This window comes from Pipistrellus kuhlii, unplaced genomic scaffold, assembly GCF_014108245.1.
Source record: "Pipistrellus kuhlii isolate mPipKuh1 unplaced genomic scaffold, mPipKuh1.p scaffold_m20_p_73, whole genome shotgun sequence".
Taxonomy (NCBI): domain Eukaryota; kingdom Metazoa; phylum Chordata; class Mammalia; order Chiroptera; family Vespertilionidae; genus Pipistrellus; species Pipistrellus kuhlii.
In genome coordinates this window covers 1105271-1173948 of record NW_023425577.1, presented here as the reverse complement: position 1 = coordinate 1173948, position 68678 = coordinate 1105271, and the positions used below count along the sequence as shown (strand labels likewise).

The 68678-nt window shown below is 40.0% G+C and overlaps 4 protein-coding genes and 3 pseudogenes across 4 annotated transcripts; 4 read left to right on the top strand and 3 right to left on the bottom strand.

The window, feature by feature from the left end:
* The first annotated feature begins 1228 nt into the window (after positions 1-1228).
* Positions 1229-2182, top strand: LOC118710358 (annotated as a pseudogene).
* Positions 2183-15055: 12873 nt separating this feature from the next.
* LOC118710390 (olfactory receptor 7A5-like) lies at positions 15056-15985 on the top strand. The gene has a single exon (XM_036422870.1). The coding sequence runs from the start codon at positions 15062-15064 to the stop codon at positions 15983-15985; it is 924 nt and encodes a 307-aa protein (XP_036278763.1). The 5' UTR covers positions 15056-15061.
* Positions 15986-21893: 5908 nt separating this feature from the next.
* LOC118710343 lies at positions 21894-22482 on the bottom strand (annotated as a pseudogene).
* Positions 22483-23286: 804 nt separating this feature from the next.
* LOC118710389 (olfactory receptor 7A5-like) lies at positions 23287-24210 on the bottom strand. The gene has a single exon (XM_036422869.1). It carries the CDS (start codon positions 24208-24210, stop codon positions 23287-23289), a length of 924 nt encoding a protein of 307 aa, XP_036278762.1.
* A 17119-nt stretch (positions 24211-41329) lies between these two features.
* LOC118710342 (arf-GAP with SH3 domain, ANK repeat and PH domain-containing protein 1-like) lies at positions 41330-45301 on the top strand. The gene is given in 5 exon segments (XM_036422794.1): positions 41330-42079; positions 42082-42193; positions 42196-43002; positions 43005-43228; positions 45146-45301. Coding segments are annotated over 5 exon segments (2049 nt in total).
* Positions 45302-54842: 9541 nt separating this feature from the next.
* On the top strand, positions 54843-57670 carry LOC118710393 (olfactory receptor 7A10-like). Its single transcript, XM_036422873.1, has 2 exons — positions 54843-54852; positions 56757-57670. Exons 1-2 carry the CDS (start codon positions 54843-54845, stop codon positions 57668-57670), a joined length of 924 nt encoding a protein of 307 aa, XP_036278766.1.
* LOC118710394 lies at positions 55749-56272 on the bottom strand (annotated as a pseudogene).
* Positions 57671-68678: the final 11008 nt, after the last annotated feature.

The following is a 68678-nucleotide window of genomic DNA, read 5'->3' as shown; positions in this document are numbered from 1 at the left end:
TCTTACTCATTGTCTCTTAGGGACCACCTGAGCTAATTAAATCTCTCTTCTTCCTAATATCCATTTTATTGCTCTCTCTCCCTCTATGTCCATTTAAACTATTGTTTATATTTCTTTAACTATAGGTCAGAAAATATGCATAGTAATATAAATCCCAAAGTTTATTTGCCCATTGAAGGCTTACTACAAGAATATCTGAATACTATTCTTAAATTCTATTTGGAAAAGCTACTTGATCTGGATACCTGGACTTGTATCTGCTCATAGCCTACATAGTATGGGAGGGAGAAGAACATGGAAATAACACAGATAAAGAGTCCATGGTGTTCTGCATTTTGTGTGTGTGTATGTGTGTGTGGACCTTGTAAACTGAGAGCAGTCTTCAGAACACGGGTGCCTGGACTGATATATTCAAAGGTGACTCTCTTATCAGGAGGAGAAACTAATGATGAGATTCTTTTCTATTCACAAGATTAATAAAGTGGGAGATTTACATAGTATGTACAAGGAACGCTTCATGACTTGAAGTTACCAGAGAAAAACACAGGCCACCTTGTTTCTTAATATCCTCTGACACCACCTCTAATCCTGCTCTGCCATGCTCATTCCCTTTGACTCTCTGGCTCATTTTGAGCCCTGATTTTCTAAACAATCTGCTTCCTCGGGGCCTTTGCACTGGCTGTACCTTCTGCCTGGCAAACACTTCCCCCTCAGCCTCCCACTTAGTCTTCCATGAGGTACCTGCTAAGTGTCCTCTGTTGGCCTGTCCTGGCTAAACACTATAAAAGAGAGCACCCCGTATTCACTTTCTCCACTTAATGTGATTTACTTTTTCTTTTGCAGCTGTACCATTGGATCTGTTTTATTATTTTTTAATTTGATAGTATTTTCCCCATCATTAGTTTATAGAGACTATTTTTCAGCCTCCTATACTCTGAACAGTGCCCAGAACATGGTTTATAGTCAATATATATTCCACAAATGCATGAGAGATATCCACAGTACAACAGCAATATACATTATGTTTGAAGAACAGGTTGGTGTAAAAAGAAATTCTAATGACAAATGACAATGGAGATACCGTAATGAGGATCAAATAACAGCAACAATGGAAATAATTTTCCTGATTCTAAAACATAAATATGTCATTGATTCTCAGGTACAAATGCTAACTAATGTGACATTTAGTTATAAATTTCTTCTATTTTCTGATAGACCCCTCTGGCATATGGAACCAGGCAATGATACCCAAATTTCAGCATTCCTTCTCCTGGGACTTTCACAGGCACTGGAACTGCAGCCCCTCATATTTGGGCTTTTCCTCTCCATGTACCTGATCACTGTGTTGGGAAACCTGCTCATCATCCTGGCTGTCAGCTCAGACTCCCACCTCCATATGCCCATGTACTTCTTCCTCTGCAACCTGTCCTTGGTAGACATTTGTTTCACCTCCACCACCGTCCCAAAGATGCTGTGGAACATCCAGACACAGAGCAAAACCATCACCTATGAAGGCTGCATTGCACAGATGTATTTTTTCTTACTCTTTTGAGGTTGGGACATCTTCCTTCTAACTATAATGGCCTATGACAGGTATGTGGCCATCTGCTACCCCCTGCACTACATAGTCATCATGAATCCCCGGCTCTGTGGACTGCTGGTTCTCGTGTCCTGGATCATGAGTATCTTGAATTCCTTGCTAGAAGGCTTAATGGTGTTGGGTCTGAGCTTCTGCTCAGACTTGGAAATCCCCCACTTTTTCTGTGAACTCAACCAAGTGGTCCAACTTGCCTGTTCTGACATCTTTCTTACCAACACTATAATGTATTTTTCAGCTGGGCTGCTATGTGGTGGTCCCTTTGCTGGGATCCTTTACTCTTACTCCAAGATAATTTCCTCCATACGTGCAATTCCATCAGCTCAGGGGAAGTATAAAGCATTTTCTACCTGTGCCTCTCACCTCTCAGTTGTCTCCTTATTTTATGGTACAGTCCTAGGTGTTTACCTCGGCTCTGCTGTTTTCCACAGCTCATACTCAAGTGCAATAGCCTCAGTGATGTACACGGTGGTCACACCCATGCTGAATCCTTTCATCTACAGTCTGAGGAACAGGGACATAAAAAGGGCTCTGCAAAGATTTCTTGGCAGTGAAGCTCTTCAAGGGCCAGTGTTACTAGGCTGAAGAATTTTCCAGGAATGCAGAGTGCAAATCCTCCCAGCCAGAAGTTCTGACACAAATAAAGCCATTTATTGGACTAGATGTAATTGAAAATTCTGTTATCTCATAGATTAACATGAATTACTTTAGTGTCATTTATTATATTATGCTGTTTTTAATACTAAGTAATTTTTTCTATTGTTTTACTAAAAGAATTGCCACGAATTATCCTACTTTTATGGACAAAGTTATACTTGAATATTATGGTCATTTGCATAATTTTATTGTAGAGTGAAATCTGAGACCAAAGTTTTCACTTATTTGTTCATCATTACTTTCTTTCTTTCTTTCTTTTTTGTTTTTTGTTGCATGCCTTTATTCTTTTGACTTACGAATAAGATCACTACATTGAAAAACTTACAGGTATAAAAGAAGTTCCAGTCCCAATAAAAAGTCCAAGAAAAGCTAATTAAGAGTGTTTTCCTCTTGTCCTTACAGACCTGTGGCAGTTGTCTTAGTCTCTTCCAGTTAGTAACAGGCAGCAACTATCAGCTAGGAAAAAGAACAGCCCCCAGGCCTGTGTGGTTCAGTGGTTGAGCGTAAACCTATGAACCAGGAGGTCACTGTTTGATTCTGGTCAGGGCACATGCCCAGGTTTTGGGCTCAGTTCCCACACTAGATTCCCAGGTCCTCAGTAGGAGGCAAGCAGGAGGCAGCACATTGATGTTCATCATTACTTTGTAGAACACTACCTTTATTGCTCTTCTTGATAATATAGACTTCAATGCGCTAGTATGTTTTATAGTTGGTCTCCTGGCTATATATTTTCATTCTATTATTGAGCTGTATGTACACATACCTACCATAGCCTCTGTCAAAAAATGACTATTAGACACATGTTTCCAAGAAGAATCTACAAGGAAATATGCCTTTTAATAGATAGATTGATCTAATATGGTTAGAGTTAGAGATTACCTTAAATGTGATAAAGCAATAATAGCTATACAATTTCTTACTATACAAAAATGTTTTTTCTTGGCACTTGTGTACTTAAAGTGTGGAATATGCTGCCTTGTGTAAGGATTTTTATTCATTGGGATGAAAGATTATGTGGTGTATTTTATGATTTTTCCTGGACTATTTCATTGTTTTTGCTTTAAAACTTTATTTTTTTACACTTTTTTAAAAGTGAGAGGGGGAGAGAGAGAGATAGAGATAGATGATAGATAGATAGATAGATAGATAGATAGATAGATAGATACATTCATATGAGAGGGAAATATTGATCAGTTGTCTCCCATACACATTCCAACTTATTTTCCAACCCACAGTCTGGAAATGTGCCCTGACTGGAAATAGAACCAGCAACCTTTCTGTGCATGGGATGATGCTCAACCAACTGAGCCATATAGGACAAGGCTCCTTGAAAGCGTTGTGTTCCCTACTAATGTGACTCTTTCTTGTGTTCTAAATTCACAATGTGTAGGGAGTGGCTATAGGATTAAGCTTGGACTGACCTGCTGGCAAAGCCACAAAAAAGTCCCAGCTTAGAGGGCACATCCCTCTTATCATAATTAAGCTTGACATTATGACACCCCTTAGATCCTATCTGGGTAGCTAATGGGCTGTATGAGGTGTAGCAAGTGCTGCCAAAACAAGTGAAACTCACAAGAACATTGTAACTATGGTGACCACTACCTTGTTTCCCTCTGACTATAAAATAAAGGCTCAGCTTGCCGTCTGGATCTGTTCTGTGGACTTAACCAGGCACAGAAGATCCACCTAGACGCAGTTTATTCTCTTTATCTGTCTTTTCTCCATCCTTTGCCACCCTCCCTTAGCCTCACCGAACCCTTGGCTGTGCTGGTGTGGCACAAGTGGCGCCCAATGCAGGGCTGAGTTCGGCCAAGGGGCACCAAATGTGGGCCTGAGTGTGAGGAACTGCAATTGTCAGGTGAAAGGATGCTCCAGTGAAGCACATGAGGAAAGCAAAAAGGAAGGGAAGGAGTGCCGTTTAGTAATAGCTAGGTGTAAAACATGGGAAATTCAGGATTGTAGGAAAAGAATTTATACGTATCCATGCTTAAGGCTATTCTCCAAGCAAGGGGCTGTTCTGTGAGGTATGAACAGCTTTTCGATTTGTTGGATTTTGTGAGTAAAACCTACCCATGGTTTTCTGAGGAAGGAAAGGTAAATATAGAGGCATGGGAGAAGGTAGGAAAACAATTTTGAGTTCATTATATGGCTGAAAGTCCAGAGGAAATGACTGCCTCTTCTTTTGGTCTGTAGTCCCTGATTTGAGACTGCCTAGAGCTCACTCCAGAAAGGGAGTAGATGAATGTGGCAGGGGAATCAAAACAGATGGAGAAAGGTTTCCAGAGGCTTCCAACTTCACCATCGGTGCCTCCATTGCCTCCTCCAGTCCTTGGGGCTACAGCTCCTGTGGGAGAGAGTCCTCCAGATGTGCGCTTCCTCCCAAATATGAGCGAGGATTGGAGGAAGAAAGGAAACAGCACCTGTTGGTTTGGGATACTGGGGGTGGAGATATGCTCAAGTATTGCCTCACAGCATGATCAATAATCCTACCTATGTCAGAATTTTGTGGCTGCAGCCATACATCCTATAAGGAAAAAAAAAAATATTCTGAGGCTTATATTATTCATTATATGGATGACATTCTCTTAGCTCATAAAAATGAAACACATCTAAATAATATCTATATAGATTTACAGGATTCTCTGCACTGTGCTGGATTATGCATAGCACCTGAAGAAGTTCAAAGGACATTTCCTTTTTCTTATCTTGGCAGCATTATTGAGGGGGGGGGGAAATAAAAACTCAGAAAATTCAAATTTGGATGACACTTTACTTACATTAAATGACTTCCAAAAATTATTAGGAGATATTAACTGGGTTTGACCTGCTTTAAAATTAACCACTGCTGACTTAAGCCCTTTATTTCATATAGTAAGGGGAGATTCATCTCCGTCATCCCCACGCTGCTTGACAGAGGAAGCCAAGACAGCCTTACATAAAGTTGAGGATGCTTTAAGTTCAGCATGACTTACTGTAGGACTCTCTTTCACGGCCCGCATGGAAAGAGTTCCAATTCAGGGTTCGGGTTCAGGAGAAGGGCCGCACACAAATGAAAAGAGCCTTGAAGAAATTCAATTTGGCGATATGGGGGGCCAGGCTGTAGTCCAATTCCAGTGGGAGAACTACTCAATGCTCTGGCCCTGCCATCCCCTTTTATTGAGGGTTTGGGGAAAACATCTTAGGCAACTTAAACAGAAATTTACATGTAGCCCTTAGGCAGGAAATAACAGAAACTTACATGGAATAAACAAGGTGGAGGCTGCTTCAGCTAACAATGTCTCAACTAAAGGTTTTCCAGCAACTTACTAGAATGGATTACTCCCTTCCTTTACAGGTTTTAATTTTCCCTACAACACATACACCCACTGGGGTCATTTGGCAAACCCCTGGAGTTGCTTGGTTTATTCTCCAACTAAGGTATTAACTCATTTCCATGATTTGGTTTCCCAGCTAATAGCTTTAGCCCACCTTCGAACAGGCCAATTAGTGGGCGGAGACCCTGACCTTATTGTGGTGCCATTTACAGCTATACAGCAAGGCTGGCTCTGGCAACAATCAACAAATTGGCAAGTTGCACTTGCTAATTTCTCCAAACAGGTTGGTAACCATTATCCAGCAAATAAGGTTTTACAATTTCTCTTAGTTACAACTTTTATCTTCCCAAAGATAATGAAGTCACAACCTATACCACAGGCATTAACAATTTTTACAGATGGATCCAGTTCTGGAAAAGCTGGATCCTACTGCAACAGAGGTGCAAAGTTCCTTCAAACCCCTTATGTTTCAGCACAATGGGTAGAAATACAAGCTCTTATCTATGCCTTGACAGATTTTGCTACGGAGACCATTAACCTATATATAGTGATGCTTATGTGGTAAGTATGGCCAAACTAATTGAAACGGCTACCATAGGACACACTAATTTGGAGGAACTCTTTCATTTATTTTTCAACCTTCAAAAAGTTATTAGAGAATGACAGTTTCCCTGCTTTTTTGGTCATATCCAATCTCATTCAGGTCTCCCTGGTCCATTAGCTATAGGCAATGATGCTATTGATCGATGCAAGGAGGTTACCCCATTTTCTCCTGCCCAGTCCTCCCATGCTTTGCATCATCAAATGCTGCTGCCTTACACAAACAATTCCGTATTTCTCAGGAGCAAGCTTGTCAAATTGTTAAGCAGTGCCTTCAGTGTGTAATTTATTGCCCTGTGCAGTCATTGGGGGGTCTTAAACCTAATCACACTTTTAATATTTTTAGGCTTTTCTTTTGTGTCAGAACAAAATGGGTTGCTTTTTAGAGATCCTTTCTGGTAGCAGCTCCGAGGACCCCTTCCACATTCACGGATCACACCAGCCTCAATACCCACTTACTAGTATATGTACACAAACACAGATTCATTTATAATCACATATTTTATGTTGAAAGAAAACTTAAGAGATGTTTGAAGAGGAGAAACGAAAATAATGAATTTTTGAATTAACATAAATTTAAAAGATGTAGAAATTTAGACAAGAAGATTTAAAGTCAATGGTAGACATCAACTTAAATGATGAATTACATTTCCTATGTGAATGCCTCAAAGGCACCAAAAATGGGAACACGTGTACATTTGTGCAATAAAAAATTCTCCACCTGCTAAAGTGGCTGAATATCTCCGAAATCATTAATTTTATTTTATTTTATTTTATTTTTTACTTAAGTGGGAATTATAACTCAAAATGACTTTACCCAGGGGAGGCTAAATGAATAAATTGAGACACTTGATCTCAGTTTCCTGAAGAAAATTTTATTGGATAAATGTGTGTGCACTTTTTAATGCTAGTGTAACATTACCATTTAAGAGATTTGCAACAAATACATTCATGCTCTGAAACAGGAAAAGGGTCCCTGGGGAGGACTAATATTAAGATGTTTGCAGGGCTGGGATTCTCCTGGGGGCTACAGGGAAGAGTCTACTTACTTTCCTATGCCAAGCTTAGATTAGAGTGTAAAATAATCTAAATATGTTTCTTATAACTTACAAATATTTCACAGTGAGGGACTAAATGGCAGCTCAACTTGTGATGTAAGTTGAAATGCCAAATTCTTGTGGCTAATATGTCATGAAGCTCATTGTGTAACACTCAAAGTTTATATCAAAGAAACTTATTTCTACCCCTTGTTGAAAAGAAAAACAGTAATTATCTGTAGACATTAGGGGCTATATTCCTACCACAAGTCGATATTTGGAGACTCAAGTTTTCTAATCCATATTATATCCTCAGCCTTAAATTTGGAAAAATTTTAAATCAAGGTTGGCATAAGGTGCTGGGATGTTAGTCCTCTGAAATCCAACAAATGCAATGGGGAAGAACTAGTAAAAACTGCACCCACTTTCATCCTAAGCTGGTCTTTTGGGAACACAAAATCTCCAGAAAAACATTCCCTTCCATCCAGACCCACAGGGAAATCAGGTCATTAGAAGCTGCAATAACAAAGCAGAAATGCACTTAATGAGCAGACATAGGGAGTTGTAAATATCTCCTCACCTCCGGTCTCTCAGCGTGTGTGACCTTGAGCTGGATGGGACCTGGTTGTTGCTTTTGGAATCCTCAGTTTGTCGAGGAGACCTGTGCTTGCCTCCTTCCTGCAGCCTTGTCTGGGCAGAGAGCTTCAGTCTCCATCATCTTCCATCCGGGAGGCTGGACTTTCCCATGGAGACTTTCCCCTCAGAGTTCCCAATCAGGTGAGTCCAGAGGTCCAGCAGGTACTACAGGAAAGGGTCAGAGAGAGTCAAAGCCAATCTCATGTACCTGAGATCTCTTGACAGGCACCAGCCTATGGTTGCCTGTTGCCCGATTAACTAATGATGACTGATTTATAATGCCAAAAGGAGAAGTGAACATTGAACTAATTGCTGATAATTAACAGATGGAAGACCAATTAGAGGTGATAATCTGAGGCATTCTCTTTTATTTACTAAAGTGATTCAAGTAAAAGTAGAATGTGTACACTGAATTTTGCAGCTAAAGGGAATGGGAAAATAGAGCAGTAGGTATGGAGGGATGTCCAGTCCAGTGAGGGCAGTTCTTTATTTTTATCATGGCGTCTATTCAACTACATTGTCATTGATGAGAAAGATCCAAGTCCAAAATATTTCATATAGTTCAAGAGACCTACATTTCACAGGATCTTCTTTCACTCTAATCCATACTACCTCCTCAGTCTTAAACTTGGAAAATTTCACTCTGGTATTCAATTCACATGAAAAAGAATATATGATAAATTACAAGAGGAATGCTAAACAATTTAACTTTGCAATTAATTCATTTTCTGTTACGTGAATTTATTTGCTGGTTATTCATTTGTTTAATCTCTTTTAAGTCATCTGTAAAGTCTTGACCTTTGTGTAGTGGGGTTCAGAGTATTTTTATTCCTGTTTTTGATTGCATTCTTCCCAACAAGGAACTGGAGGTTTCTTTCACCCACTTTGTTGTTTGTTATTTATACCTTCATGTGTGTGGATGTGGGTAATTGTGAGTGTTTATTAATAGTGTGGGCTCAAATCTGTCGCTCAGTCATATTGCATTGTCTCCATTGATTTTTCTAAATTTTATTTTTTTTAATAATTCTTTATTATTGAAAGTATTACATGAGTCCCCCTTTTCCCCCCATTGACTCCTTCCAGCCCCCCCCCACACACACACACACATACACATACACCCTCTTCCCCTGGCCTTCGCCCCCGTCCTCTATTATCTGTGTCCATGTGTTATGCATATATGCATACAAAGTCTTTGGTTGATTACCTCCCACCCACCCACTCTCTCAAGCCTTCTCTCTATGTTCCATGTTTCCAAGTCTCTGGATCCATTCCATTCATCTGTTTATTTTGTTACTTAAATTCCACATATGAGTGAGATCAATTCCATTGCTTTTGCAGTTTTACTTTTTTCACTGAAAAAAAATCAGCTCTTACTTTTATATTCTTCACTTGTGAATCATTGCTATCACAAAAGTGAAAATGAATGTTGTTCTGTGTATGCAGTGCTAATAAATCACCCTACATACATATTGCCAACATGTTCCAAAACTTCATTGTTCCTTATTGTTCTTTTTGGTCTTATATTTGCTCTATTTACAAAACAGACATCACCTTCTATGGTCCTCTGAAAGGCATTCTCTTTTATTTACTACAGATTACCTTTACCTTCCATTTGCATATTTGTACCCAATATCGTTGTACAAGAAGAAACTATAGCTTAGATACTGCTTTCCTCCAAAGTTAAAGTCCATTTTAGCCCGGCCAGCATGGCTCAGTGGTTGAGTGATGACTTATGAACCAGGAGATCACTGTTAGATTTCTGGCTGGGTTGCAGGCTTGGTTCCTGGTAGGGGATATGCAGAGGGCAGTCAATCACTGATTCTCTCTCACAAATATATATACACAAATATATATATACAAATATACATATACATATATATATACACAAATATATACATACATATATATATAATTTTATAATATTCTGGTTTTTTCCAAGTTATTGGAAATTTAAGCTGGAATTAGTGGCCCGTGTTGATATTATTATTATTATTATTATCTGTCTTTATATAGTTTGATTTGATCCTCACTTTATTTTGTTTCATATTTTTGTAACTACTATACTTAATCTAATTTCACTCCTTTTATAATCTATACTCCAAAATTTTTAAACTTACCTTCTGTGCTTTGAATGCATACATACTCATTTGCAATTGTCAAATGGATAAATAGCATCCTGTGTCCAGAAAAAATTATCTTTATGTGTTATACAGTCTTTTTTTTTCTAAGTTCTTCCTTATTACCCAACCATACATTTTGCTCTTCCCTCCAATCAACTAATGTACTGCCAATTCATTATTACCATGTATACAAAATATTTTATGATGTGGCTGTGCTATTTACACTTTGAAAGCATGAATAACAGTTTTATATAAAATTATAATTGAACCAAAAGATAGATATAGAGACAGTAAAGCAACAAGCAGACTACCAAATTAGAGCGGGGAGGGTAGGGAGATCTGGGGGAGATAATAGATCAACCAAAGGACTTGTATACATGCATATAAGTACAACCAATGAACACAAAACTCTGGGGAGGGAGGGTATGTATGGGAAGGGGGCCAATGGTAAGATATGTACACAGATAATAATTTAGTTTAAAAAAAATAAGGGAAAAATATTTTGGAATTATTATATTAAAATTCTGGTTCTCCACCAGAGGCAATATTGTTCCCTCAGGGAATATTGACCAATATGCAGAGACATTTCTGTCAATAATATGGAAGGTGTAGGTAGAGACCAGGGATGCACAGAAGAGACCACACCCCAGGCAATGATCTGGCCCAGAATATCAATAATGCAAAGATTGAGAAACCACGACTTAAAGAATATATGCACTTGTAATATTTATAGTTGTCTTCAGATTGGTTTCCCAATGTTGTAACACTTAACAGTGCTTCCAGTAAAGAAAATAGAGTACCCCTTAGCTCCCTGTTAGCAAGTTCCAGTCCTGGTCAAAATGAAAGTGAATGTTCTTCTGTGTACTTAGTGCTAATAAATCACCCTACACCCATGTAGCCAACTTGTTTTACATCTCCATTATCCCTGAGTGTTCCTTTTGGCCTTTTGCCATAACCTCTATTTCCAAAATGTGCAATGTCTTCTACTGTCCTCTGGAAGGCCTTCTCCTTTGTATTTGAATAAAGATTAGCTTTGCTTTCTATTAGCATATTTGAATAAAATAACTTTATATAAGAAGAAATTATGACTTAATTTCCCCCCAAATTGAAAAACCATTCTATAATAGTCTTATATTTCCAAGTTTTGGGAAATTTAATCTGGAATTAGTGGCCCATGTTGATGATAAATTATCATTGTTTTCTGTCTTTTTTTAGATTAATATGATTTTCACTTAATGTTTTTATGCAATTGTTTCATAGACACTATGCATAAAATAATTTCTTTCCTGATGAAAATCTGTATTCCATAAAGTCTTAGATTTTTAAAACACTTCTCTTCCTATGTTATGCACACATACATACTCATATGCTTTTATGTAAATTCATAAATAGCATCCGGGGTGCCCATCAGAAATTCTTTTTATGTGTGGTATACTCTTTTTCTATGTCCACTCTTCCTTATTACAGACTACATCTTATGATCTTCCTTCCATAGCTAGTGTAATACCAATTCATTATTACCATGTGCACATAATATTTTTGACATGGCTATGCTATTCCATATACTTTCTCAATACATTGTATTATAACAATTATACAAAAATATTCTGATATTGTTACATTAGAACTCTGGATCTCCACCAGCAGCAGTATTGTTCCCCCAGGGGACATTCAGCTATATCCAGAGACATTTTTCGCTGTCACAGGGGAGGTGTAGGTAGAATCCAGGGATGCTCTCAACATCCTGCAATGCATAGGAGAGACCACACAATAGGCAATGATCTGGCCCAGAATGTCAATGGTGCAGAGACTGAGAAAGCATGACTAAAGAATATATGTACTTGGAATAGCTGTCTTCAGATTGGTTTCCCAATGTTGTAACACAGTATAGTTCTGCCAGAAAAGAAAAAACGATTACCCCTTTGCTACCTGCTTGAAAGTTCCAACCCCAGTCAATGAGACATTTCAGTTTTTTTCCAACCTAACAGGTATGAAACACTTTTTATTGTCTTCTCGACTTTTCCTGAATTTGATCAAATATCCATGTTTGATTGCTTAGTTAATTTTAATATTATTTTTATATGCTGATTATTCTTTCATTACCAGCCTTTTAAATGATTTAAAAAAAATGGTGGGGGAGGTTGAGGAGGGTGAAAGGGGCATCAATGGTGATAGAAGAAGACTTGACTTGGGATGCTGAACACACAATGCGATATACATATGATGTATTATAGAATTGTACACCTGAAACCTATATAATTTTATTAACCAATGTCAATGTAACAAATTCAATGAAAATTTTAAAACAGAAGTAAAATAAGTAAAAATTAATATCTGTCAATTGATATTTTGGGGTGTTTTGGCCAAAGAAAAATTTTACATTTTAAAAAATTAAATATGTCTGTCTTATTACTTCTTAGTCTCTTGACATAACTACGATGGTTTGGCCCACCCATAAACATTAATATGCAGTTTTTTATCTCTTAACCTAAGAGAGATTGGTTACTCCTATAGAGAGTAGAAAATACATCTACGTGTTTTTGTAGCATGATTAAGGAGCTCAACTTTCTTTTCTTACAGGATATTTATTTTCCCATCTATCAATGAGCAATTCAATCTTTCCAAATATATTGAAATGCAACCTTACGATGGGTTCAACGTACTTATATACAGAGTCCCAATTCCTTATTCACTCAATAAATAATATCTGGGCATCTGCCATTTGCCACAATTTCAAGAAACAATTAAGGTTATCTTCCATGTCTATGCCATTGCAAATTTCATTACTAGTCCATGTTGATATTGCTAAATTATTGTTGTTTTCCCATCTTTTTTCCATTAATTGTGGATGTTCCACTCAATTTTCTTTAATTGATATCAGTTGATTTAAAATCACCGTTTCACCAGGTTTCATTTTCCCTGTCATGCCTTTCATTTCATAACTTCATAGTTAAAGATTTGCCTATATAAGTGCATATATTTTCACACACATTTGTGAGAATACAAAGGTGAACAAACAGGTGAAGCCCTGCTTGTCTGCATCTGGCACTGTGATGGAGAAGTCAGGGTATAATGCAATAAATGTTTGTCTGACAATGTGCTGAGGCATAAATCATATGAAGAAAGTTACTCAGTGTAGAAGGATGGCTCCTCATGGCGTGTGCAGATTTAGAGATCTTGTCCTGGGAGGCCTCTGCATGTTGGATGAGACAGAATTAGACTGAGCCCATTATTTGTCAAAAATTACTTTAAATCCCCAAGTCCAAGAAAAACAATGATGCCACATAGGAAAAGTGAGAAAGGGGCTTGTCTAATTTACCATCAACCATATAAAAACCAACCAAAGAATTCAGTCAAATAAATATAGAAATGTCTTCTACTATTTGATGTTATAAATATTCAACCTGTGTTGTTTTTGTATATTTCTTTTTGTGAGCTATTGGTTTATTTTTTTGGTACTTTTTCACTTGGTTAGTTGATCTATAAGGTGTTCATACCATATGTTTATAACTATTTCTGTCTTTTGGATAAATTTATTTTCTCTCCTTTATTATTTTTGCTTGGCCTTTTGGAGGTGTAATTAGGGTTGGAAAGCTGCTAGAATCCAAAGAAGATTTGGCTTTCTCATCACCTCTCAGGGACCAGCTGAGCTCACTAGATCTCTTTTGTGTCTCATGTGCATTTTATTGCTCTCTCTCCTGCTATGTTTATTTAACCTATTGTTTATGTTTCTTTAAATACAGGACAGAAAATGTACATAGCAATATGAAACCCAAAGTGTATTTGTCCAAGGAAGGCATATAATAGGAATATTTAGGTACTATTTCTAAGTTCTTTGGAAAAAAAATACGTGATATGGACAGTTTAACTTGCATCTACTCATAGCCTCATAGTGTGGGAGGGAGAAGGACATGGATATAACACAGTTGAAGGGGCTATGGTATATTGTTGTGTGTGTGCGTGTGTGTGTGTGTGTTTGTGAGAGAGAGAGAGAGAGAGAGAGAGAGAGAGAGAGAGAGAGAGAGAGTGTTTGTGTGTTTGTGTGTGTGTGTGTGTGTATGTGTTTGCCTTGAAAATTGAGAGCAGTCCTCAGAGCAGAGCTGCTTGAACTCATTATTCCCATGTGACTCTAATATCAAGAGAAGGTAATAAGGAGGAGATCCTTTTCTATTCACTGGATGCTTTTTCAATCAGATTAATAAAGTGCAAGATTTATAGAGTGTGCACAAGGCACTCTCTATGACTTGAAGTTTCAATAGCAACATGCAGTCTACCTTGTTTCTTAATATTCTCTGACACCATCTTTCACCCCGCTCTTTCTTGCTCCTTCCCCTGGATAATCTGGTGGTTTTGAGCCCTGCTTTTCTAAAATAACCATCTTCTCAGGGCCTTTGCACTGGCTGTTCCTTTGCCTGGCAGGAACTTCCCCCTTCGTCTGGTGCCTGCTCTTCACTGAGGTGTCTCTTTTCCTGGTAACTATCACCTGTTGGCAAGTCTTGGCTAAACTCTATAGAAAGAACACCCTCTATGCACTCTCTCCATGAATGTGATTTACTTTTCTTTATAGCATCTTCACCACTGCATATGTGATATTATCATTTGTATTTGATTAAATCCTTTCACCATCATTGGTTTGTAGAGACTTTTATTTTTCAGCATCCCGGATTGTGAACAGTGCCTGAGGCCTGGTGTATAGTCAATATATAGGTGTCCTCCAAAAATGTATACACAGTGTACAAGCTGATAGCTCAATATTGAAAATAAAATGCATTTTAATAAACACTGCCTTTATTATTATTCAAACTGCGGGCACACGTTTTTTGGGGACACCCTTTATTTACCTCAAGTGAATGAAACATATCCTCCAAAAATCAGCAATATGCATTATGTTAAAAAATTGATTGATGGTAAAAAAAAAAAAAAGAAATTTAAGTGAACAGCAATAGAAATAAATTAATGGGAACCAGAACATACACCAAATATGGAAATTATTTTCTGATTCTAAAATATAAATATGTCTCTTAGTCTCAGTTTCTAATGTCTGCTAATTTGAAAATTAGTTATTAACTTTTTCTATTTTCTGATAGTCACCTCTGACACATGGAACCAGGCAATGGTACACAAATTTCAGAATTTCTTCTTCTGGGACTTTCACAGGCACTGGAACTACAACCCCTCATATTTGGGCTTTTCTTTTCCATGTACCTGGCCACTGTGTTTGGAAATCTGCTCATCATCCTGGTTGTCAGCTCAGACTCCCACCTCCACACGCCCATGTACTTCTTCCTCTCCAACCTGTCCTTGGTAGACATCTGTTTCACCTCCACCACCGTCCCAAAGATGCTGTGGAACATCCAGACACAGAGCAAAGCCATCACCTATGCAGGCTGCATCACACAGATGTATTTTTATACACTCTTTGTAGTGCTGGACAACTTTATCCTAACAGTGATGGCGTATGACCGGTTTGTGGCCATCTGCCACCCCCTGCACTACATGGTCATCATGAACTCCCGGCTCTGTGGACTGCTGGTTCTGCTGTCCTGGATGATGAGTGTCCTGATTTCCTTGCTACATAGTTTAATGGTGCTGCGGCTCTCCTTCTGCTCAGACTTAGAAATCCCCCACTTTTTCTGTGAACTCAATCAAGTGCTCCAACTTGCCTGTTCTGACACCTTTCTTAACAACATTATGTTGTATTTTTTAATTGTGCTACTAGGTGGTGGTCCTCTTGCAGGGATCCTTTACTCTTACTCTAAGATAGTGTCCTCTATATGTGCAATCCCATCAGCTCAGGGGAAGTATAAGGCATTTTCTACCTGTGCCTCTCACCTCTCAGTTGTCTCCCTATTTTATGGTACAAGTTTTGGAGTTAACTTCAGCTCTGCTGTTACCCACAATGCACACTCAAGTGCAACAACCTCGGTGATGTACACTGTGGTCACACCCATGTTGAACCCCTTCATCTATAGTCTCAGGAACAATGACATAAAGAGAGCCCTTCAGCAATTCCTTGGCAGATAAGCTTTTCAAGGGCCAACTGTACTAGTCTGAAGAAGTGACCATGAATGAAGGGTTCAAAGGCCCCTCACAGCCTGTTTTGTTGACACCAATAAAGCCAATCTTTGAACCTTGTTAACTCATGAGATATGTAATTAAAAATTCTCATCTGATGAGTTACTTTAGCATAATTTATTCTCTTGTGACATATGTCATTCAAAGGAATATTTCTATTGTTTTCCTGAAAGAATAGTCATGAATTCCATTACCCCTATGGACAAAACTACATTTGAGTACTGAGGGTTCTTATATAATTTTATTGTAGAGTAAAATTGAGACCATAGTCTTTTTAAAAATATATATTTTATTGATTTTTTTTTTTTTTTACAGAGAGGAAGAGAGAGGGATAGAGAGTTAAAAACATTGATGAGAGAGAATCATGGATCAGCTGCCTCTTGCACACTCCCTACTGGGGATGTGCCATAACCAAGGTACATGTCCCTGACAGGAATCAAACCTGGGACTCCGCAGGCCAAAGCTCTATCCACTGAGCCAAACCCGTTTGATCGAGACCATAGTCTTTATGGTACACATCTAATCATTAAAGAGTGGATATGATGTCTATGTGTAAGGGTCCGTATTCATTGGGGTGAAAATTTACCTGGAGAGTTTTATGTGCTTTGCCTTAACTATTTTCCTGTTTGGGCTCCCTCAAAATGTGACTCCTTCTAGTGCTCCAAGTTAAATATATCCCCTTTTCTAAAGTTTTCCAAATCTCCCAAAGAGACAGTGAGTGAACAATTTTCATATCATAAATATATGTCTGAATGAAGTTTATCTAACACATATTTTCTTCATAAGTCACCTCGCAGCCTTCTTGTACTTAGAGGCACTAGATAGTTTTCAGCACGTGGCGGCCAATTTCAACACTGAAATCACCAACAGGAAGACAAGACTGTGAAACGTGGCATTAAAAAGACTATGAAAACTACAGCTCTTATGGTATCAGAGCTGAAACAAGATGCAGAGTCTTACCTTGTTGGACCTCAGATTAGAAGCGGCCAGTAAGCAATTCAGATTGTTCTTTTCTCTGGGCATGTCTGAGACTGACCCCTGAGTTCTCACCAGTATTGATTTCAGATTACAAATAAATGTTTGCAAGTAGGTGAGTGCTCAATATAGAATCTGTGAATAATGAGAAATGACAGAACAAATGTGCTTGTGCCACCCTTTCACACACACACCCCCACACACACACACATACAGAATCTCAAGTGCTTGTGTATGTCTGTGACTCAACATAAGCAACAATGAGAGGAATAGTAGGAAGCCAGTGGGGCTGGAGGAAATTGTAAGGGGACAGTGGGAGGAGATAATGGCAGGGTGGGCCAGGGCAGGACATTTAGAGACTTGTGGGTTACAAGGAGGATTTTGACTTTTGTTGTGAGTGTGGTAAAATTCTCTAAGGGTTCTTGAGCAGTGTTTTCCTCTGGACACTGTGGTGGGGGGAACTGCCTGTGTGTGAGGGTGAGTGGAGTGGAGTGGAGTGGAGTGGAGTGGAGTGGAGTGGAGCTGAAAGATCAGGGAAGAGGTGACTGAACTATCCCCAGTGGAAGATAATGGGGCTGGTCCAGGGTAAGGCCATGGAGGAGATGAAAAGTGGATGGATTCTAGATGGATTTTGAAAGTATATCCCACAGGGTTTGCTGATTCTGGAGTTCAAGGGATAGAGAGCAACAGAGATAGAGAGATACACAGATGACTCTAGTATTTTGACCTGGACAACTGGGCCACTTAAAAGAACACTGAGTCCCACAGAGGCAGAGGGAGGTGCCAGGTTCCACATGGGTCCACAGTGGAATCATCCCCAACCAGGTATGACCATGATTTGAGAGGTCTGGTGGTGTGGATATCATGAGGGGAAGAGCCTGCTCAGAGCCAGGCACCTCCTCTCTTTGCCTCTCAAGTTCACATTTCAGTACTCCCCCTCTGGCTCTGTTTTCTTCCTTTCAGACTTATTTCCAGAAGTACTTCTCCATAGAGACTCAGACGATGTGCTTCTGATTCCTTTGTCCTGAACTCATATGGCATGAGCACCCAAGAAATCCTTATGTGGAAGAATCTAGAAGCAGGGGTGAGGAGGAGGACATTGCTCCCAAGGAGATGAGTAGGGCTGTGTCTAAAAACCCAGAAGTGTCTCCACGGCATGCATCAGAGGGAAGGCATCCTCCAAGGCCAGGAAAGAATGGCCACTTTCCAGAACAGCCTTCCTTTGAGTTCCTGTGGTGCCTATCCCCAACCATGGCTCTAGCTGCTCTGTCCCTCCACCTCCCAGTTCTTCCAACACATTTCCTCCTAGGAGCCCTGTTTGTAGTGTTTGCTTTTACTCACCCCCTCCTTCCTACCCAGCACTATCACTCCCCAGTGACTCCATGGCCTGGCTACTCAGGGTGTCCCACATAGCCTACATAGCCCTGTGTGGAACCAGAGCCATGAGACAGATGTCCGGCCCTTCCTGGCACTTTTCCTGTCCTCCTTTCCATTATATGGGCATCTCTGGGTCCCTCTTGTCTCTCCATGTCAAAGGCCTCAGAGGGATTATCTTAACTCATTTGTCCTCAACTGAGCACTGACACCTGCTCTAGTTACTGCTTTTCTCTGTTATGAGTCTAGATAGAGACTGATACTTAGAAGCTCATGCTTACAAAGACTTTTCTGGACCTTAATAAACCAGTCCACACATCTACCAATGGTCTATGAAAGAGGAGGTCATGTTCCTGTTTTACAGGTAGGGAAACTAGAACTCAGACAGGTGAGGTTGTTTACCCAGAGCGATACCACCAGACAGTGGCAGAGTTAGGACCTGACCCCTGACCTCTCTGATCTTCTGCTCTCACTAAAGTTGTACACAAGGTTCCAGCTTTCCTTTCTGTCCAGATGAGAGAGACAGGAAAGAGCAAATGACCAAGAACCTAACATTCACTGACAAGGGCGATGAAGATCTCAAAAGAGGAGGGCTGGGGGAATGCCAGCCTTGGTTGGGGGCGAATGATTCACTCAGACTCATAACCTAGAAAAGCTGTTATACTTCTTGTCACAATATATTATAGGGAAAGAATACAGATTAAAATTAGCTAAGGACAGGACACCTGGGTGGGACTAGGAGGATACCAGGCATGAGCTTCCACCTGTCCCTTCCCAGTGCTGTCCCAGCTCTCAACTCTCTCAGCAATGATGTGTGACAACCTGCACTGAGTATTTCCAACCAAAGAAACCCACCTGAGCATTGGTCTCAGGGTTTTTACTAGGAGTTGTTCACATGGGCTTGGATGACCACTCATGTGGCTGACCTCAGGTTACTCAAGAGGACAAGCTAATAGTGCACAGTGGTTCAAGGCCTCTATCATGAGTCACATTGTGAGCATGACTCTCGGCTGTGGTCTAAAGTCTGATCTATACAGACACTCTTATCAGGCCTTAAGGATCGCCTACCAGGCTCAAGGCAAAGTATAATGCACACAGGCCTTATTTTGGAAGGCGCATGCCTTCTAAGTTAACACTTTATGGAACAGGAGTTAATAGTGGATCAGGAATGCACATTGAAAGAGTTCGTGTTAACCCTAGAGTTGGAAAGAAGTGGTTGCTTACCTGAGCCAGCCTTCAGGTAAGACGGCAGCCCTAGGGAACACCTGTACAGCAGCCCCTGAAAGACTCAGATGTGAGTTCCAGGCAGAGGAAACAGAGGGTGTAAAGGTTCTGAGATCGAACTTAGCTTCCAATAAGTAAAGGCCAAGCGGGGGATGAAGGAGGGAGGTGATATCAGAAGGGCCATTTGGAATGCCTTATGGACAGGATAATATCCCCATTTGGGGCCTGACCAACTGAGCTGTTGGTGGAATCATATACTAAAAATGGTAAAATCAGCGTGAAGACTCCAAGACAGCCTCCATGATCCCTGCCTCCTGGTATGTGTGTGTAATGTCCTCTCCTTGAGTGTGGGCTTGGCCTCATGACTCACTTCTAACAGTAGAGTAAGATCAAGGAGGCGAAATGTCACTTTCAAAATTTGGTTACAGAAGATTGAGATTTCCATCTTGCTCCCATGGCACTCTCTCTCTCCCTCTCCTTTTCTTTCTCCCTCTCCCTCTCCTTCTTCCTCTCCTCCTTACCTTCTCCTTCCCCATCTCCTTCTCTCTCTCCCTCCCTTTCTCTAGTGAAACCAGCTGTCACATTGTAAGTTGCCCTGTGGAGAGACCCATGTGGTGAGGAGCTAAGAGCTGCCTACTGAACAGCCAGTGAGGAACTTAATCTTGTCAATAACACTCAAGTAAGCTTGGGAATGGACTCTTCCCTCATCAAACCCTCAGCTGACACTGTTCCCATCAGAGACCCTGAAGCTAAGAAAGCAGAGAAGCCATACCTCATTCCTGGCCCACAAAAACTTTGAGATCATAACTATTTGCTGTTATTTTAGGCCCTTAGGTTTGGGGCAATTTGTTGCACAGCAATAAATTGCTAACACAACAGATTTGACCAGAGATTTAGAGGTGAATCGGGGATTTTAGTGTTTGTCTGGTTGAAATAAAATTGTAGTAGATGTCTGCCTTGGGCTGGTTTCCCTGAACTGCAGAGCCTGAGATAAGGATTCAGTGCAGGTACATCATTAACAGTGGATCTTACAAAGCATGAGTAGAGAAGAAGGAACATGAGATAAGGAGGTATAGGCAGCAGATCATGAGATTTTGAATAAACAATTTCTGTATTGGTCACTGGTACTCAGTTCCTCCAGGGACCTCTGTGAGAGTGTAGGTCACACCCATGAGGAATGAGGGAGCTGGGCTATTGATCCACAAATAGTGATGGAGGGCCATTCCCAGGGGTGCTAGCTCCCTATCAATTCTGACGTGCAGCCACAAGCAACAGAAAGCCCCAGGCAGAGCATCTCAGTGTTCACCTGAACAGAAACCACAGGGAGATGAATGAGGCACAAAGACTGATTGTTCCCTGGGCCTCTGTTCTACAATGTCTTGCTTGGCACATTGCTTGACAGATCTTTTCTTAATTTAACATTTTGCTATTTCAATCATCGTGCAGGTCTTGCATTAATTCTTATTTTTTTAAAAACACTTCATTCTACTAATAGTCATCTTGACTATTGAGTTCCTTGGTGTCCCTTAAATTTTGCTTCAATTCTTACCATCATCCCAGCCCTGGGGATCATGGATGAGGGAATCAGCACACATGCGTGAGGACTCAGCTGTCAGCTGCCACATCTGAGTTAGGGTGTGCTCAGTTCTGCTCTAGTAACATGTGAACCTCAAATCTCCATGTTAAAGCATCAGAGGTTTTCCTTCTCACCTGGGTACCCTTTGCATACAAAGGAAAGAAAACAGTGTGTGGCTACTGTAAGCCTCCTGTGGATTTTTTTCTCTTTGTTTTTAATATATTTTTTATTGATTTCAGAGAGAAAGGGAGAGGGGAGAGAGAGAGAGAGATAGAAACATCAATGATGAGAAAGAATCATTGATAGGCTGTGTCCTGCATGCCCCCTACTGGGGATGGAACCTGCAATCAGGCCCTGTGCCCTTGAGTGGAATCAAATGTGGGAACCTTCAGGCCTTAGCCCAATGCTCTATCTGCTGAACCAAACAAGCTAGTGCTGGATTTTTTTTTTCTTAATGTGGTGAAATACATGTAACATAAAAGTTACCATCTTAACCATTACAGTTCAGGGGCATTAAGTACATTCACATGCAACCACCATTACCATTCATCTCCAGACTGTCTTATCTTCACAAACTGGAACTTGGTTTCTATTAAACATTCATTCCTTCTCTCCCCTCTCAATCCTACCATTAAAGTTTTGTTTGAACTTTCAGTCTAATTATAAGGAGTGATATGAATTTAGTTCAGTACAGCCAGCAGAAATTGACTAGCAATTTTTAATTGTATTTATTATACAGACCATTCTAGAAAAAGTTCCTTTAGTGTATATTGTTGTACTTTCTGTTCCAGAAATTTGAGGGTGTGCCAATACCACAAAGTCATCAATGAGAACAGGGATGGTCACTCTTCATCATAATTAGACATGTCATCTGCGATCATTGTGCTAAAGTCTAAAAAAAAAAAAAAAAAAAAAAAAAAAAAAAAAAAAATTCCAGGTATCTTTCAGTATTGATTGTTCATGATGTCTCAACAAAAACTTATTCCCTAAGTAGAATTTAAAGTTTCCATTAAGCACTAAGTTCCAAGAGGTGATGGCCATATCTAGATCTAATCCTTTTTTGTTTTGGATTCTTTGCAAAATTAAAAGTATCTCATAAAAAAACCAACATGTAAACTGGTAAAAATCCTTCAATTATGCTGGTCCTTTAATCCCTACTCCATCTTGGGTATCTGGGTTCTTTGCTGTCACTTCCTAATTCTGTCAGGTCGTGCATGAACTCTTGTCTGGAGGACCTGCACTGTGTTGCTGCTCTGAACTTCCATGCAATGATCATCACAGAACTGCTGTATGCCATGTATTCCAATTTTATTTTATTTGGATTTGTTTACCTTCTATAATTGAAATTTTGTAGCCTTGAGTGGAGGCTTAGGCTGGCAAGGGCAGGTGGAAAGCTTGGCTTCCTCTGTTGTCTGGAGCAGGAGCCTCCCTCCTGCTCTCTGTGGCTGTAGCCATCTTGGTTGAGTTTATTTGCATACCTGCTCTGATTGGCTGGTGAGTGTGGCTGGTGGGCGTGGCTTGTGAGTGCAGCAGAGTGATGGCTAACTTGCATACTACTCTTTTATTAGGTAGGATCGATTTATTTATTAAAATGTATGTGTCCATGTAGATGCTTCTTAGAAACATATATTGAATAGTCAATTTTTGCCAGTGGCTAAGATAGGCATGTGGACATACAGCTGAATAACAGCCTAAAGAATATAAAACCAAGAGACCAGCTATAAAGCATGCTAGCATGTTAAAGTCTACATTATCAAGAGGAGCAGTAAATGTGGCACTATAAAAAATAATGATGAACATATAAGTGAAAACTGTGGTCTCAGATTTTCCTCTACAATAAAATTGCATAAATGACCTTAGTAGCCAATTATAGTTTTGCCTCTATGGGTAGTATAATTCATGACAATTCTTTCAGGAAAACAATATAAAAATTATTTGAAATTACACTAAAGTAATTCATGTTAACCCATAAAATGAATGAATATTTCCAATTCCTTCTGGTCCAAAATTGGATTAATTTGTGTCAGACTTCTGACTCAGAGGCTTAAAACCTGCATTCCTGGGAAATTTGTAGGCATAGTTTAATTGGCCCTTAAAAAGCTTACCTGCCAAGAAATCTCTGCAGGGCTCTCTTTATGTCATTGTTCCTCAGACTGTAGATGAATGGGTTCAGCATGGGTGTGACCACGGTGTACATCACTGAGGCTGTTGCACTTGAGTGTGCATTTTGGGTAGCAGCAGAGCTGAGGTAAACTCCAAGACTTGTACCATAAAATAAGGAGACAACTGAGAGGTGAGAGGCACAGGTAGAAAATGCCTTGTACTTCCCCTGAGCTGATGGGATTCCACATATACAGGACACGATCTTAGAGTAAGAGTAAAGGATCCCAGCAAGGGGACCACCACCTAGCAGCCCAGCTGAAAAGTACATTGTAATGTTATTAGGAAAGGTGTCAAAACAGGCAAGTTGGAGCACCTGATTGAGTTCACAGAAAAAGTGGGGAATTTCTAAGTCTGAGCAGAAGCGCAGACCTAATACCATTAAGCTTTCTAACAAGGAATTCAGGACACTCGTAATCCAGGACACCAGAACCAGCAGTCCACAGAACCGAGGGTTCATGATGACCATGTAGTGCAGGGGGTGGCAGATGGCCACAAACCGGTCATACGCCATTACAGTCAGGATAAAGTTATCCAAGCCAGCAAAAAGTATGAAAAAATACATCTGGGTGATGCAGCCTTCATAGGTGATGGCTTTGCTCTGTGTCTGGAAGTTCCACAGCATCTTTGGGATGGTGGTGGAGGTGAAACAGATGTCTACGAAGGACAGGTTGGAGAGGAAGAAGTACATGGGTGTGTGGAGGTGGGAGTCTGAGCTGACAGCCAGGATGATGAGCAGGTTTCCCAACACAGTGACCAGGTACATGGAGAGGAAAAGCCCAAATATGGGGGGCTGCAGTTCTGGTTCCTCTGAAAATCCCAGAAGAAGGAATTCTGACATTTGTGTACCATTGCCTGGTTCCATGTGTCAGAACTGACTACAAAAAATAAAAATAAAATAAAATAAATTAACAACTAATTTTCATGTTAGCAAACATTAGTAACTGACAATAAATGTCACGTTTATATTTTAGAGTCAGGAAAATATCTTGCATTTTTGTTGTGTTATCTGGTCTCTATTAATGTTTCTCTATTGGCATTTCTCATTATAACTTTCTTTTCTTATATCAACCTGTTCTTCAAACATAATGAATACTGCTGTTTAACTGAGGATGCATTTCATGCATTTGAGAAACATATATTGACTATAGACCATGTTTTATGCACTGTTCAGAGTATGGGATGCTTAAGAACAAAAGTCTACAAACTAATGAAAGAGCGATAATATAATCCAATAAAAATAATAATATAACAAATCTAAAGGTGAAGATGTTATATAAAAAAGTAAATCACATTAAATGAAGCGAGTGGATAGAGGGTGTTCTTTTTTATAGAGTTTAGACAAGAGTTGCCAGTGGCTGACACTATGACACACTCCTTAATGAACACTGAGAGAGACTAAGTGGGAAAGTATTTCCCAGGAAGAAGGAACAGCCAGTACAAGGTCCCTGAGGAAAATGATTGTTTTAGAAAATGAAGGCTCAGGAGTTTGAAGATAGCAGCATGTGGGCAGATTATTCTTGCAGCTCCTCCCAGAACAAAACTGTCAATAGAACTAAACTAGGGAATATTCACCCTGAATTACCAACTGAAGACAAGCTGATGAGGAATTGTATAAAGAAGGAAGGGGTGAAATTACCTTGAGAGAGATAGGAAGGTTGTTGTTTAGGGAGTGGTTGATGCCACTTCCACAAGACAGGCTAATTTGAGGAGGATATCTCAGCTGTGGGGGTTTCCTCCTGAGAGCAGTGAGGCTTGTGCACCAGGCTTGGCTCCCCAGCTTCCAGGGCCAGAGCCAGGAACACCTGCCCTCATAGCATCCATCAGCGAAAAGCAGCAGGGCCTCTACCAGCAGGGGGCGATGGAGCCTGCTGGAGATAAAGCCACTTTGTTTTATTTATTTAGATATTTTTATTTTTTAAATCTTTGTTGTTGAGTGTATTACATATGCTCCTTTTTCTCTGCCCCATCCCCCCACCCCCAACACACACTTCTAGCCACAGAAAGGAAGGTTCATGATGACCATGTAGTGCTCCCGTCCCTCAACCCAGGCCTTCATCACCTTATTGTCTGTACCCATGGCTATGCATATATGCATACAGATTCTTTGGTTAATCTCTTCCCCCTCATCCATTCTCCCCCACCTTTCCTTGAAGTTCAATAGTCTGTTCATGCAGATATGGCTTTGGGTCTGTTTTTGATCATCATTTTATTTAGTTCATTATATTCCACATATGAACGAGATCATGTGCTATTTATCTTTCTCTGACTGGGTTATTTCTCTTAGCCTAACACTCTCCGTGCTGCTGCAAATGGTAAGAGTTTTTTTCTTTTTTACAGCTGTGTATTGTTCCGTTGTGTAAATGTACCACAGCTTTTTTATTCACTCATGTGCTGATAGGCACTTGGGTTGTTTCCAAATCTTAGCTAAGAGACTGAAGATGAGGAGATATTATAAATCTCTGTACCTGCTCCTCAGGCACATTTCCCTCTTGTTAGTCCCACCTCTAAGCACACGAAATATGATATATTTTATAGCAAGTGGAGAATTAGAGTGGCAGATGAAACAGGCATGTTAATCGGCTGCCTTGGGACTAGAGAACCACAATGATCCCGTTAATGTTGAAGAGAGAAACAAAAGAATTGGACTCAGAGAGACTTTGGAAATGCTACACAGCTGGCTTGAAGATGGAGGCAGGAACATGGGCTAAGGAACGCAGGTGGCCAGCCACACTAACAGGCATCAGAGAGAACAGACCCTCCCATCAGCTTCCAGAAGGACCTCAGCCCTGCACACATCTGGATATTAGCCAATAAGACTCATTTCAAGCTTCTGACATCCAGACTGTAAGACCATGTTTTTTTGTTGTTGTTTTTAAGCAACTAATGTGGAAATATGTTATGGCAGCTGTAGGTTTCTATTATAGACATTTAGTCAATAACATTTGTCTGAGGAACCGAGTTTAAGCCTCTTCATTCATTAGCTTCCCTTGGGTAAAGACGTTTTATGTTAAAAACACACATAAAGTAGAAAAATATTTTTAACTAGATTGGAGACATTCCCCCCCTTGGCTGGTACAGTGAAGGCCTCACTACATAAATGTAAACTCACTATGCTGCCTCTGTGGCATTAAGAGTTAAGGTACAATGGGTGACCTTTAATTCTCCATCTATATAACTATGGTGACTTTTTTCTCAGCACCCTATACCTTTGCCTAGAAGTTGGTCAAGCCTCAATTTATATTCCCTGAATGCATGTCAGAATTCCTCATAACAAGTAGACACCACTGGGGGAAAGGCTGAGTGTGCGGTACGAATTCCTGTCAATTGTTCCAATAGAGAAAGTCAATGGGTAACAAATCCAAGAATATATGCAGCCCTGCCAATAACAAATAATTAATTTAAAATAAAACTATTTAGTATTCTTTTTCAAACTCATTAGATACTATTTTCATACGAATACTCAGCATGAGAGAAGATAGTGCGATGAATGTCTCACAAATTGCTATAGGAAGGGACCAACTCCCTGACTGGTCAGGATCTTTTCAATAAATACAAAAATATGCTCAAATTCACACCATCTTTCAAATTCCATGCAAACACTCTCACTCCACTGCACTGTTCTTCCAAACTAATTTTCTATTACCTTCTTCCCGAAAAACAAACCTTTTCAGATACATTTTCATTTCACTGCAATCATTTTATGCATCTCACTCATTCTACAGTGTCATGCAACTGGACTCCCATTCTTATCACCTCATTGTTAACTATGGTCCTTATAATACAGATTCAAACAAACACATCTTTCTTACTGTGTTAACTAAATTAATTACAAATTAATTTCTAAGCCCAAAATGCCAACACAGTGAGCTCTTTTCTCTGGTCTAGGCTGTTGGGGCTTCCAGGTGACTTAGGTAAAAATTCTGAGGTTCCATCCTCCTGATCTTTTCCTGATGTACCTTCTGGCCTCCCAGGCTCACCTGGATGGGTCTCTGAGAGAAAGCTCTCCGTGTGGAAGTCTGAATTGCTCCCCAGATGGTTGATGATGAGACTGAAGCTCTGTCCAGCAGGAGACAGCAGCAAGAAGTGAAGCATCGATTCCTCAGTCAGCTTAGGAATCAAAAGCAACAGCTGTACCCTGTCTGGCAGCATTGTACAAGCTGAGGACTGCACAGGGGAGGTGTTTTCAGCTCTCTCTATACCTGCTCATCAGGCACATTTCCCTTGTGTTATTCCAACTTCTAAGCACATGATTTCCCTCTGGGCCTCTGGAAGAGTCAGAAAGGAAATTTTTCCTAATGATCCTCTGATCCCAAGTGACCAGGTTAGAAGTCAAGAGTACTCAGTTTTTATGACTCCTTCTCTTGGTCTCGCCTGCTTTCTAGAGGTTGAAAGACCTACTACCCAGTCCCATCCCTGACTTCCCTTTTTCTTCAAAATCTGCTTGGGGGTGGGACACTGACCTGATATCTCTGGAAAATTGCTATTCTCCTCTTCAATATGGCAGAACTGGGCTCCTTTGAGATACAATCCAGGGTAACCCACTCTTTGGTTTTTTTGCAAGCTACCTTCATGTTTTCTGACTTGAATGAGTCTTTGCACTGGCCAGTCCCTCTGCTCAGCACACACTTTCCCACACAATCTTGTGTCTCCCTTCCTCTCTTTGTTAAATAAAAACATGTTGAGAGCCCAAAGCTTTTCTTTAAAAATGAAAATAGAGTTTATTGATCCAAATGCCAGCCAGGAAAGGACCAAGTCCTGCGGTATGAAGCCTAAACCAGCAGCAGCAGAGAGACTCACCAAACTATGTAAACATATGAACTGCTTGAGCGATGTCAGTGCGGCTGTAATTGGTGGTGGCCCACGGGCTGGAGTCACCAGGCTGACATGTAATTAGCGGGCCTGTGGAGTGGAGGAGGGTGGGAGGGCCATGGCAGCTGAATGGGTCTCTCTCCCCCTCCCACCTCCCCTTGCAGGCCGGAGCCCCGAGGCCTCTCCAGGGCCGTCTAGTGCCCGGAGGGCCCCAGAACCATTGTTCTGTTCTTTTCTGTGGGTGGGCCCTGTGAGGAGAAAGAAACATTTGTGCCACTGTCATCACCCAAGTAAACAGCCTTAAAAGAGTTTATTTTTTTATTTTTAATTATGCATTTCTTCAGCATTCCTCGTGACAAAGTGGAAGAATTCCCATCCATTAAAAAAAGAGAGAAAGAAAGAAAGAAAAAAGAAAACCAGCAACAAAGTGATAAATATGTTTTCAATTTACAAACGGAGACAGGTGTATAGTCTCGTGACATCTCGAGGGCAAGTGTAAAGGAAAAAGAACTGAAGTTAGGAAGCATGAGTGTCCCTTTTTCCCCCTTCTGGGTTGCTTCTCTCCTCTGGGAGTGTCCCTTGCTCCAGGATCTCCTAATCACTAGAGGTTCTGATGAGTCACAAAGCTCTCCACCTTCCCCCCGCCGGCCCCTCTCACAGTGGCTTTAGCTAAACCGGCTGCAAAAGAGGTGCACTGGCAGCTGTGTGAAAGCCCACAATTGGGTGGCAGGTTTGGAAACTAATAATAAACAGAAACACATGTCATCTCAAAGTCCCTGGCTAAAGAGAGACCCAGAGGCACATGGAAAGGAGCAGGTGGGCAGAGAGTGGCTGTTTAACCATCTGACTCCTTGCAGATAGTTTTTCCGTGGATGAACATACCCCCGATACCTGGTGCAGATTTGTTCCCAAGGCTTGCACTGTCAGTTGCCACACTGCACACCTGGGGTCAGCCTCTCTATCTGTCTACCGAGTGAGAGGCTGATCTTCCCACAAGGGACCCCATAAGGATTGCCTGCCGGGAACAGCCCAATACTCATGTTATAGTGGCCTTTCATCATTGGAAGTGCCTGATTGTTTGCCACTTCCTGCCCCACCAGCACCCTTTTAGACTCACCCTGTGATGTGGCGTTGGTATCGTGACTCTGGGATGAGGACACGGACGTGCTTCTCATACTACGTGTTTCTTTCACTTTTATCGTCTTCCTTGAGAACCTCGTGTTCCATGGCGAGATGCCCTCGGGTCTCTGCTGGTGTGACATCCCACAGTGGCCAGCTGGTCAGCCCCAGTGTTCTCAGTGATTCTGGCGGGCGTCCAGAACAGTTGGTCCAGAGAGGGCTGAATCTGATGACATTCAGATGAGGAATGTCGGTTCTGTGAACTTAAAGGTGATGTTTAGCCCTGCTTGACTGTATTTTGGGTGAACAGCGCTTCTGTGAGCCTACCTGGTTGTGATCGGAGGGGAGAGCAGGTGCATGCCTTCCATTTCCTTCATGGGCTGTCACTCCTGCTACTTGCTGCCTCCTTGCCCTCTCCTCCAGAATGAAATATGGCCAGATTCATCCCCTCTAAATGCTGAAAGGGACATGCCCCTGTGTTAATCATGAAGGCAGAGTGATATTTATGTTGATGATTTATCCTACCTCAACTAAAGACTGATTTTTTTAAAAAGTGTGGGAATGTCTGCTTTGGCTTAGACATCTGTTGCTGGACACCCCCCCACCACCACCACCTTTTTTTCCCCCTCTGAAATTTTTTTTGAAAGCCAATGCACCACTTCTGAAGCAAAATGGAGTGATAATAATTTACCTATAGGTGATGGGTAATCCATAGCAAATGAGTAATTTTAGAATACCCAGAATCACGGGATCCTCAATTAATTTTTTTTTTTTGATTGTGCAGCCTGGCTTGCTGTATTGCGAATGGGTTCTCCAACTTGAAATTCTAGCAGAGGAGCCAGGCTTGAAGGACACATTTGAGAAGACTCAGGAAGTCATGCGAGTCTCAGAGTGGCTGCCTGAGAGATCTGAATAAGACTACAAGGCACAGACATCATGTTGGATATGTTTATAACTATTCTCTAAGAATCTCTTTTATGAGTATGTCTCTCTTATTAAAGTAAGTATTTCTGAATGAGGTTTGGAAGCAATGAGCACCATCCTCAGTGACCTCACTCATACCCTGGAGGGCTGTTGGTGGCATAGTTGGTTCTCTTGGAGCCTGATGAGAACAAAGGCATTGTTACCTAGACCAGCTCTGTGACTCATGGCTGGCTTTAGTTGTTGGTTCCTCCTTTCTCTGCATTCCTTCTGATTTCTAAGCCTAGTCCTGGCCTTTGTGATTCAGTGGTTAGAGCATTGGCCCGTGCACCTAAGGGTCTCAGGTTCAATTTCTGGTCAAGGGCGAGTGCTTGGGTTGCAGGTTCAATCCCTGGCCCCAGTCATGGGGGCATGTGGAAGGCAACCTATTGATGTATTTCTCTCATATTGATGTTTCTCTTTCTTTCTCTCCTCCCCCCCGCCCCCCTTCTATTCTCTTCAAAAGTCAATGGTAAAAATATCCTCAGGTGAGGATTAACAATAATAACAAAAATTTTAAAATTCTAAGCCCAAACCAATGATATTCTCAACAGTTGGATGCTAACTTACAGAGGCCACTGAAATCAAGATAGTTTGGGGTTTCAGGGCCATTAAACAATGGCCTCCCTTTACACCAGGGATAGGGAACCTTTTTTCTGCCAAGGAGCATTTGGCTATTTATAACACCATTCGTGGGCCATATAAAATTATCAACTTAAGCCGAAACAGGTTTGGCTCAGTGGTAGAGCGTCGGTCTGCGGACTGAAGGGTCCCAGGTTCGATTCCGGTCAAGGGCATGTACATTGGTCGCGGGCACATCCCCGGAAGGGGCATTTGGTCGATGTTTCTCTCTCAACGACGTTTCTACCTCTCTATCTCTCTCCCTTCCTCCTCTCTGTAAAACATCAATAAAATATATTTTTAAAAAATAAAAAAATAAAATTATCAACTTAAACATTAGCCTGCTAAATTTAGTCAAGCATTTAATTAACTCACCCCTAACGCCTTGGCAGGGCCAGACCAAATGATTTCATGGGCCAGAAGTTTCCCATCCCTGTTTTACACCATTCACTTCCACCTTTGGTGCTGGGACTGATTGGCTCTCAAATTGTATCAGTTGTTTTTCCTTGCCCTTAACAAGATATTATAAAAGAAAAAAAAAGGGGCTTTTTGTGTGTGTGTGTGTGTGTGTGTGTGTGTGTGTAGTAGAATGCTTCAGGGAAGAATGGGAGGCAACACAAATACAAATGGATGTTATTTAAAGAAAGGAGCAAGTGGCCATGTCATAGATCTCTGTAAAGGATAACAAAGAGTTACAGATTTGGGTTTCTGCTGTAACATTTTACTAGTTTTTGTCAACTTGCCAGCTTATGGCAACAAAAGAATTGGGAAAATAATTGCTTTGACTTCTCAGAAGATGTTGCCTGTTTCTTGTGTTTGGTGATGTACCCAACCTAATAACATACATGTCCAAAAAAATACCCCCACTGACATAGTCAATCATTATATGGTCCCTTGCTGTCTCTTGGGGGTTCAGAACTATGGAAAATAATTTATAGAACACAATTATCTTCATCTGGGATTCCTGGAGCCATATACCTCTAGCTGGGCTTGGCTTTAAGGTTTGTTCTTTCAAAGGACCTGGCTGTGCTTAGCTATAAAAATCAATAACCATTCCTCGCCTTGGAGTCTCTCAGCTGATGCTTAATGCTGTCAGTCAGGTTGCTAGTCTTCCTCTTCGGGCCTCCTCCCCAACAGTTTGTCTACATCCTTCTCTGTGTGCAGGCCCCTTGATTTCAAGTTCATCCGTCCATCTGAGAAATTTTTTTGCTCTGGGTTGGGCCTTGGTTGCACATGATCTAGGGGGTATTTCAGATGACAGTCTGTGTTCAGCCACTTGAAGGTTCTGCATGGAATCAATGTAGTTATAAGGTAAATGCAGAAATAATGTGTAAGGCCTTGTTTGTATCCCTGGGAGATGAGTGCTCATGTGGGAGCCATGTTGGGGTCCCCTGAGGTACGAATAGTGGCAGTTGTAACCCATGTTTAATGCCTGAGGCTGCCCTCTGATAGCTTTGAGATTACTTATGACGCCCCCTTGCCTGGGGGACAAACGTGTCTCACTCTCAGCTCAAGGTAGGAGGTGTGCCTGAGAGGTCATGTTAGAGCTATCGTAGACCCTGTTAAATTATTAAAACTTTTCCCACCCCATGTGACCAACCGGTCTGATCGCAGTGGTCAGGTTGAGATGGCAATAATGCCTGGAGGGACCCCAGCCGGCACTGCCAGTGGCCTCTTCCATGTATTCCTGGAAGAAGTATAGTGTATCAGGTTGTGGAGTAATGAACCATCTCCTAGCCTCTAGTGTGCCAACAATTACTGGCAAAGTGGCAAGAAAATGAAGGCTCTGAGACCCAGAAGATGCAATTCTGCTACAAGCTGAGCAGTGAAATAGAGCAGGAAAGGAGTTTAAAGATTGATTTTACTGTTAATTTTATTTAAAAGACAAATACCTTGCCTGGTCTTCATTTCTTGATTGACTGATCTGTGACTCCCAACAGTGATAGCGCCTGATTCCCTTTCAGAAACATGTGCCTATGTGTGCACCATATGTGCACATGCATACGTGTGTGCTATATGTGCATGTACATATATGTGTATGTACATATGTTTATATTATATGTGCATGTGTGTATACCTGCATGCACACATCTGTCAGTGTAAGGATAACAGGCTTCTAGGATTTTTCTTTGCAATCCTACTGCCTCCAAATCTCACTATCTGTAGTGGTTTGTATTCCCTGTGACAGTGGTTGGCAAATTAATTAGTCAAAGAGCCAAATATCAACAGTACAATGATTGAAATTTTTTTGAGCCAATTTTTTAAAACTTAAGCTTCTTCTAATGCCACTTCTTCTAAATAGACTCACCCAGGCTGTGGTATTTTGTGAAAGAGCCACACTCAAGGGGCCAAAGAGCCGCATGTAGCTCACAAGCCGCAGTTTGCCGACCAAGGCCCTATGAGATACACTCCTAGATGGAAATCTGCAGGCAGGCATGGGTAGAGGGGAAGCAGGTGCAGTGGGATAACAATAGACCTGGAAATTAGAAGGATTTGTCTACCCAACCCTATGTGGTCCTCAGCAATTCATGCCCCTAGCACACAAGATGAGAGGGTGCACGGGGCTAAAAAGTGTCCCCCAAATTCATGTCCTTCCCAGAACCTCAGAATATGAACTTACTTAGAAACCAGGCCATTGCAGAGGTAGGTAGTTAAGCTATGATGAGGTCATGCTGGAGTAGGGTGGGCTCTGATCTATAACTGGTGTCTTAGTAAGAAGAGAAGACACACACAGAGAGAAGATGCCACGTGGAGACACAGGCAGAGGAAAGACAACATCTGACACAAAGGCAAATGTTGGAGTGACGAGCCACAGAAGGAACACCAAGGATTGCAGGGGCAACCAGGAGCCAGGGGCACAGCCTGGCCCTGCTGACACCTTGATTTTGGACTTCTGACTTCCAGCCAAGGGAGAGCACACATTTCTGTGGCTCTAAGCCACTCAGTTTGTGGTGGTTTGTTATGGTGGCTCCAAGACACAACTCCAAGAGGGTTGAGCAAGTTCTATCGCCCTGGAATGCAAAGGTTCTGTTGAAAAGGAGTAGGGGACCCAGAAGGATGCTGTGGGGTTAGGTTGGGAGGGCTTGGGGAGCTGGGCAGAGGGGCCTTGATGCCAGCTGTTGGCAGAGAGCATTTGGGGGAGAATCACAGGCTTAAGCAGTTGGAATGCACTGGAAAGACCGGCCACAGCTGCAGAGGTTCTGTGGTCACCTGGCTCCAGGGGACAGGGCTGAGTGGGGTGGGCGGAACTGTGATGGTTGAGTCCTTTCTTCCAGAAAGGTAATGGTGGGGCATTAGTGAAGTTCCAGTCCCCCTCGTCTCCCTGCACTGAACACTGCTTCTCCAGTATTGCATGACTCTGACGGGAGTAATTTATTTTACTTTCAGCAATTTATTTTTCTTTCTTGGGTTCAATTAGGCTTCCAACCAGGGTGAGCCATTCCTCCATCACAACTTAAGACAATGAGAACGTGTACGGGGTGAAAGTTGCCAATGGCGGCATCCTCGGGCCAGGCTTTATTTCAGAGCTCAGACCTGGCAGGGAGAGGCCCCTCTTTCTCCTGCAAGAGAGGACCCGCGAATGTGAAATGTCATTACAGCCTCATTCCTCTAGCTCTGCTTCTTTTTAGAATAACAAAAACACATCTGTGGTGAGTTTCAGTGTTATTTTTAATAAAAGAAAACCCTTTAATTTACATATATTTAAGGCTAAGTAAATGAAAATGCATTATGTTACCACTGTTCTACTGAATAATGAGCCCATAGGGTTCAGGAGAACATTTGCTTTTCAAACCTCGCACACCCTTCAGCTCAGGTTTGCCACTGGGCTGAGGAAGAAGGCACACGGTGTCCTGAGGGGCCACACTCAGTGTTTATGAGTTGGGTTAGCAATGCTCCCATGGGAGACTTGGGGACAAATGGATTCTACGTCAATCTGCAGCCCCAAACTTGGTCATGTAGGGCATAGTCACGTAAGGCATGCACCCCACCAGTGCCTAGAACCTGTTTCCATGCAGGTAGGCCCAGGGGCAGCAAGATGGTGCTCATTCCTCCCTCTCCTGAAAGCCAGGCTTGTGGCATCACCCCTTCTACACTGAGGCGGTGCTGGCCAGGAAAACAAAGAAAGTACATACACACTCATGCTGACACACACACACACATGCATAAATACACACACCTACATCCATATACCTACAAACACATTTAGATGCACACATACATACATGCACACATCACTTCCTCTACATTTTATCAAACAAGCATGCCTTTGGCCTCACTGAAAAAAAATCAGCATTTTCCCAGACCTTCATATGAGAGGCTGGCATTCCCTTTCCTCCTAAAGTTCCATTTCTGTTTGGATTTGTTTACCTTCTATAATTGAAACTTTGTAGCTTTGAGTGGAGGCCTAGGCTGGCTAGAACAGAAGGAAGGCTTGGCTTCTTCCTGAGAAACCCAAGCCTCCTTCCTGCTCTCTTTGGCCACAGCCATCTTAGTTGGGGTTAATTTGCATAATCACTCTCATTGACTGATGGGCATGGCTTGTGGGTGTAGCAGAGGTATGGTCAATTTGCATATGTTCTTTTATTAGATAAGATAGCAAGATTAGGCATAGCTATTAACCCCAAAACAGAAAATATAAACAAGTCTGAAAAGAACAGACTAAGAATGATCATATATGTCTAACCAAGAGACAAAGCTATTGACACTTGGGTCTGCATCTTTTTAGAAGTCCCATCCCTCTGCTCTGCCCCTCAATGCATTATTTTTATTTTTATTTTTTTAATTAAATTATTATCTATGTACATATTTTAACATTGTCCACCCCTCCCATACATATCCTCCCTCCCCAGAGTTTTGTGTCCATTGGTTGTACTTATATGCATGTATACAAGTCCTTTGGTTGATCTCTTATCTCCCCCAGATCTCAATGCATTATTTTAATCAATGTATATTGCCTAAGTATGAGTTACTTAGTATGTATCAGGTCCTGTGCTAAGAATATATATATATAAATATTATATATATATATAAAATATTTATATATAACCATAAAATTCATAGTTTTACAATCTGCCTTTTTCTCCTAATAGCATATTGATTTCACCCCATATATACAAATTTATTTCTACAGCATCATTTTAAATGACTGCAAACTATTCTATTATGAAGCTATAAAATAATTACTTACATGTGTCGTTATGTTGAGTTTTTCAATTTTTGCTAGAATAACCAGTGATAAACAACTTGGTTCCAATCATTTTGCACATTCTTAGTTATTCCCTTTGGATCAATTCTCAGTCATTGTGTCATTGAGCATGCTCAGGTTAAAGGTTTTTTTCTGGCATACTACTGTGTTTCCCCAAAAATAACACATCCTCCAAAAATAAGACCTACTTACAGGTTTCCTTCTGAGTGAAATATAAGGCATCCCCCTGAAAATAAGGCCCCCCCTAGGCTAAACATGAGAGATTTGGTCCACTGATTCTGAAAGAAATGGAGTCACAAGAAATTCACCAGGAAATTCAAGAATTGGATTGTTATGATGATGTTCCAGAAGATGATGACATGATTGTCATTGAATAAATGAGTAAATTCTTGATACTGTAGGATTCACAGTTTGTCTGATTTGTGTTGACAAATACCGTACTACCGTACCATATACAGGTAATAAATTTCCTTTATTTTCATTTAACAATAAATGTGTACCGTATTCTTCTTCATGGAAAAATAAGACATACCCTGAAAATAAGACCTAGCGCATCTTTGGGAGCAAAAATTAATATAAGACACTGTCTTATTTTCGGGGTAACAAGGTATTTACTAAATGGCTTCCTCAATACCCAGGTTTATGCTGTCACCAGTAGAATAGCCTGGCATCTATTGTCCTGAAAACTCACTGAGAACATTTAGATAATTTTGATAGATAAAAATTCAGCACCCATTAGTATTTATTTGATTACTGTTGAGTGTTGTTTCATGCTACCTAGCTATTTTGCCCTCTTCTCTCTCTTCCTTTTCTTTATCCTCCTCCACCTCTTTCTCATGAATCTTCTTACCTGAATTGCCTTTTCATACTTTTAGTTCATGTATCCTGGTGTTTTATTATTGGTTTACAAAAGATCTTTATTTATTAAGAATATTAGTCTCTGTATTAAATACTTAAAATGTATTAGTAGATGGATGTCCCTGGGACTGGCAAGAAGAAAGGGGAAAAGTTTTCTAAGCAAAATACATGGGAGAAGCGGTGATTCTGAGGTGGAAGAGATGATGCTTGCTGAGGAAAAAACATCATGCTGTGGTGAGCCTCAGCAGAGCACTAGAAGTAGGTACAAGAGGATCAGAATGAATGTGGATAGAGAGGGTCTGAGGCCAGGCTCAGAACTCTGATCAGAAACTCTGAAATATCCCTGAGCAAAGTGAAAAAGTGTGCGTGCGTGCGTGTAAAGTTGACTGAAAGCCAACAAACTATTATTCTTAATATAATCTTAACTTCTTTTAGCTATGGGTGTAGAAAAGTTTTCTGGGGTAAAATTTTCAGAAATGGCAATAAGATTAGAGACCATATTCCTTGTTTCTCTCTCAGTAGTGGGAACATGAATTATTAAAGAATTCTGATTAATATTAATTTTCAGTTGGTTGAGGCATCATTTGGTCAGCAGCAGCTTTCTAGATTTCATGATGCTTATGACTGTGGGAACATCTTAAGATAGTTCCAATTCCTAGGGAGAGAGTGGGGGACAAATAAAACACAGATACACACAGTGATTTTAGTACTCCAGTTAACGACGTATCGTAGGACAGGATGGTTCCCAAAAAGAAATGACACATTTGATTGGGGACCAGATAACACTAGAAAGGCTTCTGTTGGTTGGCTGATGCTGGAGCACCACAATTCTTTCACCTTTGTCATCAGAGGTCCCACTCCAGGGGACACGAGGTCCTGAAGTGCGATGTTTCTTCTGCATTGGACTCAGCTCATATCCTGCCCCAATGCCTGCCTGTGACTTTTTCTTATGAGGCAAAGTTAAGAGTTTTGAAAAGTAAAGGGTTTCAGAAGGCTCTGACCTTTCACGTAAGCCCAATCTGTTTCAGAGTCTACACTAGCCCCGAGAGGCTCTGGAATACTGAGTGTGTTATTCAGCCTCTCTGGACTCGAATCACCTCTCCTGTCTCATCATTCTAATCATACTGCATGCTTTCAAATGGTCCCACCCAAACTCATATGTTGAAGCCTTAACCCTAGAACTTGAGAATGTGACCTTATTTGGAAATAGGGTGGATGTACAATAGATGTAATTAGTCAAGATGAGGTCATGCTGGGGGTAGAGTGGTCCCCTTCCAAGGACTAGAGTCCTTTAAAGGGAAACTTTGGACACAGAGAAGTGACCACAGGGGGACACCGTGGGAAGACTGGGGTTGTGCTGCCACAAGCCAAGGAACCACCAGAAGCCTAGGCGAGGCCTGGACAGGTCCTCCCCTGGCGCCTGCAGAGGGAGCCCGCCCAGACCAAGGTGTCTGGGCCTTCTGCCTCCAGGCCGTGAAAGAATACATTCTGTTGTGTTAGTGACTGCTCTATGGTACTTTGTTAGATGGCCCTAGGATAAGGTGACCAGACATCCGGCTTTTGGCGGGATAGTCCCGATTTTCAATAATTTGTTCCGCATCCCGTGGCATCTTAAAAGCAGGACAAATTGTTCAAAATCGGGACTGCCCCACCAAAAGTGGCACGTCTCATCACCTTACCCTACAACACTAAGCAGTATACTTACCTAAGAAGGCTTAGGGAACACTGACTAGAGTAGGCCATGCCTGAGTGAGGTCCTGGCTCCCGAGGGCAGCCCATTCTTGGCTGTCCTCTCCTGTCCTGCGGCAGGTGTAGTGGTGCTGGGACAAAAGCATTGCTCTCACTTTTGCCTCCTCAGCTACTAAAATTCAAAATATCCAAAAACAAACACAAAAGGTCACTCGCATGAGAAGGAAGCCCTTTCAGTGAATGCCCCTCTTTGCCCAAGTTGCCAGGCAAACATCTTATTGTTTATTTTCCACTCTTCTCTCTCACCCCTAGGGATGCAAATCCCCAGAACCCCAAAAGAGGCCTCTTGGAAAGCACTCCACGATTTGTGGCAGGGAACGTCAGATTGCTTGAAAATGACTAATGATTAGTTTACAGTGCTTGTAGCGCAGGTTCCAAAACAACGGAATTAATCTTTAGAGGGAGAAATTAAAAGGCAGTTTGCTCCGGCGGGATCTGTGCGGGTTGGCACATTAGGCTGATGAGCGCTCATCGGGACAGACTGCAGAACCCCAGGACGCCTCATTGTTTAATCAGCGCGGGAGATACCAAGTTGATTCATCCGCGCTCTCCTCTGACAGGGCTCTGGGCGCCACTGTCCCGGAGCCTTTCCATTCCCCAGGACGCCGTGGCTCTGCAGGCACAGGGGCTGCTGGCTCTCCAGCTGGGCTGTGGGCAGGGATGAGGCCCCTTTGCCTTGGGCATCCCTCTACTTCTGGGTGCTGTTGTCATTTGGTTTTTTGCGAACACTACCCCACAGGGCAGCAACCCTGGAGGGCACTTGCAGTAGGGATGGGGCTTTTCCTTCCCTCCTATGGCTGCAGAGCCATCCACATTTTTTTGTGCCCGAAGCTCCAGTCTAAGGGCGTGTGGGGGAGGCCCTCACAATGTGCACATGCTGGCAGTTTGGACAACTTCCGGGGACCCTGCATCCCACATCTGCAAATGTGGCCACTGAGTTCATGCCGCTGAGCTTTTCCTGAGGGAGGCACACCTGGAGGAGTAGAAAGGGCTTCTAGTGGCTGGTTTCATTTTGACCATCCTCAAGTAGGGCATTCCCAGACAGAGCCTGGTCCCGAGCCTAATCTTGGGGTGAAGGCAATTAAACAACCCTACACTACTTTTGTCACTTGGCCCTTAGTGCGCTAGGTCCAATCAAGACCATGTGTTTCCAATTAAAAAAAAATATTTAAAAGTATTATATATATTTTGCCCGGCCCGTGTGGCTTAGTGGTTGATCATTGATCCATGAATAAGGAGATCACAGTTTGATTCCCAGTTGGGGTACAGGCCCAGGTTGGGGGCTTGATCCCCAATGGATGGCTTGCAAGAGGCAGCCGATCCATGATTCTCTCTCATTATTGAAATTTCACTCTCCCCTCTCCATTCCTTTATCTGAAATCAATAAAAACATACTTAGAAAAAACAGTTATGCTCATTTATCCATTTGATTTACTAGTACATCGAAGAAAACCGTTACGAGGCAGTGAGGGTTGGTGGATTCCGGGGGGCCCATTAGAGTTACTCCCGAGGAAAGTGCCCGCCATCTATGTGTCCTGGTGGTGGCTCCGAAGCAGATGTGAACCTCAGGCCTGCACAGGACTCTCATTCCTCTCACATGGGATTGTGTGTTTGTATGATGCTTGGCTAACCAGGAAAGGAGTGTGTGTGTGTGTGTGTGTGTGTGTGTGTGTGTTGTAAATAATTGAGCTGAGGAGTAAACCTGACCAGGAGGAGAACAGTAAGTTGTGCGAATGACTGATATTCTTACTTTTAATCAAGATGCCCTTGGCGATTAGAAATTTGATGAAACTTTCTGGCATTTTTAATTCCATGATTTGGAATTGTGCAGAACATTTCTTGGTCCTCGGTCTCCATTTTTACAATCTGACATTTCACCATCTCCTAATTTGAGAATCTTGAAGTGCTTTTAAAGTAATAGCTTTGACAACTTGAAATCTTATTCTAAGGGCAGCAAAGAAAGTTGGCATGTACATATTAGCATGATTTTTATTAGTCTTTAAGAGAAAGAAAGCTTGCTATTTTGAAAAGTCAACATTAAACAAGGAACATGTATCAGTATTATTGAAGAAAATGCTTTTGGTGTTCATTTTTAACTTGTAACAAATAATCTTGGTGACTATATTATAATAGGTAGTAAAATTTATACTAAGAATTTTACTATTGCTTCCCACCCTCTCTTCCTTCCCCTTTTCTCCTCCTCCCTTCCTCCCTCTCAACTCCCTCTCCCACTTTCCTTTGGGAGCTGTGGCCTTTGGTTTTGCCATGGGGTCCCCCTTTCCCTCCTGTTACTGTTGTAACAGAGCAGCAGGACGCGGGTGCTCTGTGGGTTGTGTCTCCCCGGAAACACAACTGTCCCGGAAGCCGGGGGCGCTGGAGCCTGAGGCTTTCAGGAGCCAACGGCCTTTCCGTTGAACGGTCTTGTCTTCGGAGCAGGTGTCACTGCACATCTTGTAGACAAGCCACTTTGGAATAGAAAAGATTGTGGTTTTCCTCAGAAGGAAGGAGCCCTGTCCTGCCTTCAGGGAAAGCATATTTTCCTAAGAATCTCAGAGACGCCGGCTGACCACTGTGAGTTCACAGGTCGTCTTCTGGTGCGTGCGACACCTGAAACATGAGCCGGCTCTCCAGTTTTTCGAAAGACACAGTAGGGAATCGCATGCCGAACCAGATCTCCGTGTCCGAGTTCATCGCCGAGACCACCGCGGACTACAACTCGCCCACTACTTCCCGCTTCACCGCGCGGCTGCACGACTGCGGGAACACCGTGGCGCTGCTGGGGGAGGCGCTAGACCAAGATAGAACAGCTTTACAGAAGGTGAACAAGTCTGTGAAAGCCATCTACAACTCTGGTCAGGACCATGTACAAAATGAAGAAAACTATGCCCAACTTCTGGACAAGTTCGGGAGTAATTTTTTAAGTGGAGACAACCCGGACCTTGGCACTGCGTTCGTCCAATTTTCCACGCTCACAAAGGAGCTGTCCACCCTGCTGAGAACTCTGCTCCAGGGGCTGAGCCAGAACGTGATCTTCACCTTGGACTCCCTGCTGAACGGAGACCTCAAGGGAGTCCAAGGAGATCTCAAGAAGCCATTCGACAAAGCTTGGAAAGATTATGAGACAAAGTTCAGGAAAAGTGAGAAGAGAGAGCTTGCGAAGCAGCACGGGATGATGCGCACGGAGATCACGGGGGCGGAGATCGCGGAGCAGACAGAGAAGGAGCGGCGCCTCTTCCAGCTGCAGTTGTGCGAATATCTCCTCCAAGTCAACAACATCAAGACCAAAAAGGGCGTGGACCTGCTTCAGAATCTCATCAAGTACTACCACGCCCAGTGCAATTTCTTTCAAGATGGCTTGAGAACAGCTGACAAATTGAAACAGTACATTGAAAACCTGGCTGCTGATATATAATATATAACACAAAACAGACGCAGGATGAAGAAAAGAAACAGCTGACCGCCCTCAGGGACTTAATAAAGTCCTCTCTCCAGCTGGATCAGAAAGAAGATCCCCAGAGCCGCCAGGGGGGTACAGCATGCACCAGCTCCAGGGCAACAAGGAGTATGGCAGCGAGAAGAAGGGGAACCTGCTGAAGAAAAGTGACGGGATCCGCAAAGTGTGGCAGAGGAGGAAGTGCGCGGTCAAGGACGGGATGCTGACCATCTCCCACGCCAGGGCTAACAGGCAACCAGCCAAGTTGAACCTCCTCACCTGCCAGGTGAAGCCGAATGCCAAGGACAAGAAGTCTTTTGACCTTATCTCACCTAATAGGTCCTATCACTTCCGGGCAGAAGATGAGCAGGACTACGTAGCATGGATCTCAGTGCTGACAAACAGCAAAGAGGAGGCCCTGACCATGGCCTTCCGCGGCGAGCAGAGCACGGGCGAGAACAGCCTGGAGGACCTGACCAAAGCCATCATCGAGGACGTCCAGTGGCTGCCTGGCAACGACGTCTGCTGTGACTGCGGCTCCTCAAAACCCACCTGGCTTTCTACCAACTTGGGGATTTTGACATGCATCGAATGTTCGGGAATACACAGAGAAATGGGGGTCCATATTTCCCGCATTCAGTCTCTGGAACTAGACAAGCTGGGAACATCTGAACGCTTGCTGGCCAAGACCATTGGGAACAACAGCTTCAATAACATCATGGAAGCAAATGTACCCAGCCCCTCACCGAAGCCTACCCCGATGAGCGACATGACTGCGCGGAAGGAGTACATCACGGCGAAGTACGTGGAGCATCGGTTTTCGAGGAAGACCTGTTCCTCTCCGTCGGCTAAGCTGAACGAACTGATGGAGGCCGTGCGGTCGCGGGACCTGCTTGCACTGGTGAGGGCTACGCGGAAGGCGTGGAGCTCATGGAGCCACTGCTGGAGCCCGGGCAGGAGCTCGGGGAGACCGCCCTGCATCTTGCAGTCCGGACTGCAGACCAGACATCTCTCCATGTGGTTGACTTCCTTGTCCAAAACTGTGGGAACCTGGACAAGCAGACGGCCCTGGGGAACACAGCCCTGCACTACTGCAGCATGTTCGAGAAGCCCGAGTGCCTGAAGGTACCCATTCATTTCCTTTATTTGTTTACCTCCCCATTCTGGTGCAGACTAAATAGAGTAAGTTAGAAAAGTGTTCTTATGTATTCACAGCTTTCAAGTTCTCTGCTTGCATAATTCCAGGGGACAGCAGCTGAAATTTCATGTGTGCTAGGTCAACTTAAAAGGAGCGAGGATTGGAAGTAACTGGGAGCTATGATTTACACTTTGATAACTGAAGTGAAGTAAATTGGTAGTTCTTAACAGGAAAGAGTGACCAGGGCTGTTCCTATAGACCTTCAGTGTTACCCAGGAGAAAAATTTCAGCAAATGGGACAAAAATAAAATCGGTTATTCATTAATACCTATTTTAACACCTAGGAGAGTGTGTAAAAATGGCCTTCTTATATTGGCACCTTGCTATAAATTCTTGCCGTTAATATTCTGAGCAAAGATCCAGGCTTTCTATCTAAGAAACAGTGTTTTAAATCAACATTTCCATTTAGACAAGTGAATAGGACATCTGAGGTGCTAAACTCAGGGTCAAGTTCACCTGCATAGAGTTCAAGGTAGACTATGACATAGTTCAGTGGTCACCAACCTTTCAGATCTCATGGACCACCAGGGGTCCATGGACCATCTGTAAAATCTACCAGTTCCTCAGGCATATTTCTATCATCACTCTCAACATATTCCATTATAGGTTTCTTTGTCTCTCTCTCCCCCACTGCTTTGCATCCCTAGTGCCACATCACAGGTACATAATAAATGTTTAATCATTGAAAGAATGTATTTAAATGACTTTATGTGATTCTTTTACCATCCTACAAAGGTGAGATAAGGCAAGCAGTATCCTGATTTTCACCCAAGGACAATAAGGATGTAGAGTGATTATCCTAGAGGGTAGGAGCTAAAACTTTGACTTGAACTTGGAGTCCTCTGACTCTGAGGCATTTCTACATGCACATGCCCTTCTACTCTGCTCAGAAACATCTAGAAGATTCTAGAAACATCAATAGCCTCTAGAACAACTGGAATTTTTAGACCTGCTTCCTCCATCATATTGTACTCATATAATTATTGTATCCAAATTTTATTTTGACCACAAATATTATCTAAATTGTGTGTGGATCTCATAAAATGAGAGATTTAATGATGTTCAATATTATTCATTCTCCAGTACCCTTGGGAAGGGTACCCTGATAAATTAATACATTAAAACTAATCAAGTTATCTTTTTTAAAAAATATATATATTTTATTGATTTTGTACAGAGAGGAAGGGAGAGAGATAGAGAGTTAGAAACATCGATGAGAGAGAGTCATCGATCAGCTGCCTCTTGCACACCCCCTACTGGGGATATGCCCGCAACCAAGGTACATGCCCTTGACCAGAATCGAACCCGGGACCCTTCAGTCCCCAAGCCGACGCTCTATCCATTGAGCCAAACCGGTCTCGGCAATCAAGTTATCTTTTATTTGATTCACTATTGTGGGGGTTTTAAAATGTTACCTTATTAGAGTCTCGGGTATTACCAGCACCTTTCCAGTCTCAGTCTCCTAGATGCAGGTTAAGAGGCTGGAAAGAAGCTTCAATCATTCTCCTCTCAGTTGTTTATGCCTCACATTCACCTTCTAGAAGGAATCACCATCATCCACCTTTATGGGAACAATGTGTGAAGAGACAAAGGCTCTCTTCTCGGGGCATTTGCAATCTGGAACAATAATTACAGCTCAGAGTCTGTAATCCATTTTGCCTGAAGGAGTCCTAGGTTCCACCTGTTATTCTGATTTAATTAATAACAGTGGCACTTTGCTCTTTCAAAACAGAGAGAGGAATTATGTGTGGTTCTCCAGAGCTAACATCTACTGAGCCCTAAACCCTGCGCACCTTCTACATAGTAATACTTAATACCTAATTTAACTTTTACCACACCACCAGGATAGATTTGTGCCTTTTGACAGCACAAATGCTGGGGCTGCTGCTTGGGTTCAGGTGCTGGCACTTCTGAGTTGTGGATCTTGGAGAAATAGTCAATATCGTCGTTCATGTGTGTGTGAGGACATGAAGAATAGTGACAGCCTGATGATTGTATGAGGAAGACATGCTAAGTATTTGCAGAACACTGAGAAATGTTGGAGGTACAGAAAATAATATTTGGTAGATATGGTCTCAGTGCCTCCGTTTTACTGGTAAGGAAACTATAGCTCAGAGAAGTGATTGGCCCAAGGAAACACAGCCTACATGGATTTATTAACTTTGGTGATGTTTACATTAAGTTCAAATAAGGAAAAAATGTATTTGATGAAAAAATAAATGTATTTGATGAAAATGCAAACATATTTGAATTATGAGTGAGTCATTAGAAGTTATCACACTTAAAAAATAAGGAAACTGAGGCCCAAAGAAATGAAATAACTTGACAAATTTCTAAAGGCTACTTACTTGAAAAACCAGGATTAAAACCCAAATATATTTATCATACTCCAATTTTATTTTACTACCCTGTTTTCCCGAAAATAAGGCAGTGTCTCATATTAATTTTTGCTCCCAAATATGAGCTAGGTCTTATTTTCAGGGGATGTCTTATTTTTCCATGAAGAAGAATACGGTACACATTTATTGTTAAATGGAAATAAAGGAAATTTATTACCTGTATACGGTACGGTAGTACCATAGTTGTCAAACCAGACAAACTGTGAATCCTACAGTATCAAGAATTTACTCATTTATTCAATGACAATCATGTCATCATCTTCTGGAACATCATCATAACAATCCAATTCCTGAATTTCCTGGTGAATTTCTTGTGACTACATTTCTTTCAGAATCAGTGAACCAAATCTCTCATGTTTAGCCTAGAGGCGGCCTTATTTTCAGGGGGATGCCTTATATTTCACTCAGAAGGAAACCTGTAAGTAGGTTTTATTTTCGGAGGATGTCTTATTTTTGGGGAAACACGGTACCATTCTCCCAATTCATTAAAAAGAAAGTCTTCATTTTAAAGTCACTTATATCATGTGATAATAATACTCAGAGATTGGTAGAAATGCCCTAGAATCCTCCATATCATGCCCCTCCCCCCATCATCAAAGATTCAAGAGCCAAATGAATAGTATTAGCCATTAAGTATAGACTTGAATTCCAGAGAATAACTCAGTCTTTTTTATCTTTTATATTTTCACTGATAAAAAAAAGAAAAGCAATAAGACCTTATTAGGCTGAATCAAACTGGGTAGCATATTGAAAGTCTTTTATAAGTTCTATTATCTTTCTTTTTATCTTACTTAATTTTTCTTTATTTAATATTTTAAAGTCGTTCTATATGCAAAATAATACATTGAAGGCTAGATATATGAGGAATTATCATATAGAATCCATATATTTAAGGCAACTACTATTTATTTGGGAAGACAAAAAGATGACCATAAAAAAATCAACCAAAAGGCAGATTGATATTATTGTTAGAATACAGTGTTATACATATTAGGTCATAGGCAAAGTCTCTCCATATTCAAGAAGAATGAAATCATATCAAGCATTTTCTCAGACCACAAAGGCATAATATTAGAAATAAATTGCAATAGCCAAAACCAGTTTGGCTCAGTGGATAGAGCATCATCGGTCTGCGGACTGAAAGGTCCCAGGTTCGATTCTGGTCAAGGACATGTACTTTGGTTGTGGGCACATCCACAGTGGGGGTTGTGCAAGAGACAGCTGATCAATGTTTCTCTTTCATCGATATTTCTAACTCTATATCCATCTCCCTTCCTCTCTGTAAAAAAAAAAATCAATAAAATATATTAAAATAAATAAATGTCACCTTGCTAACAGATCTATGTACATACCCATGAAAAAATGGTACTCTCTATCCACTTTTTCATTTAGAGGTGCTGTCCTTTTCCTCATACCACAGGGCATCATATGAAATAATTTATTAGCCAAAACCGTTTTTGGCTCAGTGGATAGAGTGTCGGCCTATGAACTGAAAGGTCCCAGGTTCAATTCCAGGCAAGGGCATGTGCCTTGGTTGCAGGCACATCCCCAGTAGGGGGTGTGCAAGAGGCAGCTGATCAATGTTTCTTTCACATCAATGTTTCTAACTCTCTATTCATCTCTCTTCCTCTATGTAAAAAATCGATAAAATATATATAAAAATAATAATAATTTATTATTTTATTATTTGCTTCTGCATTATTTCTCCTAATTGCAATGTAAAGACTTTAGTTATTCACACCCCATTCTCACAGCCTGGACAGTGCCTACACATGGTCAGCACTCAATTTACATTCCTGAGAAACATGAAGAAATTCTCATTAAAACTGTACAATACAAGAACCCTTCAGATACATGGGTAATTGGGACAAATATTGAACATCAGCAGTAGCACTGGATATCTCCTAAAAGGGACCATAGCCATACACACAATACTATATAAAATTAATTCCTGGTTGTAAACTGTGAATTATAACATTTTAAATATGTGAGGAATGCAACTCTGTGAAAATTAGTCACGTTATTTTCACCTTTCCTGGTTGTCACCTGCACCACATGGAACCCATGAATGTTCTTCTGGGATTTTTAGAGAAATGAGAACTGCAGCCCCTCAGATTTGGGCTTTTCCTCTCCATGTTCCTGATCTCTGTATTGAGAAACCTGTTCATCATCCTGTCCATCAGCTCAGACTTCCACCTCCATACACCCATGTGCTGGCATCATTCTCAGCATCTACTAGGGTTCAAGAAATCTGGGAAAGGGGCATAAATGGATTAAAGAGCCTAGACAAGAAATATAAATTTGGAAGGCTAAAGAAAAACTTAATTCTAGTAACTAAAGCTACTCAAATCCCCACATGCAGGGTTTTTTATTCAAACATTTTGCCCTCTAGCAAAGCAGATATACATATCAAAGGTAAGGCCTCATAAACAATAAAGGACCATCAGGTTGGGGGAAACTACCTTCAGCTGTCTGGCAGCAGACAATCATATGCAGATCTTCAGAGCTGCTGAAGGTGTCCAACCTCCTGTATATATTATGCTAACTACTGTTCCATGTACTTCTTCCTCTCCAACCTGTCCTTGCTAGAAATCTGTTTCACCTCTACCACCATCCCAAAGATGCTGTGGAACATTCAGACACAGAGCAAAGTCATCACCTATGAAGCCTGCATTACTCAGATGTATTTTGTCATACTTTTTGCTGGGTTGGATGTTTTATCCTCACTGTGATGGCCTATGACCATTTTACGGATATCTGCCAACACCTGCACTGCATGGTCATCATGAACCCTAGGCTCTGTGGATTGCTGGTTCTGATTGTTGTGGGGTCGAAACCTGGGTTCAAAATAAGACCACCAAAGGCTGATTAATTAATTTTAAAAAAAACAGGCAAAGATTTATTGAAATAAAAACTGGCCAGGACAGCCGCGAGAGCACTACACGCAGGTAGTCTCCACAGGACTGCCCCGTTTCAGGGGTAAACAATTACTTTCAAAGGTTTAAACCGCAAGAATTTTCCTTTTGTTCCTAAAGACTAAAGTGGGGGGGGGGGGGGGGTTAGGGATTGGAAGGGGAGGGGGTTGAGGACAAATATGTGATACCTTAATCAAAACAGAAATTTAAATATATAAATAAATAAATAAATAAATAAATAAATAAATAAATAAAACACATTCATGGTTTTACAATTTCTAAGAAACAGAAAATGGGTTTCAGTGGGCTAAAATCAAGATGTTTGCAGGGCTAGGGTTTTTCTGGAGGCTTCAGGGAAGAGTCTATTTTCTTTCCTACTCCAAGCTTAGATTAGCATGTAAAATAATCAAAATGTTTCCTATAATAAACAAATATTTCATAGTGACAGGACTAAATGACAGCTCTTAACTTGTGATATAAGGAAGAAATGCCAAATTCTTTTGGCTAATGTGTCATGAAGTCCAGTGAGTAACACACAAAATTCATATCAAAGGAACTTAGTTCCCCCCTTTGTTGAAAATAAAAGTATCATTTGTTTGTAGATATTAGGGGCTGTGTCCCTATAAAAAGTCACTATTGGAGATTCAAATTTTCTAATCCATACATTTTCAATCTTGAATATGGAAAAATTTTAAATCAGGGTTGAGATAGGTGCTGGAATATTAGTTCTCTGAAACCCAACAAATGTAATGGGTAATAACTAATAAAAACTGGACTCACTTGACTTCTAAAGCTGGTCATTTGGGAACACAGACTCTTCAGGAAAACATTTCCTTCTGTCCAGACCCACAGAAAAATCAAGTGATTAGAAGTTGGAGGATCAAGACAGAAATGCACATAATGAGCAGACATTAGGAGCTGTAAATATGTCTCATCTCCAGTCTCTCAGCTTGGGCGGGATGGGACCTGGTTGTTGCTTTTAGTTTTTCTAGGAGACCTGTGCTTGCCTCCTTTCTGCTGCCTTGTCTGGGCAGAGAGCTTCAGTCTTCCTCATCAGCAATCTGGAAGGTTTGACTTCCCCATGGACAACTTTCCCTCAGAGTTCCCAAACAGGTGAGTCCAAAGGTCCAGTAGGTACTACAGAAAAGGGTCAGAGAGAGTCAAAGCGGAGCACATGTACCGGAGATCTCTTGACAGGCATAAGCCTGTGGTTGTTTATTTACCTGATTAAGGAATTAATAACTAATTTTTGATGCTAAACGATGTGAACATTGAACTAATTGCTGACAATTGACTGATGGAGGACCAATTATGCTGTAAATGTGAGGCATAAAGGAATTCAAGTAAAAGTAGAATGTGGATACTGAGTTTTGCAACTAAAGAGAGTAGGAAAATAGAATAGTTACTATGTATGGAGGGATGTCCAGTGAAGTCAGGGCAGTTCTTTATTATTATCATGGCATCTATTTGATTACGTTTCCATTGATGAGAAAGATCTAGGTCCAATATATGTCTTGCAAAAAAGTAGTTCATGAGACATACATTTCACAGGATCTTCTTCCACTCTGATATTCAATTCACATGAAAAAGAATATATTTGGTAAATAAAAACAGGTATGCTAAATAGCTTAACTTTGTAATTATTTCGTTTCTGTGACCTGAGTATATTTGTGGGTTAGTTATCCATTTGTTTTCTCTCTTGTAAGTTGTCTGTACAAGTCTTGACATTTGTGTAGCGGTATCAGAATATTTTTATTACCGTTTGTTATTGCATTCTTCTAAATTGGTGGTTTCACTCACTTTGTTGCTTGTCATCGACTACCTTCATGGGCAATTGTGAATGTTTTTAATAGTGTGGGCTCAGATCTGTCACTCAGTTATTCTCTCCATTGCTTTTTAATTTTTACCTTTCTCACTGAAAAACAGTCAGCTGTTACTTTTATATTCTTCACTTGTGAATCTTTAGTATCAACAAAAATCAAAGTGAATGTTCTTCTGTGTACGTAGGGCTAGTAAAGACCCTGTGCCCACACTGCCAACTAGTTTCGCATCTCCATTTATATCTTATTGTTCTTTTTGGCTTTTTGTTGTTCGCTCTATTTACAAACTATGCATCACCTTTTACAGTCCTCTGGAAGCCATTCTCTTTTTTTTGTTTACTAAAGATTACCTTTACCTCCCCTTAGCACATTTGAATGTTTTTAATAGTGTGGGCTCAGATCTGTCACTCAGTTATTCTCTCCAAGGTCTTTATATAAGAAGAAAATATAGTTTTGATACTGCTTTCCTCCAAATTTAAAATTCATTCTAGCTTTGTCCACACGGCTCAGTGGTTGAACATCAACCTGTGAACCGGGAGGTCCCAATTCAATTGCTGGTCAGTTCAGGTTGCATGCTTGATCCCTGGTAGGGGGTATCAGAGGGGGCAGCCAATCAATGATTCAATCTCATCATTGATGTTTTTATCTGTCTCTCCCTCTTCCTTCATCTCTATAATAAACAATAAAAATATTTTTAAAAAGCCATTCTGTACTGTTCTTTTATTTCAAAGTTATTAGAAATTTAATCTGTTAATGTTATTATTATCATTTGTTTCTATATATTAATTCAATTCTCACTTAATTTTGTTCTTTTGTAACCATTTTACTTAACCTAATTTCACTCCTTTGATAATCTTTATTTTTATGTTTAAAAAACTTCCTTCTGTGTTATGCATCATTTACACTCATATGCATTTGTACAAATGCATAAATAGCATCCTGTGCCCATCCGAAAATCTTTTTATGTTGTACAGTGTGTTTTTATGTAAGTGTCCACTCTTCCTCATGATCTTTCATCCAATCAACTAGTATGATGCCAATTCATTATTACCATGTGTACAAAATATTTTATGATGTGGCTGTGTTATTCACACTTGAAAGCCTTTCCTATACAGTTTCAATGAGTTGATATTATAACAATTATATTTAAAAATATTTTGAATCATTACATTAAAATTCATGGTTCTTTTATGGCTAGCCAGTATTTCCCCCCCACACCCCCCAGGGGACATTGATTGAGCAATGCCCAGAGACATGTTTGTTAGTCATATGTGTTAATGGGAAAAAACCATTGAAACCTGCAAAGAATTTTTGTGAGTTTATTTGAGCCAAACTGTCAACATGTGCCAGGAAGCAGAACCTCAAAGGATTGAGATAATGCTCCGGAGAATACAGGGTTACATCTATATTTATACATTGCAATCAAAGGAAAGGGACATAGGTGAGTTACATGAAATTCATTGGTGAGATTATGGAGGTGGGACAGAGCAAAGTGGGGAAACCTCTGGGATAGGGTAAAAGGTGAAATTATGGACAGGAGCTTCTTTTACAGAGATGGATACAGGATGCTCTAAGGTAATTAACAGTTGACAATTAACTTGATAATAATAACAATGAGGGAATGTCTTGAGGCCATTTGTTGTGCCCTGAGGGGTCTGGGGTAAAAACGAAATTACAAGTTACCCAGACATCTCACAGATATGTTATCTTAGAGGCAAAAAGGCAGATGGGCTCAGTAAAGAAAATCTAAGTTGATCTTTGTCAGGTGAAATATCGGTCTAGGACATGACTACCCACTATAACCTGTTTGTAGTTAGATATGTAATTTTCAAACCATCTTTTGCGGTTATTTTAGGTCTCTGAGTTTGCAAGACTGCCACGCAGTCCTCCCCTGAGCTTGTCAGGTTAGTTTGTGGCTCTTTTCATTCACATATGGAAGGTGTAAGTAGAGTCCAGGGATGCACAGGAGAGACCACACCACAGACAATGATCTGGCCCAGAATGTCAATAGTGCAGAGATTGATAAACCATGGCTGAAAGAACATATGTACTTGTAATATTTATAGCTGTCTGCAGATTGGTTTCACAATGTTATTACACTTTACTGTTCTGCCAGAAAGAAAATACAGTACCCTTTACTACCTGTTTGCAAGTTCCAACCCTCATCAGTGCAACACCTTTTTCAAGTTTTCTCAGGCTGAGAGAAGTGAAATAATTTTTTTTCTGAAAATTTTTCTGAGTTTCATCAAAGATTCATATATTTGATGGCCTTGCTAATTTTAATACTATTTTCTATGCCTCGTGGTTTTTCATATTTAGCCTTTTACATGATTTCTAAACATATTATGGTAGAGCAGGATGAAGAGGGTAACAAAGATAAATGGTGATGGGAGGAGACTTGACTTGGGTTGCTAAACACACAATACAATATACATATAAAGTTTAATAGAATTGTCTACTTGAATGCTACCTGATTTTGCTAACTAATGTTATCCAAATGAATTCTATGAAATTTAAAAATAAAAATAAATATAAATCATTATTTCTTAATTGACTTTGGGGGATGTTACAGCAATCAAAATGTGTTACATTTTATTTAGTTATATATGTCTGTCTCATTACTTCTAATTCACCTGAATTATGATGGTTTGGTCCACTCATACATATTAATATGCAGTTTTTTATCATTTCATATGAAAAGGATTTGTTATACTTAACAGTGAGTTGGCAATCCCTCTGACTTTTTGTAATGTTACTGGGAGAGGGGAACAACTTCATTTCCTTCCAGGATGACACATTCCCAGCTTTTATTAAACAACTCAATGTTTACAAATACATTCAAATGTAGACTTTTCATGGGTTCAGTGCACTTATATATTGAGACCTAATTCCTAACTCAGTCAAGAAATAATTATGGAGCATCTGCTGTTTGCCACAATTTCTAGAAACATTATTGATTATTTTCTATGTCTATGCCATTGCCAATTTGATTATTAATACAAGTTACTAACCCTAAATTATTGCTATTTATTACATCTTATTTTGGTTAGTTTTTGATGCTCATTTAATTTTATTTAATATAGTTGCTTGGAATTTGCTCTGTGTAACCAGGTTTCATTCTCCCTATCATGCCTTTCATTTCACAATTTCACATTTACTTAAAGATTTGCCTATGAAAGTGCACTTATATGCACACACATTTGTGAAAATAAAAAGATGAACAAAAGAGGTGAAGCCATACTTGTCTGGATCTGGCACTGTGATGGTGAACTCAGAGTACAATAAAAATATTTGCATGACAATGTGGTCAGGATTAAACCATATGAAGAAAGTTACTCAGTGTAGAAGGATGGCCCCTCATGTCTTGTGGAGGATTAATTGATCATGTCCTTTTTCACATTGGATGAAGACCAGAATCAGAATTAGACTGTGTCCATTGATTTGTCAAAAATGAGGTCAAAACTCAAAGTCCAAAATAAACAATAATTCCATATAACAAAAGCGAGAAAGGGGCTTCTCTCATCCACCATCAATCATATAAAAACCAACTAATCAAATAAGTATAGAAGAGGCACAGACAAAAAACGGTCTTCTACTGTTTGATGTTTAAAATATTCAAATAGTGTTGTTTTTATATATTTCCTTTTGTGAGTTATTGGTTTATTTTTATTTATTTATTTATAAATATATTTTATTGATTTTTTTTACAGAAAGGAAAAGAGAAGGATAGAGAGTTAGAACCATCAATGAGAGAGAATCATCGATCAGCTGCCTCTTGCACACCCCCTACTGGGGATGTGCCCACAACCAAGGTACATACCCTTGACCAGAATTGAACCTGGGACCTTTCAGTCCGCAGTCCAAAGCTTTATCCACTGAGCCAAACCGGTTTCAGCAGGTTTATTTTGTTTGTTTTCACTTATGGTAGTTACATCATCCTATATAATAAAAGCCTAATATGCTAAGTGTCTAGTCATTGGGTCAGCCATTCAACCAATCAAAGAATAATATGCTAATGATATGCTAAGGTTGCTCAACCACTCGCTATGATATGCACTGACCACCAGGGGTCAGAAGCTCAACGCAGGAGCTTTCCCCAAGTGGACAGTGGGCTCCCAGTGGGGAGCTCCGCTAGCCAGAAGCCAGGTTCATGGCTTGTGAGCATAGCAGTAGTGGGGTGAGCCTCTTCTGCCTCTGTGGCAGCTGGCTAAGTGGGCATCCCCCAAGGGCTCCCAGACTATGAGAGGGTACAGGCTGGTCTGAGGGATCCTCTCTACCCCCTTCTCCCCCGTGCACGATTTCATGCACCAGACCCCTAGTATATCTATAAATACCTCTGTATTTTATATAAATTTATTTTTTCTCTTCTGTTATTGTTGCTTAGCTTTGAAGGGAATATAATTAGGGATGGAAAGCAGTCAGAATCCAAAGAAGATTTTTCTTCCCCATTGTCTCTCAGGGACCACCTGAGCAAATGAAATCTCTTCTTCCTAATATCCAGTTTTTGCTCTCTCTCCCTCTCTGTTTATTTAATTATTGTATATTTCTTTAACCACAGGACAGAAAATGAACATAGCAGTATGAAACTCCAAGCTTGTTAGTCCATTCTTACAATAAGAATATCTAAATTCTATTGTTAAATTCTTTTTGGAAAAGCTTCTTGACCTGGACACTTTGACTGGTATCTTCTCGTAGCCTCAATAGTATGGGAGTGAGAAGCACATGGAAATAACAAAGATGAAGAGGCCATGGTGTTCTGTTGAGTGTGTGTTTGTGTGTGTGTGTGTGTGTGTGTGTGTGTGCACGCCTTGTAAACTGATAGCAGAGGTGCCTGATCTCATAGATTCCAACGTGACTCTAATATGAGGAGATACTAAGGATGGGATCCTTTTCAATTAACAAGATGCTTTTGCAACCAGATTACTAAAGTGCAAGATTTACATAGTGTGCACAAGGCACTCTTCATGACTTGAAGTTACAAGAGCAACATGCAAACTACCTTTTTTTCCTTAATATCCTCTGATATCATCTCTGTTTTGCTGTGCTCATTCCCCTTGACACTCTGGCTCATTTTGAGCCCTGATTTTCTGAACAATCATATTCCTCAGGGCCTTTGCACTGGCTGTCTCTACACCTGGCAAACACTTCAGCTTCAATCTCCCAGTAAGTCTTCTTGGAGGTGTCTGTTAAGTGTCGCCTGTTGGCAAGTCTTGGCTAAAATCTTTCAAAAAAAGCACCCTTTATCCACTCTCTCCATTTAATGTGATTTACTTTTCTTAATAGCATCTTCACTATTGGTTATGCTTTTCTTTTAAGTGTATAGTTTATTATTCCTCTCATGAAAAATATGCACAACCGTCACCAATTAAGTTACCAAAGAATCTTTACTCCTTCTGTTGTTCAATCTCCAGCTCACTTTTTGCCATCACCACATTGGCCTTTGCAGTCGCCCTGACTTTCTTCATTCTGTTCTTGCATTCCTTTCTCTGTTTTCTGGAGGTTTTTCTTCTCATATAGGCCATGTCTTGCAAGCCTGTGTTTGTGTTCATTTTTCTTTGTGTAATCCAAGGAATCATAAATCATGCTAAAGCCAGTGGTCTTGCCACCACCAAAGTAGGTTTTGAATCCAAACACAAAGATGACACCAGGTGTGGTCTTATACATTTTGGCTAGTTTGTCCCGAATTTCTATCTTGGGTACTGTTGCCTTTCCAGGGTGAAGGACATCAATGATCATTTGCTTCCGCTGAAGTAGTCTGTTGGTCATGAACTTCCTGGTCCGGATGGATACCTTGTAATTCATGTTGAAGGTTGATCTTCAGCAGCCAGGGAGGAAATGACCACTGGTTATGTTATATTACTTTATTATTATTATTATTATTATTATTATTATTATTATATTCTTTCTCCAGCATTAGTTTGTAGAGGTTTATTTCCCTCCCGCAGCATCCCATTCTTTCTCCAGCATTAGTTTGTAGAGGTTTATTTCCCTCCCGCAGCATCCCATGCTGTGAACAGTGCCTAGAACATGGTCTATAATCAATATATATTCCTCAAATGCATGAAATATAATCTTAATAAAGCAACAATATATACAATGTGTAAAGAACAAGTTGTTGGTAGAAAAGAAAACTCTATTGAGAAATGCCAATAGAGATAACACAAAGGGGAATAAACCACATACCAGAAATGAAAATTATTTTCCTGATTCTAAACATAAATATGTCATGTATTCTCACTTACCAATGCTTGCTAAAGTGAAAATGAGCTTTTCATTTTTTTCTATTTTCTCATAGTCAAATTCCTCAATAAAAGAAACCAGGCAATGCTACACACATTTCAGAATTTCTTCTTCTGGGGCTTTCACAGGCACTGGAACTACAGCCCCTCATATTTGGACTATTTCTCTCCATGTACCTGATCACTGTGTTGGGAAACCTACTCATCATCCTGGCTGTCAGCTCAGACTCTCACCTCCACACGCCCATGTACTTCTTCCTCTGCAACCTGTCCTTGGTAGACATCTGTTTCACCTCCACCACCGTCCCAAAGATGCTGTGGAACCTCCAGACACAGAGCAAAGCCATCACCTATGAAGGCTGCATCACACAGATGTATTTTTTCATAGTTTTTGCTGGGTTGGACAACTTAATCCTGACTGTGATGGCCTATGACCGGTTTGTGGCCATCTGCCACCCCCTGCACTACATGGTCATCATGAACCCGAGGCTCTGTGGACTGCTGGTTCTGCTGTCCTGGATCATTAGTGTCCTAAATTCCTTGCTACATACCTTAGTGGTGTTGCACCTGTCCTTCTGTTCAGACTTGGAAATCCCCCACTTTTTCTGTGAAATCAATCAGATGGTCCAACTTGCCTGTTCTGACATCTTTCTTAACAATATTATAATGTATTTTACAGGTGCAATCTTTTGTGTTGGTCCCCTTGCTGGGATCCTTTACTCTTACTGTAAGATACTTTCCTCCATACATAGAATTTCATCTGCTCAGGGGAAGTATAAAGCATTTTCTACTTGTGCATCTCACCTCTCAGTTGTTTCCTTATTTTATGGTACGCTCCTAGGTGGATACCTCAGCTCTGTTGCTTTCCACAGTACACACTCAAGTGCAATAGCCTCTGTGATGTACACTGTGGTCACACCCATGCTGAACCCCTTCATCTACAGTCTCAGGAACAAGGACTTAAAAGGGGCCCTGGAAAGATTCCTTGGCAGGTAAGCTCTTCAAGGCCAACTGCGCTAGGCTGAACAATTACCCAGGAATGCAGGGTTCAAATCCTCAGGGCCAGAAGTTCTGACACAAATTAATCCAATATTTGTACCATATGTCATTGTAAATTCTCTTTTACCTCAAAGATTAATATGAATTACTTTTGCTTAATGTGTTATCTTATGACGTATTTCATTCCAAGTAATTTTTCTAATGTGTTCCTGGGAGAATAGTCATGAATTTTCCCCCTATGGAGAAAATTATACTTGGCTACTGAAGTCATTTGCATAATTCTGTTTTAGAGGTAACTCTGAGATCATGGTATTCACTTATTTGTTCATCATTATTTTTTACAGCACCATCCTTACTGCTCTTCTTGATAATGTGGACTTTGACATGCTAGTATGTTTTATAGTTGGTCTTCTGGTTTTATGTTCTTCATTCTATTATTCATCTCTGTGTCCACATGCCTAACATAGCTACTGGGAAATATTGACTATCAAACACATGTTTCCAAGAAGAGTCTAAAACAAATACGCATTTTACTAGATAGATTGGTCTAATACAGTTAGAATCAGAGATGATCTTAAATGTGATGAAGCAATAATCACCATACAATATTTCACTATACAAAAATGTTTTTCATGGCAATTGTGTCTGTAATAAAAGTGTGGAATATGCTGTCCATGTGTAAGGCTCCTTATTCATTGGGGTGAAAGATTATGTGGTATATTTTATAAAATTTTCTGAACTATTTCACTGGTTTTGCTATAAAACTTTCTTTCTATATGATATTTTAAAAATTGAGCAGGCCAGAGAGAGAAGAAGAGAGAAACATCCATATGAGAGAGAGAACTATTGATCAGTTGTCTCCCATATACATTCCAACTGGGGATCCAATCCACAACCTGGAAATGTGCCCTAACTGGGAATAGAACCAGCAACCTTGCTGTGCATGGGATGATGCTTAACAAACTGAACCATACAAGCTAGGGCTCCTTAAAGCTTTGAATGTGCTCCATACTAATGTGACTCTTTCTAGTGTTCTAAATTCACTATCTCCCATTTTCTAAATTTTTTTCAAATCCACCAAAGGGAAAGTGAGTGATCCATCTCACTAACACACAATAAGTATCTTTATACTCAGGAATAACTTCAATCTTTTTTTTAAAAAAATATTTACATTATATATATTACTGATTTCAGAGAGGAAGGGAGAGGGAGAGAGAGCTATAGGAAAATCAATAATGAGGGAGAATCATTAATTGCTTGCCTGCTGCATGCTTCCTACTGGGGATTGAGCCCCATCCATTGTCATTTCTTGACTGGAATTGAACCTAAAACCCTTCAGTCCCCAAGCCAATGCTCTATATACTTAAGCAAACCAGTGAGAGCAATATTTTCAATCTTTATGGTCAAAGGAAGAATCCTGCCCTGTTATATGTAGATTTTCTTGCACAAACATGCATGTCCTTCCATTCTGTCTTGACTACCTGGAAGGGAGCCTCAGTGAAGGCACTTTTAAAAAGTTATCTAAAATGTATTGGAGTTACAGTATGATTGTGAGTGCTATCCTCAAATATCAGTACAAATGCCAAAAGTACGAAGTACCAGATTATTATAATCTATCTCAGTTATTTTTGCTTTGATTATAGTATCAATTTATTATTGTCATATAACAGACCACCCTAAAAGTAAATATTTTCATATTATTCCTTTATTTTCCAATGGGTTTGTGTAGTGGGAAGATGTTCTGATCTCTGCTGGTCTCCTCATGAGTCTGCAGTAAACTATGGGTCAGCCGGGGTGGCTCTGCTGACCTTTCTAATGTATAATATCAGGGGCTCAGCTATGGTGACTGATCTAGGCAGGGCTTGGCTGGAATAAATGAGCTCTGCTCCCATGTCCTTATCTGGAAGGCCCCCTGGATTTGCTCACATGGCTGATGCATGTAAACTTGCAGAAAGATTAAATGTTGCTCAGCAAACTATTTCCAATCGTTTACAAGCAATGGGAAAGATTTTAAAGGAAAGATAATGGGTGTCACATCAATTGAACAAAAGACAAATGGAAAACCAAAAAGTCGTTAGTAAAATGTAGCTTCATTGGCATGAAACAAGTCTTCTTTATCTTTTTTTCATTGAATTGTGACTGGCGATGAAAACTGGATTTAATTTGAGAATACCAAATGATCAAGGTCAACCATTAACAACCGAAAGCCAAATCACTTTGGAAGGAAGACAAAGCTCTGTGTTTGGTGGGGTCAGGAAGGTGTGGTGTATTATGAGCTTCTAAAACCAGGTGAAACTGTTAATACTGATCGCTACCGACAACAAACAATCAAGTTGAACTACTCTTTAATTTTAAAACAACAAGAATATGCCAAAAGGCATACCAAAGTACTTTTGCTTCATGATAACGCACATTACACACTTCAAAACCAGTTAAAGATATGTTAAAGCATCTTCCCTAGGAAGTATTAACCTGCCCAATCTATTCAACAGACCTTGCTCCTTCACATTATCACTTGTTCTGATCAATGGCACATGCACTTTCTGAGCAGCACTTAAAACATATGAAGAAGTAGAAAATTGGGTCTCTGAATGGTTTGCCTCAAAACAAGAGAAGTTCTATTGGTACAGTATCCACAAATTATCTGAAAGATGAGGGAAATGTGTAGCTAGCGAGGGACATTATTTTGAATAAAGCACTTTTCATTTTTATCTTGAAATTATTGTTTTCTATAATTACAAAATCTGCCATATTAACCAGTACACCTAATATATTTTAATTTTTTCTTCTGATGTTTTGAAATGTGTGACTAAGAAGTTAACTGACTTTTGTCAATGTTCCATGTGTCCTTAAAAGGGAGACATATTATTTGTTTATAAGGCTACAAAGTTCAATTATTTATCAGTTAATTAAAAGTTTATAATTTAGGAAAAAACCTAGTTCAGGCAATAATCAACAACAGATAACTACTTACCTTGATTATTGTATTAGTAAGGTATTGTTGCATGACAAGCCATCCTACAAGCAAATTATTTGATACTAGAGATGCTGTGCACTGATTCATGCACTGGCGGGGATTGGGCAGAAACCGGCTCTCCAACATCCCCTGGGGGTTCTGGATTGTGAGAGAGTAGAGGCCAGGCAAATGGACCCCACCAGTGCATGATTGGGGCTGGAGAGGGACCCAGGAGGGCTTCAGGGTCTGTCAGGCACATCTCACCCAATCCCAATTGGCCAGACCCCAACAACAAGCCAACCTACTAGACAGAGCATCTGCCCCCTGGTGGTTAGTGTGCATCATATCGACTGGTCAAATGAAAGGTCAGTTACTTTGCATATTAAGCTTTTAAAAAGTAGGATAATGCCATTATTACCAAGTGTGATCGTGTGGTGGGGAGCTTTTCTGAACTCCACTAGTCTCTTTATGAATCTATAGTCAGTTGTGAGTCTCTACAAGTGGTTTTAAGTCTCATTCATGATGTGTGGGTCCATGGTGATATTCTCCCTAGAAACAGTATATCATCAGTTTACCCTGTTTCTATATCTACCTTTATCTTCTATTTTAAAGAAAAGAAAGTGTACACAGGGTGATTTGCCTTATTTTACTCTACTATCCCTAGATCCATGAAAGTTAGCTTTTTTCCCAGGTAGAAGAGATTCCTCCCACTAGCAGAATGCCAGATCCTGGTTTTTTTCCTTCTAGGTTTCTTATAAGTATAATTACATCATGTAATTGGAATATGATTAAAATTTACAACTTGATGAATAAAGGCATTCAAAAATTGCAGTCTGTCTCATGTTTTTAATTGATGTTTTGTTTTATTTTTTGTTATCCTTAAATTAGTATATTTTTCCTTTGATTTTTAGAGACAGTTGAGGAGAGAGAGACAGAGAGAAAAAAAATCCAAGTGAGAAAGCCACATCAATTGGTTGCCTCCTGCTTGCACCCTAACCAGGGCTGGAGATCAAGTCTGCAACCAAGGCACATGCCCTTGACTGGAATCAACCTAGGACCCTTCAGTCCTTGGGCCGATGCTCTATCCACTGAGCCAAACTGGCTAGGGCTCATGTTTCCATTTGTATATGTCAGGAAAGTACACAATAAACTTTAGTGGCTTCTTATACTAATTGTTAAACATTTAATTACCTGAGACTAATTTTCCAATGAAATATGGCCATATATCTCATTTATTGCTTGCAGCATTCACCATAGGGATAATAAACACAACTTCAGATGCATGTTGCAAGCAATAAATGAAGTATATGGCCATATTTTATTGAATCTAACTAAAGTGTTCCAAGGTAAAGTGTTTATGTATGTGTGTACTTATTAATACACATTTTTGTTTCAAACAAAACCACCCACTTATATGTACACAAACAGATTCAGTTATAAACACATATTTTATGTTTAAAGAAAACTTAAGAGAAGTTTGAAAAGGATAGAAATGAAAATAATGAGTTTTTGAATTAACATAACTTAAAAGATGTAGGTACTTAGACATGAAGATTTTAAGTCAATGGTAGATATGTACTTAAATGATGAATTACTTTTCTAATATTAATGCCTCTAATGCATCAAAATTGGGAGCACATTTACATTTATGCAATAAGAAATTCTCTACCTGCAAAAGTGGCTGATTATCTCCAAACTTATTAATTTTATTTATTTATTTATTTATTTATTTATTTATTTATTTATTTATTTATTTATTTACTTTACTTTACTTAAGGGAGGATTACAACTCAAAATGTCTTTCAGAGGCTAAATAAATAAATTGAAACACTAGATCTCAGTTTTCTGAAGAAAATTTCATTGGACAAATGTGTATGCACTGTTTAATGCTAGTGTAAGATTACCATTTGAGACATTTAAAAGAATCACATTCATGCTCTTAAAATTCCTGAAGTCAGAAACAGGAAATGGGTCCCTAGAGGGCTAATATCAAGATGCTTGCAGGCCTAGGTTTCTCTTAGAGGCTACAGGGAAGAGTCCATTTACTTTCCTATTCCAAGCTTAAATGAGAGTATAAAATAATCTAAATATGTTTTTATAATTAACAAGTATTTCACAGTGAGGGACTAAATGGCAGCCCTTGTAGTAAAAGTTTAAATGCCAAATACAATGTCATGAAGCTCATTGTATAACACTCAAAGTTTATATCAAAGAAACTTATCTCTCCCTCTTATTGAAAGGAAAATAGCAATTATCTGTAGCTATTTGGGGCTAAGTCCCCATCCCATGTCAATATTTGGAGATTCAAGTTTTCTAATCCATACTAAATCCTCAGTCTTAAATTTGGAAAAATTTTAAATCAGGGTTGGGATAAGATGTTGGGATGTTAATCCTTTGAAACCCAACAAATGGTATAAGGATGAACTAGTCAAAACTGGACTCACTTTAATTCTAAGTTGGCCTTTTGGGAACACAGAAATTCCAGGAAAACATTTCCTTCTGTCCAGACCCACAGGGAAATCAGTTGATTAGAAGTTGCAGTAACAAGGCAGAAATGCACCTAATGATCAGGCATAGGGAGCTGTAAATATCTCCTCATCTCCAGTCTCTCAGTGTGTGAGACCTTGGGCTGGATGGGACCTGGTTGTTGCTTTTGGAATCCTAAGTTTTTCTAGGAGACCTGTGCTTGTCTCCTTCCTGCTGTCTTGTCTGGGCAGAGATTCAGTCACCCATTCATGAGGTTGGACCTTCCAATGAAGACCTTCTACTCAGAGTTCCCAAACAGGTGAGTCCAGAGGTCCAGTAAGTATTATAGGAAAGGGTCAGAGAGAGTCATAGCCAAGCACATGTACCTGAGGTATCTTGACAGGCACCAGTCTATGGTTGCTTGTCTGCTTAATTAACTAATTAATGACTGATTTATGATGCTAAAAGGAGAAGTGAACATTGAGCTAATTGTTGATAATTAACTGATGAAAGTAGTAATTGAGGCATAAAGTGATTCAAGTAAACGTAGAATTTGTACACTGACTTTTGCCACTAAAGAGAGTAGAAAAATAAAGTAGTAGATATGGAGGGATATCCAGTAAAGTGAGGAAGGTCTTTATTTTTATCATGGCATCTATTCAACTACATTTCTATTGATGAGAAAGAAATATGTCCAATATACTTCTGAAGTATTACCTTACAACAATAGTTCATGAGACATACATTTCACACGATCTTCTTTCACTCATATTCAATTCACATGAAAAAGAATATACGATAAATAACAGGAGGCATGCTAAATAGTTTAACTTTGCAATAACTTCATTTTCTGTGACCTGAATATATTTGTGGGTTAGTTATTCATTTGTTCAATCTCTTTTAAGCCATCTGTAAAGTCTTGACAAGTGTGTAGAGTGATCAGAGTATTTTTATTCCTGTTTTTGATTGCATTCTTCCCAAAAAGGAATTGGAGGTTTCTTTCACACACTTTATTGTTTAATATTGATACCTTCATGTGTGTATATGTGGGCAATTGTGTTTATTAATAGTGTGGTCTCAAACCTGTCAGTCAATCATATTGCTTTCTCTCCATTGCTTTTTCCAAATTTTATTTTATTTTTAAAAACTAATACTTTATTGTTGAAAGTAGTACATTGTCCTCCATTGACCCCTTCTAGCTCTGCTTCTCCCTTGCCCCCCAGCCCCAAGGCTTTGTTCTCCCCACTATTGTCTGTGTCCATGGGTTATGCATACATGCATACAAGGTCTTTGGTTGTTTACCTCCCACCCACCAACCCTCCCAAGCCTTCTCTCTGAGATTCCACACCCTGTTCCATGTTTCCCTGTCTCTGGAATCATTCCAATCATCTGTTTATTTTGTTACTTAGATTACCTATGAGTGAGATCCATTGCTTTTGAATTTTTATTTTTCTTAATGAAAAATATTCAGCTGTTACATATATATTCTTCACTTGTGAATCGTTGCTCTCTAGAATGAAAGTGAATGTTCTGTGTAAGCAGCAATAATAAATCACCCTACACACAGATTGCCAACTTGTTTCACATCTCCATTGTTCCTTATTTTTCTTTGTTGTTGTTGTTGTTGTTGTTAGCTCTGTTTCCAAAACAGGCATCATCTTCTACTATCCTCTGGAAGGCATTCTCTTTTATTTACTTAAGATTACCTTTACCTACCATTAGCATATTTGAACCCCATATCTTTATAGAAGAAGAAACTATAGCTTCTAGATACTGCTTTCCTCCAAATTTAAAATCAATTATACCCGGCACACATGGCTCAGTGGTTGTGTTGACTTATAAACCAGGAGGTCACCTTTAGATTCCTGGTCAGTCTGGGTTGTGGGCTTGGTCCCTGATAGGGGGTATGCAGAGGGCAGTCAATCATTGATTCTCTCTCATCATTGATATTTCTGTCTCTCTCTTCCCTTTCTCTATAAAATAAATAAAAATATATTTTTAATATTTTATAATATTCTGTTTTTTTCCAAGTTATTGGAAATATAAGCTGGAATTAGTGGCCCATGTTGAAATTATTAAGTTATTATTATTATCTGTCTTTATATAGATTAATTTGATCTCTCTTAATTTTGTTTCATACAGATGTCTTAACCACTATTCTTAATCTAATTTTATTCTTTTGATAATCTATACTCCATAAATTTTTAGTTTCTTTTTAAAACATATCTTTTGTGCTTTGGATACATACACACTTATATGCAATTGAACAAATACATAAATTGTATCCTGTGCCCAGCAGAAATTATCTTTATGTGTTGTAAAGTCTTTTTTTCTATGTGTCCATTCTTCCTTTTTACTCAACAATACATTATGATCTTTCCTCCAATCAGTTAATGTGATGCTAATTCATTATTACCATGTATACAAAATATTTTGTGATGTGGTTGTGCTATTCACACTTTGAAAGTGTGAATAATTATATAAAATTATTAAAAATATTTTGGATTTGTTACATTAAAATTCTGATTTCCCACCAGAGGCAATATTGTTCACTCAGGGGATATTGAGCAATATGCAGAGACATGATTGTCAGTCACATGGAAGTTGTAGGTAGGTAGAGTCCAGGGATGCAAAGGAGAGACCACACCCCAGACAATTATCTGGCCCAGAATGTCAGTAGTCCAGAGATTGATAAACCATGACTGAAAGAATAAATGTACTTGTAATATTTATAGCTATTTTCAGATTGGTTTCCCAATGTTTTAACACTTATAGTTCTTCCAGAAATAAAAATAGAGTACCCCTTAGCTACCTGTTTGCAAGATCCAACCCTGATCAATGTGACACCTTTTTAAGTTTTCTGCAGGCTGGGAGATGTGGAAGAATTTTTTTCTTGTTTTCTGAACTTTTTCTAAGTTTTATCAAAGATTTATATATGTGATGCTCTTGTTAATTTGAATATTATTTGTATATGCCAATTAATCTTTCAGTATTAGCCTTTTAAATGATTTCTAAACATGATTTTGGTGGGGGAAATGGAAGAGTGTAACAGAATAATTGGTGAAAGAAGGAGACTTGACTAGGAGAGCTGAACACATAATACTCTATACATCTGATTTATGATAGAATTGTATACCTGAAACCTACATAATTTTATTAACCAATATTACCCCACTAAATTCCATGAAATTTAAGAATAAAACTTAATATAAATTATTATTTCTCACTCAACTTTGAGGTATGTTTTGGCCATAAAAATGTTTCACATTTTATTTACTTAAATAGGTCTGTCTCATTATTACTAAGTCTCTTGACTTAATTATGATGGTTTGGCCCACCCATACATATTAATGTGCAGTGTTCTATCATTTCACATGAAAGGGACTGGTGACAGGTTAGAGTGAGTAGGCAATTAGTCTGATATTTTGTAAAGTGACTGAGGGAGGGAGGGGAACAATTGCATTTCCTTCCAGGTTGATACATACCCAGCTTTTATTAAACAATTCAATGTTTACAAATATATTGAAATGCAGACTTATCATGGCTTCAGTGCACTTATATACTGATACCTAATTCCTGATTCATTCAAGAAATAACAATGGAGCATCTACTATGTGCTACAATTCCTAGAAACATTATAAATTTTCTTGAATGTCTATGCCATTTCCAATTTGATTACTAATCCAAATTACTAACCCTAAATTATTGCTATTTATTATACCTTGTTTTGGTTAGGTTTTGATGCTCCACTCAATTTTCTTTAATACAGTTGTTTAATACAGTTGCTTGGAATTTGCTCTGTTTAAACAGGTGTCATTCTCCCTGCCATTCTTTTCACTTCATAACTTCATATTTATTTAAAGGTTTGTCTATAAAAGTGCACATATATTCACAAACATTTGTGAAAATACAAAGGTGAACAAAACAGGTGAAACCCTGCTTGTTTGGACCTGGCACTGTGATGAAGTCAGTGTACAATGAAAAAATGTTTGTATGACCAGGTGCTCGGGCTTAAATTATATGAAGAAAGTTACTCAGTGTAGAAGAATGGATTGCCATGGCATGTGCAGGACGTATTGATCACATCTTCAGAGGCCTTTGCACATTAGATGAAGATCAAAACTAAGATAAAAAAATGATGCCTCATAAGAAAAGTGAGAAAAGTATTGCCTCATTTACCATCAATCATATCCAAACCAACTGATCAAATAAATATAGAAGAGGCATAGGAAAAACCAGTCTTCTGCTGCTTGATAGTAGAAAATATTCACCCTGTGTTGTTTTTATATATTCCCTTTTGTGAGTTACTTATATATTTTTTGGTCAGAGTTCCCTTGGAGTAGTTATATCATATATCTATGAAAACCTTTGTATTTTTGACAAATTTACTTTTTCTCCTCTATTCCTTTTTCTTGGCTTTGAGGAGGATATAATTAGGGTTGAAAAGCAACCAGAATTTAAAGATGTTTTCTTCCTTGTTGTCTATCAGGAACCATCTGAGCTAACTAAATCTTTTTCCTCATGTGCACTTTCTTGCTATCTCTCTCTTAATGTTTGTTTAACCTGTTGTTTATGTTTCTTTAAGTACATACAGAAAATGTGCATTGTAATATGAATCCCAAACCTTATTTGTACATGGGAAGTGTACAATGAGAATATCCATATACTATTTCTAAATTCTTTTTGGAAAAGATAGTTGATCTGGACATCTACAGTTGTATCTTCTCATAGTCTACATAGTATCGTTGTGAGAAGGACACAGAATAACAGTAGGGAAAAGGCCCTGGTGTGCTGGGATTTTTGTTTCGTTTTTGTTTTGGGTTTTGTTTGTTTGTTTGTTCATTGTGTGTGTGTGTGCGTGTGTGTGTGTGTGTGTCCTATAAACTGAGAGCACTGCCTGGACTGATATATTCCAATGTGACTCTAATATCAAGAGGAGATCCTTTTCAATTAACAAGGTGCTTCTGCAACCAGATTAATGAAGTGCTAGTTTTGCATAGTGTGCACAAGGCACTCCCCATGACCTGAAGTTACAACAGCAGCACACAAGTGACCATTTTTCTAAATATTCTCTGACATCTCTGATCCTGCTTTGCTGTGTTCATTCTGCTTGATACTCTGACTCATTTTGAGCCCTGGTTTTCTAAACAATCATCTTCCTCAGGGTCTTTGCACAGCCTGTTCCTTTTGCCTGGAAAACACTTATGCTTCATCCTCCCAGTTAGTGATCTATGAGATATCTGTTTAAGTGTCATCTTTGGCAAGTCTTGGCTACACTCTATAAAAAAGAACACCCTCTCTACACTCTCTTCTTTAATGAGATTTACTTTTGTTTATAGCAGCTGCCCCATTGCATATGTTTTATTATTTTTATTTGATTATATTCTTTCTCCATGATTAGTTTGTAAGGACTTTGTTTTTCAGCATCCCATACTCTAAAAAGTGCCTGACATGGTTTGTAGTCAATATACTGCATATTCCCTAAATGAATGAGTGATATCCTCAATAAAACAGCAATAGACATATGTTTGGAGAACAGGTAGATGGTAGAAAAGGAAATTCTAATGACAAATGCTAATAGAG

What these genes read in the sequence shown, in the direction of transcription:
- LOC118710390 (XM_036422870.1), top strand. Translation starts at nt 15,062, where the DNA reads ATGGAACCAGGCAATGGTACACAAATTTCAGAATTTCTTCTTCTGGGA.
- LOC118710389 (XM_036422869.1), bottom strand. Translation starts at nt 24,210, where the DNA reads ATGGAACCAGGCAATGGTACACAAATGTCAGAATTCCTTCTTCTGGGA.